General features: G+C 57.9%; 4 protein-coding genes across 11 annotated transcripts; 1 reads left to right on the top strand and 3 right to left on the bottom strand.

The window, feature by feature from the left end:
- Positions 1-1,292: 1,292 nt before the first annotated feature.
- Positions 1,293-31,601, top strand: SRC (SRC proto-oncogene, non-receptor tyrosine kinase). 4 transcript variants are annotated; one of them, XM_042801077.1, is made up of 14 exons: positions 1,293-1,547; positions 15,625-15,699; positions 19,423-19,672; positions 19,904-20,003; positions 20,440-20,457; positions 23,703-23,801; positions 24,545-24,648; positions 26,079-26,228; positions 26,503-26,658; positions 26,823-27,002; positions 27,084-27,160; positions 27,505-27,658; positions 27,864-27,995; positions 28,435-31,601. In XM_042801077.1, the coding sequence occupies exons 3-14, from the start codon at positions 19,432-19,434 to the stop codon at positions 28,641-28,643; spliced, it is 1,620 nt and encodes a 539-aa protein (XP_042657011.1). In that variant the 5' UTR covers positions 1,293-1,547; positions 15,625-15,699; positions 19,423-19,431; the 3' UTR covers positions 28,644-31,601. The 4 variants fall into 4 exon arrangements, with proteins under 4 accessions (XP_042657011.1, XP_042657015.1, XP_042657012.1 ...); XM_042801078.1 differs by lacking the exon at positions 1,293-1,547 and adding an exon at positions 4,574-4,640; XM_042801080.1 differs by lacking the exon at positions 1,293-1,547 and adding an exon at positions 15,434-15,451.
- A 6,071-nt stretch (positions 31,602-37,672) lies between these two features.
- On the bottom strand, positions 37,673-44,811 carry LOC104360924 (BLCAP apoptosis inducing factor). 2 transcript variants are annotated; one of them, XM_042801200.1, is made up of 2 exons: positions 44,618-44,811; positions 37,673-38,050 (listed from the first exon to the last, which is right to left on the bottom strand). In XM_042801200.1, the coding sequence occupies exon 2, from the start codon at positions 37,960-37,962 to the stop codon at positions 37,699-37,701; it is 264 nt and encodes an 87-aa protein (XP_042657134.1). In that variant the 5' UTR covers positions 37,963-38,050; positions 44,618-44,811; the 3' UTR covers positions 37,673-37,698. The 2 variants fall into 2 exon arrangements, with proteins under 2 accessions (XP_042657134.1, XP_009965265.1); XM_009966963.3 differs by lacking the exon at positions 44,618-44,811 and adding an exon at positions 41,486-42,131.
- Positions 44,812-46,891: 2,080 nt separating this feature from the next.
- On the bottom strand, positions 46,892-53,352 carry PIGT (phosphatidylinositol glycan anchor biosynthesis class T). 4 transcript variants are annotated; one of them, XM_042801013.1, is made up of 12 exons: positions 52,018-52,208; positions 51,612-51,776; positions 50,651-50,778; positions 50,048-50,148; positions 49,803-49,889; positions 49,452-49,539; positions 49,261-49,358; positions 48,794-48,959; positions 48,487-48,687; positions 47,787-47,952; positions 47,566-47,649; positions 46,892-47,441 (listed from the first exon to the last, which is right to left on the bottom strand). In XM_042801013.1, the coding sequence occupies exons 1-12, from the start codon at positions 52,182-52,184 to the stop codon at positions 47,189-47,191; spliced, it is 1,704 nt and encodes a 567-aa protein (XP_042656947.1). In that variant the 5' UTR covers positions 52,185-52,208; the 3' UTR covers positions 46,892-47,188. The 4 variants fall into 4 exon arrangements, with proteins under 4 accessions (XP_042656947.1, XP_042656946.1, XP_042656945.1 ...); XM_042801012.1 differs by having other exon boundaries at positions 51,612-51,789; positions 51,989-52,208; XM_042801011.1 differs by lacking the exon at positions 51,612-51,776 and having other exon boundaries at positions 51,989-53,352.
- Positions 53,353-53,446: 94 nt separating this feature from the next.
- DBNDD2 (dysbindin domain containing 2) lies at positions 53,447-60,601 on the bottom strand. Its single transcript, XM_042801015.1, has 4 exons — positions 60,443-60,601; positions 55,442-55,597; positions 54,835-54,978; positions 53,447-54,036 (listed from the first exon to the last, which is right to left on the bottom strand). Exons 1-4 carry the CDS (start codon positions 60,483-60,485, stop codon positions 53,828-53,830), a joined length of 552 nt encoding a protein of 183 aa, XP_042656949.1. The 5' UTR covers positions 60,486-60,601; the 3' UTR covers positions 53,447-53,827.
- Positions 60,602-60,948: the final 347 nt, after the last annotated feature.

Here is a 60,948-nt window from a genome sequence, read left to right on the forward strand (position 1 = left end):
CAGGGGATGACGGAGGCGGTGCTGGCTGTGGGAATACAGCCCACGAGTCACCAGTGCCGGCCAGCAGCCGAGCGTGCCTCATAAACCAGCTAAATGGGGGGTTAAGGAGCGGACTGCTTCAGCCCATTTCTTCCTGGAGGATAAAGTGACAGGGAACACCTTAGAGGATTGCTAATGGGGGAGGTGGGAGGGCTGCCCGCGGCACTGAGCGGGCCGGGCAGCCTCGACGGGCTTGGTGCAGGAATCGGGGTGTCCGGCTGAGCCCTGAGCCCGCGTGTGCGCCCCGGCTCTGCTCTGTGCCAGGGGAGAGCGGGGCATTTCCCACCTCTCCCCAGCACCAGGAGGGGAAGGTGCTGGGGGGCGAGAGGAGGGACAGCTGGAACTGTCCCCGTGTGCCCACTTACCCGAGCAAGACTCGAGGGTCCCGCGCCCCACGGGGTGATGCCGCCAGCCGGCCCCAGGAACACCCACAGCTCCGTTTTGCCTCATTTCGGAGGCTGGCACCGGCTGCAGGGGTGAACTGGGGGTGCATTAACAGCCCTGGGGGTGTGTTAACCCCAAAACGGGGCAGATGCCTCCAAAGGGCCTGGAAGGGCTCCCCAGGGACGCCCAGGACCTGCTTTATCTTTCCCTGCTTTCCCACAACGCTGAAGTTTTGCCTCTTTCTGGATTGCAGCCCCCCGGGGCGGTGAGGTGTCCCTCCTGGGGACAGAGATGCACGGATTCAAGTGCAGAATCTGACAAAAGAGCGTTTCTCCCTGCTACGCGCCGTGTGCCAGAACTGGTTAATAAAGCAAAAACCCCAAACCGGGCGGGTTTTAACCTCCCGAAAATCACTTCTCCTCTGTCACCCGCTCTGGCTTCCAGGTGAACACAACACGCAGCGAGACGAGCGCCGGGCTTGGGTGGGGTCTCAGAACCCCACCACCGCTGGGGACCCCCCCCACCCTGCCAGCCCCTCACCCGCGGGGCCGCGCAGACAGAGACGCGCCCAGGGGACCGAGCCCGCCGCTCCCACGCGTGTCCCCAGCGCGACCAGGCGCTTCCCCCCGCCGCGGGCCGGGGCGCGCCGGCAGAGCCCGCGGCGGGGGCGGCCCCTCGCCCGCTGCGCGCCCCGCGGAGCCCGGCTGCCCGGAGCCTTCTCCCTTAAAAAAAAAAACCCACGGAGGGGAGGGGCTGCTGCTTTTTTCCCCCATCCGCCGTTTCCGGTTTGCTGCCATATTCCTCTTTTTTTTTTTTTTTTTTTTTTTTTTTTTTTTTTTTTTTTTCCTCCCTTCTCTTTTTCCCCCTCCCCTTGGGTTCCCCCCCCTCCCGCCCTGGAGAAGGGGTGAGCGGGGGCGGGCGAGGCGGCAGCGCGGAGGCTCCGCGGCGCTGCGCGATGCTGCTGCCGGCGGCGCAGCCCTGAGCGCCCGGCCCGGTGCGGGCACCCGGCGGCGGCGGCGGCGGCGGCGGCGGGAGGGGGGGGCGGCGGCGGCCGCGCCCCCGGCGCGGAGACAAAGCCGGGGCCGAGCGCTGGAGGCGAGCGGCGGGGCCGGCGCAGGCGGGAGGTGAGCGGGCGGCGGTTGTAGGGCTGGCGGGGGATGCCCCGCTATGGGGCAGGGAGGGGGGTGTGGGGGGGATGCCCACTATCCGGTTGGGGGGGGGGGGGAGTTGCCCGGGGTCCGCCGGGACGGCGGGAGGGATGCTCGCAGTCGGGTGAACCGCTTGTGAGTCCGAACTGGGGACGCTGGCGGTTTGGCAAGGAGGCTGTGGGTCCAGCCCGAGGATGCCCAGGCTCCCGTGGGGCAGCCGTGGGTCCGGCAGTGGGGGGGGGGGGGGATGCCCGCAGCCCAGTGAGCTGGCTATGGGTCCCGACAGGGATGCTCTCGTTCTGGGTATGGGTTTCAGTGGGGCGGCTGTGGATCCAGCGGGGGATTGCCCGTGGTCTGGTGGGTCAGCTGTGGGTCGGGCTGGGGATGCCCGTGGTCTGGTGGGTCAGCTGTGGGTCCGGCTGGGGATGCCACTGTCTGGGGGGGCAGACATGGGCCCAGCTGGGGACACTGAGGGTCCGGCGCGGCGGCACCGCCTGCCTGCAACTCCCCTTTGTTGTGATCAGGGGCTGTGGGGGACCCCCGGGAGCGCAGGGCGGGGAGCGCGGGGCTGTATGTAGGCCAGGGCATGAAATATTCATCGCCCCCCTGCTTTGATGTCTCCTGATCCGCTTCCCTTGTCGTGTTTGCTCACTGGTAATTCTGGGGCTCGCGTCCAGTCTGGGTGGGCCTGGAGAGCCGTGGCCGGTGGGCTCCTCGCTGTGCCCCTCACTGGGGCTGGTCGGCTCCAGGCTGCTGGGGGGCTGCAGAGCCCCCCGGTTGCCCGATAAACGGCTTTATCCAGCCGGGAAGTTCCCCCCATCGCAGCCTGGGTGATCCGACCCCCGCGTGTGGCTGCGAGCGGTAGCACTGGCGTGTCCCCACCGTCTCTGTCACAGCCCTGGGTGCCACGGAAGAGCATTGTGGGTTTTGCCCTGAACCACACTGGGATCCGGATGGGCTTTTACCCCTGCTCGCTGCCCCGGGGGACGTGCAGGAGCTCAGGCAGGCTGTGCTGCACCCTGGTGCCGTTTGGGACGGGCATGGGGGGCAGCCTGCGGGGATGGGGCCCACAGCACCGGTCTGTGTGCGCTGGAGACAGGGGCTGGAGGGGGGTTGGCGGTTTGTAGCACTGGTCCTGGCACAATCCTGTCTGGTGCTGAGCATCGTCTCGGGGAGCTGCGCAGCCTCCTGCGAGACCCACTGGAAATGAGTAGGGATCTGCCCCAGCTCCCCGGGTTTTGCTGGCCCGGCACAGCGCGCTTCTCCCCGGGGCCCTTCCTCGCTCCGGCGGCTGCTGAGGTGGGCCGGGCTCAGCCCCCTGGCTTTGGGGCCAGGAGGTGACTCTGGTCCTGATCCCAACCCTGGTCCTGGTCCCAGTGCCATCGGTCAGCCGTAAAGGTCGTAGGTGGCAGGTTGTGCTACCCTGTGTGTGCCACTGGCTCGCCTGTCCGGGCTCCCGGGGAGCAGCGCAAAGGAAGGGACGTGATGGGACTGCTCAGTGCAGCTGGGGGGGTCCCCCAAGACTGGACCCACCGCCCCACAGCACGAGGAGCTGGGGGGCAGTGGAGGGTGCAGAGCCTGGGGGGTTCCTGGTGGGAGCTCCTGCCTGGGGCCGGCACTGCCTGCGCAGCGGGGACAGGGACAGGACAGCACGTACCCAGCAGTGCTGCACGCAAACTGAGCTGCGGGAAGGTGACAACAAAAGACTTGATTTTTTTTTTTTTCTTTTTTTTCTTCCTCCTGCCCGGCTGGTGCTCCCCCAAGGAGGAGGTGTACAGCAGGAGGGAGCTGGAGGGCTTTGTCACTCCTCTCAGCCCAGGAGATACCCGCTGCCAGCAGTGACTGGTGTGCCGGGCGGGGGGGGGGGGGAACCGAGCCATGACAAACCCTCCCAAGGACCAGCCGTTAATGGTGGGAAGCTGTTTGTCCCTGCCAGGCTTGGTGACCCCCCCTCAGCACCCGCTCAACAGGCGCCTGGGCCCCCGTGCAGCACATGTTGGTCAGACAAGGGTGGGGGGCTGGCGGGGCTCTCTGGAGAGCCGTGAGGCTGGGGACGTGCAGGGGGACATCAGCAATCTTGCACTTTAAAGCAGTATCGTTTTTGTTATTTCCTCTGCGGTGCTGCTCCCGACACCTTTGCAGCCAGAGGGGTGGATCCTGGGCTGCCCTGTGCTGTACCAGCTGTTCTGCACCACTTCATGCTGGCTCAGGATCCGGCCCATAGCAAAACCTTGGCCGATCCGGCATCTTCGAGACAAGGCTCATGTGGCTCCCTGGGGAGCCACGTCTCTGTAATCATTAGCCAGTTAGTGCTCGTTTGTCAGAGAAGGGCACCTTTGCTTGAAAGATCGAGGGTCAGTTCCCCAGTTTTGACCCAGGAGCAGCAGGGCAGAGGCTACTCCAAACACCTTGCCTTGATGGCTTTGCCAAAACACAGCCCGATGGATTTTTTTTTTTTTTTTTTTTTTTTTGGCAGACGGTGTTGTTGGCTGGCGCAGCAGCAGCTAAGGGAAGTCCAATGTTCCCTGTCTCGATCGTTAGTGGCCTTGCAGTGCTCCCTGTGTGATGGAGATGCCCTAATGATATCTCTGCCCTTTAATGACTTTGTGCCAGAGTGAGAGAAAATCATAGAGGGACCGCAGGGAGGCAGAAAGAGCCATTCCAGCCCCACGGCCGGGGAGCTGGGGGATGAGATGGAGAGAGCTGCAGTTTCTGATGACCGACCTACGCGGAGGCTTTGCTACAGAGGGAAGAGGGTCTTTTGCTGCCTTGGTGGCAGAGAGGGGACAGCAGCAGTCCTGAGGTGGGGATGGCCTTTAGCAGCGTGGGCAGCTCCTGCAAAGCAGCGTTGTTTTGCCAGGCTCACCGAGGTGAGGAGGGGATGGACCGTGGAGCTACCGTGCCTCCGAAATCCCGTCTGCCTCTCCCTGCTGCTGGTGCCAGGATCACACCTGGCCTTTGAAGTCATCACAGAGCTAAAACTTTTATCTAATGAGACCTGAAGGACTTGGTCCATAATCTCTCATATTAATGACCAGCAAATGCCTGTAACAACTTGAAAGAGAAAAGGTAGGAGCGAGCAAACATTCTGCGCCTCCTCCCCTCGTGTCTAAGGGTGGGGGGAAAACCCCCTGAACATCACTGGGACAAAGCGCTGTACTCCTGGCATCGCTGGGGGAAATTTGAAAGCCTATCTCAAGCGCTATTGTTTCCTGTGCTGCCTATTTTGCAGCTCGGTTTCCAACTTATTCCTTTATCTCTCGGAACAATTTCCCCTCGGAGCTCACTTCTGCAGCGCTCCGCATCTTGCCCCGGAGCCCGGAGCTGTGTCCCGTGTCCGTCCCACCGGCCCCGGCAGACGGCCCCGCGCTGCTCCGTGCGGGAGAGATCCCTTTAATCCCATGCCCGGAGAGCAGCTCGGACCTCAGGATGGAAATAACCATCCTTGCATGGCTGTTCCTGGGACAGTCGCTGTTTCCAGTTCAAACTCTTCTTTTTGCCTGCCTGTAGCTGCGGGTGGTGTGGACTGACTCCCCCCGGGGTTCGCGTCTTGCTGAAGTTTCCGCCCATCAGCAAAAAATGTGCAGTGTGTCGCGGGGCTATTTTAAAGTGGGCCTTTTCTGAGCGTAGCAATGCCTTTGGTCCTTCATCTTTTAAGTGGGCAGCAAGCTGTGAGATAGTCCACAAGCAAGCTGTGTGCTTAGGAGGGAAAAAAAAATTCTAACTAATTGGCTGAGCATGGCTCCATCAGCATGGGCTGCAGTTGGTGCTCGGGGGCACCCAGACCCCTGGCTTGGCCCCATGTTGGCATATGCGACCTTGGCCCTGGCTGCAGCAGGAACTGGTGCTGCTTTGCACATGCCTCTGCACACACATGCTTTGAAAATAAAGCCCTGAAACAGATTTCAGGAACAAATGTGGTTTGAACCTGGGCCAGGAACCAGGACCTGAAAATCTGCGTCTTGCACTGACTTCCCTGCAGGCTACAGATCTCCTGGCTGCCCTCACTGCGGAGCAGGGAGGCGTTGGGGAGGGCTGGGGGCTGCCAGGGCTGCGCGGGGCATGGGCCGCTGGGCAACGGGGGGGGATGGTTGTTGGTTTTAATTCCAATCTTAAAGAAATCTGCCCGAGCCTCTTGGCTCCAGGTGGCCTCAGTGGAGATGCAGCATCTGAAATAGCCGTAGGCTGGTGTGTGGGATCAGTGGGGTGGTCTGGAGGAATTTGGGGAACAGAACTGCCCGGGCATTTAAAGCAAAAAAATATAAAAAATGGGGCACGTGCGTAGCGAGCCTGCGCTCGCCTCGCAGCCAGGGAACCGGCGGAGGTTTGGGCGAGGGGTGCAGCCTGGCATGCGTGGGCCCCGCGCCTGGAGGGCACCGGGCTGGCTTTGGGGTGCGCAGCCAAGGGCGAGCAGCCTTGCCGGGTCAGCGCCTCTGCCCACGCGTGACGCGGGGACGCTTGTCACTCGGGCTGTGCTGCGCTTCCTTCCCCACGCCGCGAGTCTCGCAGGCTGGCCCTGAGCTTCCTGGCCCCGTCCCGTGCTTGACCTGTTGTGGTCTTGCTCCCGTGACCGTGAGGTTTCGGCTGGCCCCGAGCCCGCTCTGTTAAGGCTGGATGGATTGAGGAAAACCTGACTGTGGGCTGCAGAAATAGCTTCCACCCGACGTGGCTGCTCCCATCCTTCCCGACTGTGTTTGGCAATCTCTGCCACCAAAAACCGGCACAACGAGGGTAAAAGCTCACTGCTGCATTGCCCCCCCGCCCTGGGTGAGGTTAACGAGTCCAGCCCATCCCGAGCCACGTGCCCCCTTCCCGTGCCATGGGTTTGGGGGAGGCATGATGGGGTCAAGATCAGTGCTGCACTGATCCTCAAAGTGTCTCACCTTGGGGCACCCTTTAGCAGGAATTTGGGGTTGGAAGTGCAGCACTGTGTCTGTGTTTCACTGTTCCATCTTGCTTCCCCACCTGGTAAGGAACATTGTGTGCCTCAGTTTGTCCCGGGAGCACCTGAGAAGCTGCTGTCAGAGGTTAGTGAGTCTTTACACCGAGCGTGTGCCTCAGTTTCCCTCTTTCCCACCCCTCCTTCACTAGCCCCAGCTGTACTGCCCTGCACCATGCGCGCCCCACAGGCAAAGCTCTCCCTTAGGCAGGGCAAATATAATCTGATCTCCATGAAGCACCATCACCTTCCTCACCTGCTCAGCTACAGCCTCTCAGATAATGTTTTTGAGGGCTTTCTCCCCAGATTGTGGCCCAGCTGGGCACTGCTTTCCCTGGCCAAAACCAGCCCTTGCAGCTTGGTGGTTTTGTGATGACAGCGGTGTCGGGCAGTGCCATCCTGGGCTCTGGATGCTCCCGGGGTGGAAGTGTACGCTTGGTGACTTCTGGAAAGAAAAAAAAAAAAAAAAAAAAAAAAAAAAAGCCAAACCCCAAAACAAGCCAAACAAAACAAACAAACAAAAAAACCCAAACAAACAACAAAACACAAAAAGGCTGTCGGAGTTGCTCCCTTCTTGGCTGGGCTCTTTCCTTCCCCTGCCCATCGGGTGAGCGTTGGCCGGGCCCCGCTGTCTGGGGGAAGGGATGGGGAAGCCTCGGCGCGGCCGAGGGGGAGCTGCCGGTGAGCACCCTGCTGCACCAGGCAGGGAGGCTGTCGCGGGACAAGGGAGGGTGCAGAGGCAGCTGCAAAAGTCTCTGCGACCAGAATGAGTTTCATGCTCCGGCATCACGGGCAGATGAGTTTGGAAGTGTGTGGGGTGGAAAGGCTCAGGGTGCCGGGGCCGTGCGAGGAGAGCGGCAGGCGGGGGCAGCTGCCTGCCCACCCCGGCTGCCGGCCCGCGTGTGCAGCCGTGGGTGGGTGTGCACGCGCGTGTGTGTACATGCACTAATCTGAGCCCTTCTTGGTGCTCTGGGGACGGCGATAGCTCTTGTGCCGTGGTCTGGGTGGGCTGTGCTGAAGCCGCCACGAGCCACAGGTGATGGAAAGCAGAGATGTGCTTCAGCCCTTTGTCCCTTCATCCCATCCCCACGGGCTCTGCCCAAGGGTGATGAGGGGGGAAGCACCAGCCCCGGGGGGTTATTTTGGGTAGGAAGAGCAGCATGAGCAAGGGCTGGAGGGATGCCACGGGAGGGTACGAGGTCCACGCATGGCTCACCCCGTGGCACTGGCTGGTGTTGGCAGCTCAGGGCTGGACCCGCCTCACCCATCGCCCGTCTCCGCTCCCCAGCACCGCTGCAGCGAGCGGTGCAGGGCTGGGGGGGTGTGGAGCCCGGCTCTCCCCTCCAGGAGCAGCAGCGATAAAAGACACCAGCTCAGCGTTTTTCTTTGTTTTTCATCTGCTCGGGCTGTTTATAGCGAGCACTGTCTGGGGCTGCACCTCCCGGCCGGCTCCTCTCCCGGCAGCTCCGGTGGAGCTGCTGAGCATCCTGCACACCCTAGGAGCCGCCCGGGAATCTGACTCAGCTTTTTGGGTATGGAAATGCCATCCAGGCAGGGCTGGCTGATCTCCATTTGCCCCTGAAGACCCTCCCTGGTTGCTTCCTCTGACGCATCCTGAGCGAGTGGCTTTGTTTTGGTGGTGCAGATGGGAGTGGCTGTGGGGACCAGCATCTCTCACGGCTCTGCCACCAGCGAAGTCCAGGCTCCCTGGGCATGCCTCAGCGTGGGGTCCGGCGGTGCCGAGACCAGAGCCACAGTCCTGGGCTGTGCCCGCTGCTGCGGGAGCTGCTCCCGGTCCCATCCACACCCACAGAAGTGAAAGCAGGAGTTGAATGTGCGTTGCAGGAGGCTGGTCCTGATCACCCAGCCTGGGCCCGCAGCCACCCGCTGCCCCCATAGCATGTGTGCCTTAAGACTAGTGTCCCCACGGTTTCCCAGAGCACATGGCTGGTGTTGGGAATATGCCTCAGAGTCCCAAAGAAACCTGGGAAAATAAACCGATAATCAGCATAAATTTGCTGTGTGGGATCCTGCTTACTCCTTTGAAACTGTTCAGGGATGTGCAAAGTGGGAAATGTTGGAAATTGGTGATGGAAGACCCTTGGCCTCTGCTTGGTGTCTCCTTCATGCCCTCCCGTTGCTGTGAACCCCAGCACATGTTCTGCCAAGTCCCTGTGGCTCCTGGCCAGGAGTGGGGCGATGCCTGGCCCCACGGGGTTTGGGTGGGGGGTGCAAGTACCCTCCTTGCATTTTCCCTTGTTTACCAGTGAGTGTTTCAGTTCCTGTTCCATGTCAGGAGGGTTGCTGGGAGGTTTCCTGCCATGGGGGTCCTGCAGGACCCTTTTGCAGGGCCAGTGGGGCTGCAGCTCCAGCCCCCGAGGGCCGTCGGAGCCCTGGGGAGCTCCTCTCCTCCCTGGACTGGATGGGCTGGTTTCTCTGAAAGTGGAAATGTTTTAGCAGTGACGCCAACATGGCCAGGGGTGGTTGTAACTTGCCCAGATCCGGAACTTTTCTGTCTCCTGCGTGTTCCTTGCCCCCTTCCTCCCCCTGCCGTGGAGATTTGCCGCATGCCTGCGCTGCTGTCCTCGCCGGAGGCTGAAATTGCTGAGGTGCTGTGGGCACTGTCGGGTGCGGCAGCCCTTGAGCTGGGGCACGCACAGGTGGCAGCACCGTTTTGGCCGGATCTGAGCCACCCGTGAGTCACATCAGCCTCTTGCTGCTGCCTGCCCCTTCCCCGGGAGCCGGGCACTGGGCAGGATGGGTGCTGTGCCGTAGCCGTCCCCGGAGAGCACCCGGGGCAGATGTCCCCTTCCAGAAAGCAGAAGCAAACTCTGTTTCCTGGAGCCCAACGCTGGCCATGCTGGGAGAGGCGCTGCAGAAATGGGGAACAGAAATCTTCCTTCCTCCTCGAGAGGCCAGCTTGTGTCACCGCGTCTGTCACCCTCTCCAGCGGGGCCGGCCCCTCATCCCACTGCTTCGCCTGGAAGAGGATGGGAGCAGCGTTGATGCAATGGGGCTGTGGGAAGCTGGGGAATTAGGTGGGAGCATGTGGATGCCAGCATGCCCGGGGGCTAGTATTAAAGATGTACTTTGGGAGGGCACTGAACCCTCAGTGTTGAGCTAGAGGGCTGTTTTAGGGAAGCATCACCCCGTGGCTCTAGGCAGTCCCAGTGGCCGGGAGCTCTGGCTCCTAGTGCCAGTCTGGCTTGATATCGGTGCTCCCCGGCCCCGCGGGCACCCCTGCCCTTGGAAGCATTTCCTTTCTGTTTCCTTCTCCTGGACTTGGCAGGAGGAGAGCGATCCCTCATCACCTGCCTGGGAGAAGCCAGCTCCGGGTTAACGCAGGCTAAAAGCTGTGTGTGCCTTTGGAAAGCATTTGCTGGAGCTGGTTGGGCAATTCCTGGCTTTGGCTGGTGTCCCAGTGGGGATGCTGGAAGCGCAGGCTGAGTCGGGCTGGGAAGCACTGGTCGGCATCCCTGCTCCAACCCGGAGCAGCGCCAGCCAGGTCAGGCTGCACGGTGCCCAGCCGGCTTTGAGCATCTCCTGCTGGAGATCCCACTGCCCCTCCGGTCCCTGTTCCTATGCTGGACCACTCTTATGGTGAGAAGGCTTTGGGTTTTCCCATCCCTAATTGCCAGGATGCCCTTGCAATGCAGAAAGGGACGGGGGATGCAAGGTGCTCCCCTCTCCCCTGTGGCTCTTCTTTTCTCTGTGTGTGCAAGCAGCAGACTCAAGCTGGGTTTGCAGGACCTGTGTGTTTGTTCTCTCCTTGTCCCAAAGCTCTCCCAAAGCACTCATGCATGGATAATGGGAGGCTATGGGGGCTTCAGGAGCTTTCAGTCGACTTTCATTTCCTCCCTGATCACAAATGCTTCCCAGCAGCACCCTGAACCCTGGGGGAATCTCCTTTGGACCAGAGCATGGGGCTGGTGGAGCTGCGGGAACTCTGATTTTTGGGGTGGCTTTGTTCCTGCGTAGGGGTGGGAAGGGGTGATGGGGCTCCACTGGCTGCCCACACTTCCTTGCTGCAGCAGCAGCTCCCCATGCAGCTTCACAAGGGGCTGCAGCTCCCAGCACCCGGCACGACTCTGTGCGTGATGCCGGGGCAGTGGTGTGCCAGGAGGTCCCGCAAGCTCGGCTTGGTGGCGTGCAGGTCAGGAAAGGCAGCTGCCAGCTCCCTCCGGAGCCCTCCGCACTGCTCAGCGATGCACATTAAAATCTTGCTGCCTCGGTAGAAGCTTTGAGCGTGCAAAGCTCTGCCAGCTCCCAGGGACCGGGCGCGCGGGGCTGGGGGTGAGCATCGCCGTGGGTCAGCCCAGGCTGCCCGCATCCCCACGCCGGGGGATCTGAGGACGTGGCCCCATCGGTACCCAGGTCTGCTGCAGTGCAGGGATGGGGATGTGACATAACATGGCAATGGCCACCTTCCCTTCTCGCATCCCTTGGGGGAGAAAAAGGCTTAAAATGGAATGCTCAGTGGCTCGGCACCAGCAAGCACAACTTGCAGCACATCCTGCTCGCTCCCAGCAGCTGCTTGTGTTATTTCAGGGAGATAAGGCTCGTGACTTTTTCTTGCCAGCCTTACACAAGATGGTGTTTGTGGGGTGCCCGCTGTTGGGCTGCCCTTGCCCTCACTCGGCCTCGGGGTGCTGCAGGGGGCACTGCCCATCGGCCCGGCAAGCCAAAATCTGCCTGTCGAGGGGCCAGCCCCGCGATAGCGGGGAGAGCTCAACCTCCCTGCATGGCTCCCTGTGTGTGTCTTTGGTGTTTCCCGGTTTCATGGCCAGATAAACATCCAGAATGTGCTTTTGGGCTTCTCAGGGGTTTATTCTGGTCTTTTAAACTCCCTGTTTTGACATGTCTTTTCGGAGGCATTTTTCTTCACTCCCGACTGTGACTCCTCCATGCTCGCGGGGGATGAATTTGGATGGCTGGTTTAATTATCCTTTCCTCTTTTGTGACCCACTGGCCCCGGCTAGTTTGGGCTGTGGAGCTTTAATTAAGATGGTTTTAAATTTAATGGGAGTTGACAGGGTCAGATGGGAAGGGCTGGGACTTACATAGGTGGGGAGCGTGTAGCCGGGTCCCCACACAGCAGCCATGCTGCCCTCCCCTCTCCTCCGCCAGCGATTCCTTTCATCTGGGACGGTTTTCCATCAGTTGGGGAGGGATGAGGTGCTTTAACTCAGGTGCGTTCGACATGTAGTCACTGGGCAAAGTGGGGGTCCCAGGCAGGCATGGGGGGCACCTGCCCACACCTTCCCTGGTCCCCAGATTGGAGGTGGGAGATGAAGTGAGCATCTCTTCATCTCCTTCTGTTTGAGGAATCAGTGCAAGTGAGAAACGAGTGCCCTTGTGGAGGAGAAGGGCTGGAGGCGTGACCCAGGTGTGCCCTCGCTGCGTCAGCTGGGGAGAGAGAGGATCTGCAGCATCAAACCCTGGTTTGGGGGGCAGGTGGAGCAGTTCCCCCCTTCTCAGCAGCCCTTGGGAGTCATTGCAGCGGGGCTGGTCCCAGCCTGGCAGAGACGTGCCTCTGTGTTCCCCCCTTCTACTGAGCAAAGCCTGATGGCGCGGGGCAGGGGACAGGAATCATTTTTTCCATGGGGGACAGGGTGACCTGCTGTATTTGGGTGGCAGGAGGGGATGGTGGGGTGAGGCTTTCCCCAAAGCACCAGGGGCTGTGCTGCAGTTCGCTTACCCCCCAGCCGTGATGCTTGCCGTGGGAAAAGACAAAACTTCAGTAGCATCCCCTGGGATCAAGGGTGAAACTGCTGTGCGAGAGCATGTCCAGGGCTGCGTTTCCTACCAAAATGCAGGGAGGGAGCAGGGGTTGGTGCGGGCAGGGGGACAGGGTGTCGGCTGTTTGGGTACCACCTGGGTGCTGCCTGTGCAGGGGGACACAACGCACAGCCCAACGCCTTTTGGGTTTTGGCCGTCTGCCTGCCTCCAACCCGGGATCTGTGGTTTTAATGGCACACCCTGTTTGTCCTGCCCCGCAGGACCCCGATGCTGCTGGGAGGGGATGGCTGTGTGCAAAGCGGGATGGAGCAGGCCAGGGTGGGTTTGGGACCACCACTCTCTGCTCCTTCCCATCCCCAGTGCCTGCTGCCGGGGGCTGGGTGCCGCGAGGCTGCTTTGTCTCGCCCGCCGTCCCGCACGCTTCATTTTTCAGTCTGGCTTGAGACAGTTGCTGTTATTAATCTCGCTGGGGCTTTGTGAGCCAGGGACACGGCTCGGCTCCCTCCAGCAGTGGGTGGGTGCTGGTGCCCCGGCCCCTCACCCACCTCTCCTCCAGCACCCAGCCCATCTCATCTTCTGGAGGTGCCGCTCGGCACCCACCCAGCTCCTGAGCAGCCGCAGGGATGGAGCCTGTTTTGCCGGAGATGTGTCCCTCCCCAAGGCTTGGTGTCTGGTGTTGGGCCCCAGCCTGTTGTGGCATTTCTCAAGGTTTCTGCTTCTGCCCTGCAGAAGCTGTACTGCTGTGTTTTGTCTGCTCTCAATCAGTGCCTTTTGTTAGCGTCTTTGAAAAGATAAGATCGCTTCTCCCTTGCCGCCAGCCCTGCTATCAGCCTGGTGTTACCACGACCATTGTATCCTTGATCGAGCTGGGCACAGTGGAAAACAGCCAGAGCAGGACCTGTCGGAGAGCAGCAGTTCCCCTCGCTGTTGTCTTTCCAAGAGTACCTCTGCCACGGGGAGGTAGGGCAGAGGATTGAGCCTTCTCCTGCATCCCAACTTGCCAGTTCATTTTGCGGGGGGAGAACCCCTGGGGACGCGGGTCAGAGGAGCGGGGATGCTGGGCAGGTCGAGCGGCATTTCCAGCGCCGGCGGGGAAGGATGGGGACGCCACTGCCCCGTGTGCCATGATTTGATCCGACCTGAGTTGTGCAGCTGAGTGTGCTTCATTTTTAATTGCTTTCGGAGAGGGGAGGGTGGGGGTGGCCTCTTGCTGGGGCTCTCTCCTTGCAGCACCCTCTGCCCTGGGCAGGGTGTGTGGCTGGGCTCAGCCCTGGCACTCTCTCCTCTGGCTGCAGCTCAGCCCAGCCGCTGTCTGGGGGGGCCAGGGAGACCTTGAATGCAGAACCCAACAGCACACGGGGATGGCAGCGCTGGAGGGTGCCCAAGCCCAGCCATGGCTGTGCTGGCAGTGTGCTGGCTGGGATCGCAGCTCTGCTACAGAGCAGAAAGCAGGGCTGTGCCAGGCTGCTGCTGGAGCAGCCGCTGTCAGCCACCAAACACCCAAACCTGGGAGCGGGAGGGATGCAGGTGCATCCATCTGCCTGGCAGCTGCACGGGAACCAGTCCCTTCCCTGTCGGAGGACCTTACACCTTGCCACCCCAGCACGTGGGTGACCCCAGGCTGAGGAGTATTTGGGTTTCCCTGATGGCTTTTTTGGTCCTATTTTGTATAAACACGGCCAGGGCCTTGCAGCGTGTGCACGGGAGCCCAAGTGACACAGCGTGCACGGGCGGTGGGGACACGGGCACCGCGTGCGTACGCGGAGCAGCCTTATTTGTATGTGCTGCAGCCCGGAGTTGAGACTGCAGTTTCCCCCACCTTCCATCCCGCTGTGCAATTAGTGCCAGCGAGTATTAGTCAAGTACAAATTACAAACCATTCAAAGTCTTAAAAAGCTGTCAATCAACTGCTGCTTATTATCCTAATCAAATGCACTAAAAATAGTGACAAAACTTATTACCAGGGGGAAGGGGAGGCCATCAAAACAAACCTGTGGTGCGGCACACCCTCTGCGCAGCACCCACTGCCCCAGGCACCCACCCAGTGAGAGGGACACGGCGGCCGCCCGGCGTTCCGCTGACCCCACGGAGGTTTGCTGGGTGGTTTCCACCATCACGCTGTGGCATTTGCAACATAACAAGCCTGGTGTGCGTGCCGTGGGGCTGCGTGCTGTGATCCGGGTGATGCACGGGCTGAGCAGGTCGGGTCGGGGCAGAGGAGGCTGCGACGGCAGCCGGCGGTGCTGGGGGAGCAGCAGCTCCTTCTCCTCTCCTGTGTCCCTGTATGAGCCCTCTCCTCCCTACCCATTTGCGGCTGAAGGCCCTTGCGTGAAGGCAGGAGACCACGGTTGGTCTCATTCCCAGGCTTGCGGCAGCAAAAACCTGCTCACCCTGTCCCCATCCATCTGGGATGTTCCCCCTGGATGAGATGTGGAACCTGGGCTCCAGCCGGGACAGGAGCCTGTTGGGATGTTGCTGGGGGTGCTGTGGGGGCTCAATCCACCCTGTGCTGGGCAGGCAGGAGCCTCAGGGACAACTGAACCTTCTGCCCAGCACCGGGTGAGCAGGGCTGGCTGGAGTGAGATTTCTTTGCCAGTATGAGGGAGGGGAGAAGGGGCAGTTCCTGCAGGATCTAGGGGCTAGGAGCAGGTGGCAGAGCCAGGCAAGTGACTGTTCTGGCTCTGTGGGATCCTCCCTTGCTCTGTTTTCAACCCAAAGCTGTGCTCTGAGCCACTGCTGCTGACAAGTGTCATCACGCACACTTATGACAGGAAACTGTCCTTTTTGAAAATTTGGCTAAAACATGCTTTTCTGGCTGCATCAGGGCTTGAGCAGCACAAGGTGCTCCCAGTCCTTGTGCATGGTTCATGCCCGCAGCACATCTGTGCTGTTGGGGAGGGACAAGGTGACTCTTATCCCAGGGGACAAGGTCTCTGGTTGGTGGCCGACCCCGTCTGCCACTGGTCCTGGCCATCCGGAGATGGAGCATCAGAGCTGGAAACGCTGCTGTGTCCAGAGGATCTGGCTCCACTTTTCCCCAAAAAAACCCCTCGGTGGGCTGTGGGTGCCTGCGCTCCCCTCTCACCCTGCAGCATCGCTCAGGGTGGCTCTGGCCACCTCCTCTCCCGTCCCTGGGTGGGTTTGATGAAGTGGAGCAGAGAATTGTCCCCTCTTCACCCATGAGAGATCAGAGCGAAAGGCTGTGAGCTGCCGGCCCCACGATGGGGGGGGGGGGGGGGATGGCGAGGAGGAGAAGGAGGAGGAGGAAGGCAGCAGCAGCCCTGGGCACTGGACCATGGCACGGGGGGAGAGGGTGGCGGGGCGCGGGGATGGCGGTGGCTGCTGCGGGTGCTGACGTCCCCCTCTGTCTCGCAGGCTGCGGCGGGAGCTGAGCTGACTTCACCGCGGTCCCTCCCCACCCCGCAGTGAGGCTGTAGCCGGAAAGCACTGGTAAGGCATCTCCGACGGCCCCAGGGAGGGGGGACCAGGCTGCTTTGCTGAATGAACCCACCCGGGAAAAGGGAAACCCTCCCACCCCCCTGGGAAAGTTCAGATGTGGGGTACCAGGTGCTCTGCAACAGCTGGATCTGGCCCTTGAACACCCGTGGGTGGGTAGGGTGCAAGGGCAGAATGCAGAGCCCTCCCTTCATCCTGCCCACCCCCCCCGGGTGCTCCCCCGCGGCGTGGCCGGCCCGCGGGGGGGGGCAGAGCTGAGGCCTCGCAGCCCAGCGCCGCGGTGGTTTGCGATTTGCCGCCGGCGCTGACCCCGGGGAGCGGAAAGCAGGGGAGTCCCTGCAGGCAGCGACGTGCGCGGGGCGCTGATCCCCCCCGCAGGAAAGCTGCCTCCCACCGCCACGCCGCCTCGCCTCGCCCCACGCGGAGGCGAGCCCCGGCAGCGCTGGCCGCGCTCCAGCCGCCGGGGAAGCCCTGCCGAGAGCCGAGGCACCGGCTGGGACGGGGAGCGGTGCTGAGCCCCCCCCCCCCAGCCCAGCGCTGTCGGCTGCGAAAAGCACGGGAGCAGGGAGATCCACTGCTGGGCAGCAGCCAGGCTGCCCGGGCTGGATGCTGGTGGCTCTGAGCAGCACGCCTGCAGCCTGTTACACCTAGAAATACCGTACGTTAGACGTAAATACAGCGTAGCTGCTGGCGGTGGGTATTTTTTTGCAATCTGGCCACTGTGATGCTGTCCCACAGCTCCCAGTGACGCTGCCGGGCAGTGGTTTCACCTCTTCCTTCTCTGCCCCTTTGCTCCAGGATGGTTTCATCGCCCTCTCTGCCAGAGGCGGGGGGGGTGGGGTTCCTCTTGCTGGCCTCTCTTCCCCCAGGGACCTGAGTGCACAGCACATTTCTGCCATCATTAATAACTCCTCTGCAAGGCTCTTGCACAACCCCCTGCATCCTCGTGGGGGAATTTGCACCCTTTCCTTGCTGGCTGCCAAGGTGGGGTGGCAGGGGATTTCTCACTCTTCTCCCTGGGGGCAGGTGGGGAACGTGACCCCCGAGGGTGGCTACAGAGCTAAAGCTGCATGGTCATGTTGTCTGAGTTACCTGGGGCTCGGAGTGGGGATGGTGCAAGGTCGCCAGTTTTGGGGTTACCAGCTTACATTTTGCACTAGCCAAATCAAAGCAAGTGTGTGCAGGTGTTTAGGTGCAAAGGTTTTTGCAACAGGAGAGCTTGGAGGGGGACTTGCTGCTCTGGAGCCCCTTCCTCAGAGGACCTCAGGCTTGTGCCTCCTCCTCCTCCACTCCTGTCTTCAGCTCCTGCAGGCAAAGCCCTGATGGCTGGATCAGGCCCCGTCAGAGCAGCACATCCCGGTGACCAGCAAAGCCCTTGCCAAGGTTAGCACCCAGGCACAAGCTGGGAGCTTGCGATGTATACTGGAGAGCTCTCCCTCCCCAAAACCACTGCACAAGGAGGGATAGACTCACAGCCCACGCTGTCCCTGGCCAGGACATGCCTGGAAGATGCACATCCTGTGCCCACAGGCTAATGGGTGTGAAGGCGAGGACGCCCCCTGCTCTGGGGACATTGGGGAAGTGCCTGGGGGATCCACTCTCCCCTTCCTGTGCTCTGCTCCTGCTTAATCTCTAGGCATATTGACTATTTTATATCCTGATTTTTCTCAGTGCGCTGATAAACCAGTTGCCAGCCCAGGCTGGCAGCCCCGCGGGGTGTGCTTGCGGAACATTTGTGTCCCCAAAACGCTACTAAATCCGCCTCCCCATCTGGGGTGTTTTCCTGCGTGGGGAAGTGCTGCTTCCAGGGGAAACTCTGAGCGGCTGCGCCCCTGGCTCACGGTCGCGTGGGCAGTCACAAGCCACACGGTCACAGCCCCGCCGTGCCCCGGCTTTCCCCCCCGCGCCGCCGCTGCCATCCCGGGAGGGCCAGTGAGTGCCGGAGCCCCGGGCGGAGGTGAGCGAAGGGCTGGCGTGGGACAGGGAGGTTCTCTTTCCTTAGCAGTGGGATTTTTTTCTTGTCGTTTCTAAGGTCCTGCTTTTCCCTGCAGTTCTGCTTTAGTATCTTTGGCTTTGAAAAGTGCATTTATTTACGGGACAGGCTCCCTCCCCTTCGCTGTGGGATCTGCCTCTGGGTTGCTGGCAGTGACGATTTGCGAACGCAAAGCTTATGTTTGACCTTCCTTTGCTCCGAGGCCCCCCAAGCCCGGCACAGATATGCGTGGGCTGAGTCCCGTGGCAGATAGAGGCATCGGTCCTTCCTTGTCGCCTGCATGCATAGGAGGAAGGACGGCTCCACTCCTTGCCGGAGCAGCTGCTGTAGCCATACCCAGCTCAAAAAATCAATTTATTCTGATTCCCAAACCCTGGCACGGTTTGATCCCCCCAGTATGGTTGCAGCTGAAGCAAACTTGTGTGGAAGCTGGACAGAGGGATGCTGCAGGTCCTCTGTGCGATTTGGGAGCTGGGAAACAGTAGATGGAAGTTGAGTCTTCCGGAAAATAAGCCCCGATCGTCAGGCAAAGCCCTCGCTGTGGGGAGAGGAGGTGGGAGGGGAGCAGAGCTTGTGCCTGCACCCCTAAACTTCCCCGTGGCAGGAGCCAGGGGGGCTCTGCCCCACTGATTCCAGGGCTGTGCAGGCTGCTGGAGCTGCCCCGTGGCTCTGGCCCTGCTCGTGGGGTTCAGCCCGAGCTTTTTTCAAAAGTTGGGTTAGAAAAACCATCTGTTGGGTGAGGCTGAGCCCTCGGCAACGCCTGGCGGGTGGCTGCAGCCAGGTCCGCACCCCGTGAGCAGCGGCTGTCTCCTCTGCTGCTTCCCTGCTTGTTTTTTCTTACCAGAGATATTCTCCTCCCTGGTTGTCTCCACCTCCCTTTTCCCTCCTGCCATGCGTGATCTAGCCTAAATATTTCCTTCCATAGCTTCAGGACACTGCTGGGTATCTTGTCATCTTTGGAGACTGCAAATAATTCCCTTCCTTCATTTATATCATTACCTTGAAGGTATTTATAGAGCATGATCTTGAGTGGAAAGGAAGGCATGACTATATATAAAGCCAAGATCCCTGGGTCCTTAGCTGCTAACTGCCTGAAACTGCTCCTGATTTAAACTTTTATCCTGTTTGCTCCATGTTTTAGACTTCACAGGACCACTCTCAGCATTTAAATCCCCATCCTGAGCAGAGTGATGCAGCTATGGATTCTCCAAGTTTCTGCCATCAGAGCAGTCCGAACTTGTGAATATTTGTCTGGGTCTTGTCTTCTCCTCTCCATGCCCTGTTAGAAACCCTCGTGTAGGGGGAAACGTGGCTGTCTGGGGGCCTGAGCTACATCCCTTGGCAGGCACCTGGCCCTGGGTCATCCACAGCCACGCTCCCCAGCACCCGTCCAGGCTCCGCGCTCAGCATCCTCACCCCGCAATCCTGCGGCCGAGTGTGCTTCCCTCCGCTCCCAAGGCACACCCTGGCAGCTCCGCTCCCGGCGTCTTGCTGGCTGCTGCGGCCACGCGGGAGGTGGCTCGGCGTTAATGAGGGGCGATGCTGTCCCAGGGCAAGGACAGGACAGCCAGACTTTCTGGCAGCTGATGCTTGAACAGACTCCGGAGGTTGTTTCGTTTCCTGGTGGGCAGACGTCTGTCGTGCAAGCCCTGGGAGGCAGCTTAACAATAATAATAATGACAAAAATAATAGAAACCCTCTGCATGTGTGTCTGTCTCCTGCAGCCTGGGACCATGGGGAGCAGCAAGAGCAAGCCCAAAGACCCAAGCCAGCGCCGGCGCAGCCTGGAGCCCACCGATAACACCCACCACGGGGGCTACCCGGCCTCGCAGACACCCAGCAAGGCGGCCGCTCCCGACACCCACCGCACCCCCAGCCGCTCCTTCGGGACCATGGCTGCCGAGTCCAAGCTCTTCGGAGGCTTCAACACCTCCGACACGGTCACCTCGCCGCAGCGTGCCGGGGCGCTGGCTGGTCAGTGTGGGCTCGGCGGGGCGGGGAGGGTCGCCGGTGGGTCTCTGTGGGTTTTGTTCCAGCTGCTTCTTGTGATGAGGGGGTGGCCTGCTTTTGAGGGGCTCTGAGCTGGAGGGGGAGCAGATCGGTGTGTTAGCAGGTGATGGGAGGGTGGTGGGAGAGGAGGGTCGCCCAGCGCCGTGCCGCGGCAGTGCCGGTGGCTGTGCCCGGCCTGAGTGCTCTCCGTCGCAGGTGGAGTCACCACCTTCGTGGCCCTCTACGACTACGAGTCCCGGACCGAAACAGACTTGTCCTTCAAGAAAGGAGAGCGTCTGCAAATCGTCAACAACACGTGAGTGTCCCTGTCCCTGCAGCCAAGGCCGCGTGGGTGAGCTGCCACCTTTGTCCCTCCCGCGGAGCCCCCTGAGCCCGGCCCCGGCAGGGCCAGCTCTCCCCGGGGATGGGTGCTCACAGAGGGGTGCGCCAAAACTCGCACGGACGCAGTGACTGGTCCGAGGACATCAGCGTTGGAGGCGATCATTTGCCTGCTCTCATGTCCTCCCAGCCCCAGCGCTGGTCACCGTTGCTTTTCAGCCTTGTCACCTCCTCTGCTCGCCGGCCAGTGCGGGGCCAGGTCCCTGCCAGTCCCCTGTCCCCATCAGTGCTCCGTTCCCTCTTGTTTGCCTGGACACATCTCCTCAGCTTTCCCCTGTGCTTGCACGGTGTCTCTGATCTCAGCTTCCCTCTTGACTCTTTTTTTCTCTCCTCTGTGCCACGCTGTCCTTTAGGAGAAAAGTGGACGTCAGGTGTGTATTGCAGATTATTACTATCGTTATTGTTGATGATCTTAAATGACAAAAGCCTGTCTGCTGCCCACTTTGGGGTAAGGTTGGGTGGAGCAGGGCTGGGAGGGGATGGTTGCCTGATGGTTTTGTGGTCAGTTGGGTTTGTCCTCCCTGGGCGACCAGGCTAGAGCGGGGAGCCCCTTCCCGTGCCGGGGAACTGCTCCATCCAGAGCTGTGTCTGCACCCAGGTGCTCTGAACCTGGCTCGCTTTCCTTGTCTGCGCCTGGCACCACTCTGCAGTCTCTTTTCGGTTGGCTCTCTGCTCCCTCCTGGCCCTTTTTGCATTTATTTGTACATTTTTTAATTTTATTTTTTGTGAGCGGCTCAGGGGACTCAATCACTAACTTAGGGGTCTGGCTCTCACTTGTTTGCTCTCCATCCTGGTCATAGCAGCACACCCATCGCTTGCTGCACCGAGCAGGGCAGTATGACCAGCTGGGAAATGCTCCTAAACATGATCCTGTACTAAACCCACATGTGGTCTCTCCTGACACAAGGCATAGACAGGCTGGAGCGTGACTGGCAGAGCTTCTGTCCCTAGCCATGGGGTCCCTGGAGTCTGCAACACCCACTGGCCCCTCTGCTGCTGCTGTCCAACCCGGGCACCCAAAACCGCTCTGCAAAGTCAAAGAGTGGAAGGACAAGGGAACATCCCGGGGGTGATATTTCTCCTGCAATCGTCAGGCAGTGATGCACAAACATGTTTTCAATTTGATCCTTGTTCCTATTCCAACGCTGTTTATGAATGGAGATTCATTTAATCTATGAAGTCCAAGATGTACAGGGCTTCAATGTTGCAGAAAAAACCTGAATTTGAGGGGTTTGGTGCTTCTTGATTTCATAGCCTCAGCAGCATACCAGCCCCAGGCTCGGGTTCTGGTTTGGGCTGTTACAAAGTGAGCTCTGCCCATTGAGGGGCCAGACTGGGCTCATATATGAGGGTTTTTTCTTTACACCTTATATGATGTCTGGGGTTTCAATATTTTTTTTCCCCTGCTGCCCTTGTCAGAGGCTCAGTCAGAGGGAAGGGTCAGGGTGTGATGGGCTCTGCAGCATTCTGGGGAGCAAAAGGGCTTTTTTTGGTGATGCAGCCCATCGGTGGTGAGTGCAGGATGGAGCTGATGACCTTCCCGGTGTCTGCCGCGGCTGCGTGGGTGCCCTTGGGGCTGTGGGGAGGGTGCTTGGGGTCAGCCCGGGAAGAGCTGGCAGGTCCTGGGCATGGCAGGAGCCCACGGCCACGGGGACGACTGGCCACCGGCGGCTTAGCAAGGTGGCTGTGGGTTTTGGCTGCTCTCCCGGGGCTGGGGTTGCGCAGGGCGAGAGGAGACGCCTCCACATCACTCACCTCCCTGCTCCTGCGTCCCGGCAAAGCCCAGGCTGTCTGAGGTGACCCTCAGCCTCCTGGATGGGCCAAATCCATCCACGCCAGTGCAGAAAGGCTCTCGTGGTACCACTTCCAGTGGGAGGAGGTCTCCAGGCAGCCAGCAGAGATGTGGTGGGGTATTTTGGGTAAGATTGTGCAGGGAGTTGTTGAAATGCTTTGTTTTGATGATGATGATTATTTTTTTCCCCGCTGAGACATTTTTGGAATAGTTTTTGCTGAATTCCCAGTTTGCAGCCTTGCAGCCCAAGCTGGAATAAAGCCACAAGTCAAAAGCTGGGCATTTCTTAAGCAGATGTTTTCTTCGGTCCTGTGGGAAAGGAGCCCAACCAGCCTCCTGTCCCCTTTGGAGCCATCTCAGTAAAGGTGACTGGGACAGCAGCTCAGGCTGGGGAGCCCACGCTACCTGCCACGAGACATACTGGTACCAGGAGAAGTTAAAATATCATCCAGGGCCACTGCGAGCTGGGGCCAGGCTCCGGGTGGGCAGCAGAGCCTGGCTGTGTGTTTGGGAGATGCTCTGAGCGTTCCTGCTTTCCCTGGCCCTGCTGGCACCAGGGTGGGGAGCTGGGGGCCATGTCCAGCTTCTCCCAGCTCCTTCGAAGCATCACTGGTTTAGCTGGGACAAGCAGAAGTGACAAACTTCTGGTGTGTCTGGAGAAAAGATAAAGGTTTGCATGTCTGCAGGGGCCAGGGATGGGTCTGGAGGTGATCTGATGGGTCTTTTAGTGGTGATTGAGGTTATTAGGGTTTTTCTGTAAAGTGTTTGTGGAGGTCGTCCTGCCAAGTTCTTGTATCCTTGCAGTGCTGTTCCCACAAATCTGCAGTTTTCCCATAGCCTCGTCTGCCTTCTGCTCAGGATAAATTAGGTGACTCTGTCTTTGGTGGGTGAGAAGATGCAGGTGGTGGGAGGAAGCCCTGCTGTCTGTGGGGAAGGGAAAGCTGCCTCCTGCCGTCCGGTTCTTCTCTATTTATTGTCCTTTCATGCCTCATCCTGGGCAGGAGCCTGCGGGTAGGAGGGCAGAGCAGTGAGAAGTCTCCCTTGCCCTGCCAGCTCCTGGGGACGTGCTTGGGGCCACCATGCCCAGGGCAAGAGGGACAGCAGGTCAGCCCCAGATTTTTGGGGATGGCACGGGGGCTCCCGCAGGACAGAGCTGTGCTCAGGACCGTGGGTGTGCAAGCAGTCGTGCAACCAGGGCCGTGGGGGAGCTCGTGGTCAGGGGCAGTGGCCGTACAGGGTGCCCAGCCCGGGGCTGCAAGCGGGGCACCCGAGCTGGATGGAGCCCGCGGCATCCAGGCTGGGCATCGCTGCGGGGCAGGTCTCACCCCCCCACCCTCTGCCCAAACCTCAGCCCTATCCTGTTGCTTTTCTGCAGCCTGTGTTTAACAAACTCTCTTGGGTTTTCCTGGTGCTTTTTTTTAATCGCTGCCAATCGTTCTGTCCCTTTCGCCCGTTTCCCCTGCCTCACCTCGTCGCTCCCCGCTGCCTGGGCTCCCCAATGCCTCTCAACCTCCAGCCAGACCCCGTTTGCACTCAGATGGCTCCAAAGGTATTTTGGCTGCCCTGCCTGATTTAAGATTAAAGCATCCCCTATGTGGATGGCTGGCCCTAATATCGAGAGCTTGCCAAAACAGAGCCACGGGCAGGGGCTGGCAGCAGGAGCCCTCCTGGCCGGGGTCCGGCTGGGGGCTGCGGGGGCTGCACCCCTTCCCGGCAGGGCTCTGCGCTGGCTTTCCCCTCCCCGGCCCCGGTGCCTGCGGGCAGGAGACGGGCTGGCCGGGGGGCTCCTGGCTTCACACTGAGTGTGTTTTGGTTCTCTTGCAGGGAAGGTGACTGGTGGCTGGCTCATTCCCTCACTACAGGACAGACGGGCTACATCCCCAGTAACTATGTCGCGCCCTCAGACTCCATCCAGGCTGAAGAGTAATTGCCATTTTTTAGACAGTTTAAAGACAAGTGATAGCAAACACACCTTGAGCACTCCCCCTGCCCCTCTCCTGGGCAAAACCTGCAAGGCCTCTGGGTTTTTCCTTTTTGTCATTTTTCCCCTTTGAATTTGCGAACACCTTAAACACTTTCCAGCTTTTCTTTAAGGCCCATAAAGCGCGGAGGTGCGGCGTGCTTGCATGGTGGAGGGATGAGTGGTGGCATAGCAAGGGCCGTGCTGGACCTGATGCTTTTGGTCTGGTTTTTACCCTTCTGCGTGGACACACATCCGTGCGCGAGGATGCTGCCGGCTCTGCCTGTGCAGGTCACGCTGAGCACAGAGGCGACCGTCACACAGGGGGAGCAGGCAGGGGCAAAGCTGGCCATAAATCCAAGAGCAGGAGGTGCCAGCCATGTCCCCAAAGCCTGTCCCCAGCCAGCGGCCTGGCATCCCCCCAGCAAGAGGTCGGGAGGCTTCAGTGGTCCCCAGAGCCCCTTGTTTGGGGAAGCTTTTAGAGTGAAGATGTTTAGTAGTGTGTGGTGCAGGATGCCCAGCCTGGGCTGTACAGGGGCACGGTGCACCCCGAGGTGCCCAAGCTTGGAGATGGAGCCTGGGGTCCCTGAAATCTGCGGGGGGGGGTGGGGGGGGGGCAGAGCCAGGGCTGAGCCCACCACTTGGAAAGGTGATGGAGAGGGGCTGGGTGAGTGGCGGGCGCTGAGCCGCTGCCTTGCTCTCGCAGGTGGTATTTTGGGAAGATCACTCGCCGAGAGTCCGAGCGGCTGCTGCTCAACCCCGAAAACCCCCGAGGGACCTTCCTGGTCCGAGAGAGCGAGACCACGAAAGGTGAGTGGGGCTGGGGGGGGGGGGGGGGGGCCAGCCTGGGGGTCCCCCTCTCTGGGGAGGTGGGGGGGCATCTGTGCAGGGACCCCGGTCCCCTCAGTCGCTCCACGTGGTCTCAGTTCCCCCAGCTTAGGCTCACGGGGAGGGAGAAGGAGAAATGTGTGGTGCCTTGCAGACAGGAGGCAATGTTCAGGGTTGCTGAGCGATGCCCCCCAGCACGAGCAGCCTCCTGGGGCCTCCCCCACCAGTGCTGGTCCCCAGGGAGCAGGTGCTGACGCACCCGTTAAATCACTGGTGACATCTCTATGCCAAATGGGCCGTTACACCAACAAACCTTCCACCCGTGGAGCGATGCAGCCGCTTCTCTCCCACCACTGCCCACCCAGTGGTCGCTCTTCAAAGAGATGGTTCAGTTCATGGCTGGGTGGGAGCTGGGGGCCTCACCAGCTCTGGCAGGACCACCCGGCAGGATACCCTTTTTTTTCCCTGTCTTTTTTTTTTTTCACATCTCCAAATAAATGTGTTTTGTTTTTTCCTGGTCCCTATATAGTGGTAAAATCTTGAACATGTGCTTCCTGGGCAACCAGGCAGAGGCAGTAATGAATTTTTAGGTCCTTCTTTCAAGTCTAATGACTCTTTATACTTGTTTTGTGCCTCCTGAAAGTGCAAGTTGTGATCTTTGCAGTTCAGCTGCCTGAGGATGCTGTTTCTTACCTGGAAATGTGGTTTAGTTTGGCTCCAAATGCACCTTTGGGAAAAGCTCCTTGATGTTCCTTTCTGTTGTGATGCTTTGAACTTGCCACTATTTATTTTATTCCAGTGGAAACATTTCACTCACGCAGCAGCATAAACCTTCCCTTTTGTTATTTGTGGCCCCAGCAGGACAGTGTTGCTCTCGTGTGGGCAGAGCAGAGGCAGACGCCTGAAGCGGTGCCCACGGTGGGATTTGTGGAGCAGGGACTTGGGCCCCCAGCCCCTTGTCTCCCCTCTGAGATGCCGCGATGTTGGGGTTGTGGGTCAGCAGCTCCTCCCAGCCACCTCCTGTCCCATCCTCTCCCCTGCTTCAGCATCCCCCCCTTTGCCGCTGGAGCTGGGTTCATCCCTGCGCCCGGAGGGGCTGCTTGCCCTCCTGCCCGCTGGATCCCCCCAAACCCAGCAGAGTCTCTTCCTTGGTGCTCGTCTTGGGGGCACAGGCCATCCCCACAATGCTGGAAGTTGTGGTTACGTGGCGTGGCTGTAGCCAGGGGTACGTGCCATCCCTCCCTGGCACGAGGTGCCAGCTCGTGCAGCCAGGAGCTGCTCCCCATCCTCTGCCTTTGGGTGAAAGCAGCATGCCCAACCCTCCTCCCCCACACCCACGCCCCCGGTGGGACCCCACGGGGAGCACCCGTGTGTGGAACATCTCCCCCCCAGCCCCTCGGTCCTGCCCGCAGGTGCCTACTGCCTCTCCGTCTCCGACTTCGACAACGCCAAGGGGCTCAACGTGAAGCACTACAAGATCCGCAAGCTGGACAGTGGCGGCTTCTACATCACCTCCCGCACCCAGTTCAACAGCCTGCAGCAACTGGTGGCCTATTACTCCAGTGGGTAGCCACTTGGGGTCCCCTTGGGGTCTGGGTGACACCCTGGGTGCTGTGCCTGCCCCCGCTGCAGGACGGGTGCTGCTGGGAAGCCAGTGCAGGGTTGGGGGATCCCAAACCAGTTGGGAGGGACCCTGGTGAAAAGCTGCTTGGGTTTTAGGGAAGAGGGTGAGAGTTTGGGTACGGGTCCCCGAGGTGTTTTGCAGAGATGTGGGGTAAAGACATCATTTGCCTAAATGCCCAAATATCACCCCGGTGTTGTCCCCTCCTGTGCTAGAACACGCCGACGGCTTGTGCCACCGTCTCACCAACGTCTGTCCCACGTCCAAGCCCCAGACCCAAGGCCTTGCCAAGGATGCCTGGGAAATCCCCCGGGAATCGCTGCGGCTGGAGGTCAAGCTGGGGCAGGGCTGCTTCGGAGAGGTGTGGATGGGTAAGGACCATTCCCACCCCGCTGTCCCCGCACTGTGTCACCACCTGCATCCTCTCCCCGACCGTCTGCAGGTGCCCTGAGACTGCAGTGGGGTGGGGGAGCAGGCGAGGGACGTGGCCCCCTGCCCTGTAAATGTATCCTGAGCAGCGTGTCCTGTGCGGCAGGGACCTGGAACGGCACCACCCGGGTGGCAATCAAGACGCTGAAGCCCGGCACCATGTCCCCGGAGGCCTTCCTGCAGGAGGCCCAGGTCATGAAGAAGCTCCGGCACGAGAAGCTGGTTCAGCTCTACGCCGTGGTTTCGGAGGAGCCCATTTACATCGTCACCGAGTACATGAGCAAGGGTGAGCGCAGGAGGGATGCTGGGGGGGGTGGCCGAGGGGCTTTTCTCCACTGCACTGCTGTGACCGTGGTCTTCCTCACAGGGAGCCTCCTGGATTTCCTGAAGGGTGAGATGGGCAAGTACCTGCGGCTGCCCCAGCTCGTGGATATGGCGGCTCAGGTGGGTTTGTGCATCCCCCGGCCTCCCACATCCCCTTCTGAGGGCACTGGCTGCCCGAGCACCTCGCTGGGTTGTCGTGGCTGTCGCCTGTCGGGTGGTGGGGTGCTCCGCAGCCTCACTGGGGTGGGTGCCACCATCCCCACTGGGTGCTCAGCCCAGAGCTGGGTTGCAGGCAGGGACCATCATTTTGCCCGTTCCCATTGCTGCTGGCTCTCCCCGGCCAGCAAACCTGAATCTGTGTGGGTTTTCTTGAGCAACCAGCTGTTCCCACACCCTGGGTGGGCTCCTTGGGGACCCTCACATCACCCCACCAGCCTCCGTGCCCCATGTGCCGGTCCCCACAGATCGCGTCTGGCATGGCCTACGTGGAGAGGATGAACTACGTCCACCGGGACCTCCGGGCAGCCAACATCCTCGTGGGGGAGAACCTGGTGTGCAAAGTGGCCGACTTTGGCTTGGCACGCCTCATCGAGGACAACGAGTACACGGCTCGGCAAGGTGCGTGCCCGGCGCTGCCAGCACCATGCCCAGGCAGGCGGTACCGGCGCGATGCCGCTGGTCCCCAGGGGTGTGTGCGATGCATCTCAAGCCGACCCATGGCCCTGGTTGCACGGGGGTCCTGGAGGCACTCACAGCCCCACACCCCCCCCGCCCCGGGCACCGCAGGGCCAGGAGCAGCCCCTTACCCTGCCTCTCCATCCAGGCGCGAAGTTCCCCATCAAGTGGACGGCTCCCGAAGCTGCTCTGTACGGCAGGTTTACCATCAAGTCGGACGTCTGGTCCTTCGGCATCCTCTTGACCGAGCTGACCACCAAAGGCAGAGTGCCCTACCCAGGTGAGGGCTGGCAGCTGCCAGCAGAACCCCCATCCCCACTGCGGTGCCCCAACACCGGCTGCCTGTGCCCAGCGCTTGCCCCTGGTGCTCTGTGTTCCCCAGAGCCGTCTTTGCGGAGGAGCAAACGGATGCAAGGTTTTTCCTGCAGTTTGGGCAGGGAGGGTGGGCTCCAGGGTGAGCTGCCCCTGCCCAGGTCCCGGGCAGAGCCTGGGCAGCCTGCAGGGTCACAGCCACCCTGTCTTGCTCTAGTCCCCAAACAAGGTGACGGGCTGGCAGGGATGAGCACTGTTGGGCTGAGGGGTCCCTCCCTCCCTGAGTCACCGAGGTTGCCCACAGGGCTTGTCCCAGCCTCGTGCCCTCGGTGTCCCCGCCGGGAAAGGTGCGGTGCAAAATCTGACCCGGGTCTAATCAATGCCACATCTCCTCTGGCCGCCCGCAGGGATGGTGAACCGAGAAGTGCTGGACCAGGTGGAGCGGGGGTACCGCATGCCCTGCCCGCCCGAGTGCCCCGAGTCCCTGCATGACCTCATGTGCCAGTGCTGGCGGAAGGACCCGGAGGAGCGACCCACCTTTGAGTACCTGCAGGCTTTCCTGGAGGACTACTTCACCTCGACAGAGCCCCAGTACCAGCCCGGCGAGAACCTATAGACCCGGAGCTCGGGTCCTGGCACCAGGGACGTTGCCGTCCTCGCCGCAGGGCGCCGAGGGCTGGCCTCCCCGCCGAGGAGCCGGTTTTTTGAGGAGCAGCCCCGGAGCGGGATGGGGCATCATCTCCAGATGCGGCCAGGGGAGGTGCTGGGTCCCCCCATCGCTCATTAAGACTTCTGACCCATGTTTAATGAAGCGGTGGTGTCCCGCTGGCAAGAGGAGCCTGCAGGCACCGGTGGAGCCGGCTCGGGAGGACGAGCAGAACATCTCCTGCTGAGAGACTTGGCTTTCGGGGGACCTTTCCCCCCACAGCAGCTCTGGGGTGAGCCTGGAGGAACTGGGGTACAGTGTCACCCCACCTCGGACACACGGCCCCGGTCTCCTGCACCCCCTTTCAAAATCAGCACAAATTTCCCTGCCCCTTCACCCTCCCCGCCATCCCCCCCTTGGCTCCGCTTCTCCCCAGGGCGCCGGCAGAGACGTTTCGCCCCGGGGAGGGCACAATCCCTGGCTGGTTCGGAGGGGGCGGTGGTGGCAGCGGAATGCTGGTGGTCCCCCTTCCTCGGGCATCGCTCTGGCCTCACTGCGGCCTCGCTGGCAGCGTGAAATGTGGCTCCTCATGGCTCCAGCAACCGACACCATCCCGTGGGAGCACCTGGGCGCGGGTTCGCATCTTCCAGCTGCGTCTGTCCCCCCAAGGGGCCCCTCTCATCTCTCCTGGGAGCGGTACCAGGGGGGTGCCGGCAGAGCCCTCGCCCTGCCTGCGGCCAGCTCCATCACCCCGGCTGCGATTTCTCCCACCAAGCACTCCTGGTCTTCCAGCTGGGCCCCTGGGAATTGCACCGCAGCCCTTCCCGGTTCCACCACCAGCTCTCCCACTGGCCGAGTCCCCCCGGGCTGGCCCTGCCACCAAATCCAGTGCCACCATGCGGCTTAGGTGCATGGCATATGTGGCTGTTCAGGGTGCAGGAGTGTTTTAGGGGAAATACTCGTCTTTCACAGATGCTTTTGTCCATCTGATACATTTTTAGCTGCCTTCCCCCCACCCCTCATGTCTAACTGCTGGGCTGCAGTCCCCATGCAGCAGAAGCAACCGCAGCCGTGGGCGACCATCCTGGAGGGGAGTCCTGGGAAGCGCTGTGCTGCATGGGAGACATTTGCACCCTCATCCCCCTCCTTGCTCCCTCCCAAAGGCCTCAGCTGTGTTTTGGCAGTGTGTGTCTATCTGTGCCCAGCTTTGCCCCCCCACCGAGCCCCTGCACTCTCCTGCCCAGCACCTGCTTGTACATAGCCCTCGAGCAGTCCCCGTGCCCTCCCAAACGTTGACTTAGTTGCATGTGTTGATTTATTTTCCCCCTCCTGTGGCTGTACCCAGCTGGAAACCCTTCACCGTGGTGGCTCACAAGACTTCGCTCCCTCACGTCTTGGGTCCGGGGGACCCTTGCTCAGAAAGACCTGGGGGCTCTTCAGCTGCTCTCCTGGCCCGGGGGTGGGATGGGGGCTCGAGGGGGTGCTGCGGGGCAGGGGTGCTGGTACACACCGGTGGGAAGGACCCGAAGTGGGGAGCCAGCAGCTTCGCCCACCTCTCGGTCCTCTGGCAGTGGGCTTTCTTTGCTTCTCTGTTGCTTATGGGATGGGGTTTCCCTCCAGCACAGCCTCCTTGCAGGCAGCAAACCCAAACCGCCTCTCGCCAGCCCCCACTGTGGTGCCGGTGTCCTGTGAAAGCCGGGTGGGAGCTGAGGGGTGACCAAAACCCCCTCCCCAAACCTCTGCCGGAGCAGGGCACAGGCACGCTGCTGCCTTCCACTCACTCCCGCAGCTCCACAGCTGCTTATTTATGAACCAAGTGCTCACTTGGTTGGTTGGTGGCTCCTTTTTAATGAGTAAAACCTTCGAAATCAGCTTGAACAGCCTCTTCAGAAGTATGGAGAGATCCTGCTGGCTTAGGGAACAGCAACTGGTTTAATGGATTTTTTAAAAATCATTTGGGGACTTGGAGCCTTTTCTCCCCACTTCCTAGCAGATTTGCTGTGCCCAGTGTTCAGGCAGGGACTCTCCAAAACTCGATGTTCTGGGTCTTTCCATATTTGCATCCCTGGGATGGGCACTGCCACATCCCCGTCGGTGCTGCGAGAGAATCCCCATCCCACGGCAGCTGGTCCGAGGGGTGGCCTGTGCCATAGCTCTGCCTAAATTATACAAAATCCCCATCCTCGGGAGAAACCTCTTTAAACTAACGTGCGGAAGCCAGATTTGATCTGAAAGCTGGGGAGAGAGAAGGCAAGCACCCATGCTAAGGTTTGGCCTTTGGTTGTCTGCAGCACATACAGGGTCTTGCAGGAGCGCAGCGGGACAGGAACGGGCTTGACCCAGTGGTTTCATTTTCCAGCTCTTTCCGGCAAGCGGCAGGGCAGGAACACAGCCTTGGCATAAGGAACACCCCAGGCTGGCTTAATTCCCCATGGCTTTTGGCAAGCTCTGACGAAGGAATCATGCTGGGGACATTTCAGGGCAGAAGTCGGTAGAGCAATCCCCGAGGAGCTCTCCTGCACGGGGCTGGGGCTGTGTGTCTGCATGTCCGTGTGTCCATCCGTGTTTCTGTGCAGCAGTTTCGGTGGGACCCAGCATCTCCAGACTCGCCGCTGCAGCCAGCATGACGCAGAGGCCCTGGGGATCGAGAGCCTCTCCTCCATCACCATTGTCGTCTGCCAATTTATTTTTTAAGCCAATAAACTCCAGAGGGGAGCCCCCACCTAAGGATGCTCTTTGGCTTCCCAGGGTCAGTAATGCCCTACAAGTTATTCTTCACTGCTGTTATAATTTTTTTAAACAGTGTTTTGTAAGATCTCCAACTGACTATGCAGAGAACATGTGGATCTGTCTCTCTCCCCAGCTCCCCTCCCCCTCCACCTGCCTTTTTCAGTGTCTAAGTAAAATATTTAGCTTTTTTTTTTTTTTTTTTTTTTTTGGATAATAATAAAACTTTGGAAAAAAAATTAGAAGGTCCGGTTTTGTGGGTGGTGGGGGGTGGAGATGCTTTGAAACTCTAATGTTGATGTAAATACTTTGCAATTTGGTAATTAAATACAAACAGACCTCATAAAAAAAAAAAAAAAAAAAAGTGTAGCTCCTGTATGAGAGGACTCCTAAGCATCCTTGTTACAGGAGTCGGTGGTTCCTGGAACACGTGCAACACCTGTGTATGGCTCCTGGTGCTTCAGAGACTTTTTCTGGCCAATACTTCTGGGATCTGGTGCCACTTCTGTCCTGCTGGAGCCATTCCTGTGTCCCCAGGTGGGCTCACGGTCCAGTGCAGCCCCAGCGCTTGCTCCGAGGGCCAGGGCCAGCCGGCTGCCAACCCCCATGGGCAGGGGGGGGACAGGGCACGGGGGCGACTCTCCCTTCAGCAGAATCTGCTTCATCAGCAACTACAAGAAGTAGGCCTTCCTCGTTAGGATAATTAGTGGGTGCTGATTGGGATCTCTCACTTGGTGATTAAGTAATTGATATATAGCACAGTGTTGGGGGGGGAACAGGCCTTCTGAAAGCAGGGTGGCTGCTGCTGCTGCTCCTTCACCACCACCACCACGGTCTGGGGGGGCTTTAGTGCCCCAGCACCCCCGGGTCTGGCTGTTCCCTCCTCCTCGGGCTGGTGAGTGACTCAGTCTTAGCACCTTAAATGTTTAATGCTTTATGTTTTGCTTCTCTTTAAAACAATTAAGTGATTGAGGGATTATCTCTCGTCAAAAAGTCCCTTGGTCTGTGCAACGTGTGGGCTGGGGGTGGGCCAGTGGGGTCGCCCTCGGCGGGGAGCTGGGGTCGAGACTCTTGCAGCCCTTGGGTTTGCCCCTTCGGCGTCGCTGCTCGGGAGCAGGGTGGCCATGGGGATGGTGTACGGGGGAGGTCGGGGTGCTGCGGTCCAGCCTGAGCCCTGGAGCAGCGTGGGTGTCAGCGGTGGGACGTGCCCTGGGGAGGAGTGAGCTGGATTTGGTACTTCCATGCCCTGCTTATGGCACCGCTCACTTCCTTTGCTCTGTAACTAGTTCTCGGCCTTGGTGGCAGCTGAAGCGTCTTAAAAAGATGGTTGGGGCACTTGCCCATACCTGCAGCCCACCCCAGCCGTGCTCGGTGGTTGTTTTGCCGTGGAGTCATTCCCCTCAGCCCAGTGGGAGCCCCTGCCAGGTGTCCCCAGCCCGAGCAGGGCAGATGCTCCTGGGGATTACACCACATGCCTCCTTTAACGGACTTAATCTTGCTGTTTGCTTCCCACTCACATTGTGCCCTGTAAACCCGGGAGAGGGATTTGGGTGTTAGGGTGGGGACCATGGTGTCCCCACAGCAGGTCTGGTGAGGAGGTGGGCGCCCTGTGCTGGGCTTGTGCAGGCGATGGGCTTCTAAAATGGCAAGGATGAGTTGTTGTTTGGCCTGAACCTCCCCTTTGCTTTTCCCAGAGCTCAGTGGTAGCACCCCAAAAGCACATCAAGTCCTGGCTCTTGACCCAGGCTCCCAAAGGATAAATGCTTGTGAGTAGATGGGGGCCAGCCCTGAACTGCTCGGAGTGCCGAGGATCCCCCAGAGCAAATCTTGGGCTGTGCTGTGGGTCTGGGGTCTCTCCCATAGCCCAGCCCCAGCAGAAAGGCTCGTGAGGAGGAGCAGGGTGTTTGTTAAAGGGCTGGCTCACCGCGGGGCTGTGCCCCAGTGCCAGGCGCTCGGGTCCCACTGGCCCTGCTGCTCCAGCCCCCGCCGTGCCGGCTGCTTGCTGGTGGCTGGGGAGTGAACAGGAGGCTGCCGGCACACGTCGACTGAGAGGACAAAGCCTCTCTCTGTCCCCTGCAGACTCTGCCACTCGGATCTCACCCCCCTCCAGCAGCAGGTCTGGATGGCACCCAAGCCATCCGTCCTCCCTTGCCCTTTTACCAGAGGATTTGCCTTTTCTCAGAGGAGTAGCAAAACCTTCTTGCCAAGGGTTAATCTCTGGGCTCCGGAGGGAAAGGCTAAAGTCCTTACCCGACGTGTAGCTTACCTATGGTTGCTGAAAGCTAGGAAACCGCTCTGATGCAAGGAGCAAGAGACAGGCAAGACCAAAGGGCACTGGCAGGCCAGGGCTCAGCTCTCTGTGGCCCTGAGTGACGTTTGTGGCTTCCCTGGCTCGGGGGGTTTGGCCGGACCATCCCCGGGGGTGACAGCACGAGGGGATGAGGTTGGAGGCCATCAGAGCCCGGTGTGATCAGCAGCAGGGCTGCCTGAGCTGGCCAGGGGTGCTTCCAGCACAAGCAGCTCCTCAGTGGGATCAACCTCTCTCCTCTGCTGCTAAGTTAATAAGGTCACATTGTGGGCTTGTCTCAGGGTAAGCAGGGACAGCATCGAGCAGGAGGCACTACTTGCCTGGCAAGATCCAGGGATGGATGGGCAGATGCTGGGAGAGTGGGCTGGTGGCCGTGGTGGCCCCGGGCAGCTGGTTCCCTACCTGCACCCCGAGCAGCGCTGGGGAGCTCGACTGCCAAGCAGCAGCCCCCGAGATGAGATGCACCAACGTGGAAGTCCAGCAGATCTAGGGTTCAAAAAGCTCTACCAGCCTGGTAGTCGTGGCCAAGTCTTCCCAGTGGGAAGCCTCGTGGTGTCCCTGTTGGATGCTGCTTCTCCCTGACGAGTGTTGAGGAGGGGAGTGAGAAGCCCCCAGACCCCGAGGTTGCAGGGGGGAGCCCGAGGTTTGCCTGAGCTAAGCTGCATCTCTGTTTCTAGGGATCTGAGCCTGGGGTTTTTTTGGTGTTTTTTCCTTTCTTGACCCTGCTGTGTCACTGATCTGTTATGTGACCTAGAAAATGACCTCTCTTTCCAATGGAAAGACAAAGGCACAGCTTAAGGCTCCTGCTCTCTGCATCCAGGGAGTGCCAGGCAGATGGACGCTCTATAATACAGCAAGGTGATGAGATGCTCTGTGCCAAAGCCCTTGCGGGCAGTGTCCAGGCTCAATGGGACCTGGCACAACACAGTGGTTGTGTTTTAAACCCCACTGCTTTCAGTCGTTAGTGTGGGTGCCTGCCCACTGCTGTGGTCCCCACACAGAGACCCTTGGTGCCTCCGGGACACCAGGGGACAGAGCCACTCCACTGCTCTTTTGGCAGAGAAGCTCCTTGAGATGAGGGCAGAACATCTCTGAGCTTTCTTCTGTGCAGCCAGCAAGGCCTGCCTGAGAGCACAGGTGCTGCAATCGTCCAGGCTCAGTCCAATCTGCCATGCACAGGCAGGGAAGCCGGGATGATGCTTTTAAAAGCCATCGGGTTTGACCTGTTCTGCAGTCACAGGCTGTTTTTTCACAGTCTCTTTATAGAGGACAAGCAGGGCCATTAGCATGGGATGTGAGACCTGGTTGGGTTCCTCACTCTGCCTGAGGCTTTCTCTCTGACAGTGACAAAGTTGCTTTAATTTTCTATCTTTAAAATGAAGATGGTATCGCCGTGCCCTAGAGAGGGCAAGACAGTGTGCTGGTGAGGGCTGGGTGCATATCAAAGAGTGCTCTTTAACTACAGTTGAGGTGGGAGAGCTGTAAGAAGTAGGTTTGTTAAGCATCAGTCTGCTGAGATCTCTCCTGTCGCTACACCAGCAGCTTTCCCCTTTTGAAGTGTTTTTTTCTCCAAGTCGGCGTCTCGCAGAAGGGGAAGCCTGCAGCTGCGTCTTGTCTTGAGCCTCGTGTACAAAGCCAGGGCTTGCTCTCATCCAAAGGACTGTCTGGCTTCGTGGCTAGGATTTATTTAAATCGCTGTAGAGTGCAACTTGGCTAGTTAGCAGCAAATACATACTCTTAAAAAGAACTGATTGCATTAGCTTAAATGAATTTAAACTTAAAAGCTGCTCAGAGCACAGACAACAGTCTTGCTATAGTTTGCAAACGTGAGGCCTTCCTCCCTCCTTTCTATTTGTTATTTATGCTGAAGCTGGTATGACAGCTACTGGGACTTCCCTCTGCTTGACAGGTGACAGAGCTGTCACATCTATTCTTGGTGATGTGGCACATGCTTTTTTTTTTTTTTTTTTTTTTTTTTTTTTTTAGACATGTAAACACTGATATGCTCTGAACCCTTTCCAACTTGGAATCGGTCTTCAGGGCTAGGAGCAAGGGTAGAGGAAGCTGTTAGTAGCTCCAGCAGCACTGGTTAACTCTAAGGTGCTCCTGGGTGCTGTTGGACCCCACAGCCCCGTGTCTGGCTGCAGCACGTGTCCCCCAGTACCACACGGGGTCATGGCCAAAGCTGGGGAAGGGCTGACACAACCCGATCTCCCTGGGGATGGCTGAGGTTGATGGCAGCTGGGTTGCAGCCTGGTCTCTGCCCACAGCAGGGGGTCAGGTCAGGAAGATGTGGAGCTCTAGGACAGGCTCACACTGCGGAGGCACCTGGCAGGTAACGCTTCTACTGCCAGTGCTGGGGATCAGGCAGCTCTCAGGACACAGCTCTGGTTTAATTTCGTAAGCGGTAAGGAAAGGGGGAATCTGTCACACAAGTGCAGAGATACAACCAGAAGCGAGCTCCTGTGCTGTGTGCAAGATGAGTCTGTTTGGGAATTGCCAGTATGGTCCTCAGTGTGCCCACAGTCAGGTTAAACAGTTAATGAGAAGGGTCAGTCCTGGGAGCTACAGGGCAAACAGGCTCTGCCTCTTGCTGGAGACTCCGGGGTTACTCTGCTGGGAACAGAACAATACAGACACATGATTTCTGGGCTGAGGCATGTGTGATGAACACCCAATGCATCATGCTGGGCAGGAGGCCACAGACCAAAGTTTATAAAGCTTTATTAAACATTTTGAACAGCTGTGCAATAAACAAACAATACTCTGAAAGTTTCACAACCTCATAGCATGAACTTCCTAGGAACAGCAACAGCCACTTCTGCTGCTCTCCACTACGAGAACCCTTTAAAGTTTAGAGACAATATTTTGTGTTAACCTCTAAGGTTTCTCACAAATCTCTGCCCCAGGTGGGGCTCCCCAAGAGTCATGGCTGCAGAGTAATGTATGCAGCGTGGAGGTCTGCGCAGCTGTGGCGTGTAGGACTGACCCACCACCATCCAGGCTTCTTGACATCCTTCTGCCAGGGGAGATGGAGATACCAAGTACTCCTCTAGCTTCCTCCCTTCTCCGGCCAGTAGCACCAGCACCTTCTGTCACCCCTGGCCCAAAACCACTGTCACTGAAGCACTTACTGCTTCAAGCCATGCCTCCACCTCAGGATCACATCCTGCCCTGCCCACAGCTGGCCTTTTAGGCTAGCATGAGTTTTATAGGGTGAGGTTCACAGCGGCTTTCAAAACCCCAAATCTTGCAGCATACTGGTTCTTTAATCCAACAGTCAATACCTTGATAAACCTGGAAATCTAGGAGGAGGGGAAGAGAAAGTCTCTACTATCTGTGAGGCTTTATAAAAGCAGCAGCATAACTGTGGCTTTCAGGCTATGATCTCGGAGCATAAGTAGTTCAGAAAGCACTTCGGCAGTGCACGCATCTCTTTGGCAGGCTGAGCAGGAGGAGATGACTCAACCGCCTCTGGCTCCAGCAGCTTTTGGCCAAGTGCATCTGTGAGCTGTCGAGCTTGCCCTTGATCAGCAAGGTGGGAAGGCTGGCTCCCCACAAAGAGGAAGAGGGAGAGAATCTTGTAGCTACTCGAGCAAAATCAGTGGGCTGAGAGCCCCGAGTTAGACCACCTCGGCCTAATGCAGACGAGTGACACACAACTCCACTGCTGTGCAACACCTGGACAGAGGCCAGCAGCTCGGTCCTCCACCAGTTCTCAGGAGGGCTGGTGTCCGTTCCCGGTGATACGGAAAGGAAAAAAGATTTCTGCTTCTAAAAAAGCAGGTGGCGCTGCCAGAGTTCACACAGTAAACAAGTTGAATTTCACAGGCAGAGTGGAGGAATTTGCCACTCTAGTCCACACAGAGTTACAGGAAACAGGCGGTTTTTACTCCAGTCACATGCCTAACACCCCCTCCCTCCTCCCTAGCCCACCCCCTTTTTAAAAGCAAAACAAAAGCCCTCAGCAGACTGGAAGTTTATTGTTTTCTAGGTGCCCACTATGCTAGGATCATGAGCTGATTCCGGCAACTGGGATCCTGTGCAGTGATACAAGAAGCAGTTCCCCCAGCAGCTGTAGCAGATGAGGAATAGAGCTGCCAGGAAGACCAAGGCACAAATCGTGCAAGGTTTCCGTTCCAGGAGGAAACTGAGCAGGTAGAAGCCCATGAACATTGAGTGACTGAACCACAACGCTGGGTTGAGGGGCTTGGGTATGAGCAGGACAGGGAGCAACCACTGAAGGCAGTACATTGCGGCTGGCTGGCTGGGGCTTTGCAGCAGCAGCAATCAGATGTGAGCCAGAACAGTCTCCAGCAACTCCTTCGGCAGGCCAGCTGTTCTGTAGAGAGGGGTAAAATATCAGATTGTCAGAGAAACAGAAAAATCAACAGACATTCTTCTACAATTTCATTTACTCCCAAGCATTGTCTACTGATGCTTGAACTTCCAGTACTAAACTCTGGTGTGTCTCAGAGCTGGTGGAAAGTTTCTTGCTTTCTGAACCACTCAGCTGGGGACATATGTTGCTGGTGTAGAAGTGTATCCCTTGTGTCCTCTGTTTCTCAGGCCTTTACCCAGGCTGAGAGTTGTGAGACCCTTTTCTTCAGCATAGTGCAGGAACAGAAAGGGAGAGGGGGAAACAGAGAGGAAACCAAGCTGCTACAGCCTTCCCTACACGTGTATTTATCCAAGACCATTCAAAGACTTGAGTGATGGTATAAAGAAATGCAATTGAGGGGTAAACTATTATGTGCCACAGAAAAGTGTTAAGGAAGCATTAACGTAAGAAGTGTCTAGGAAGTGTTAAGAGCATAAACTGCTTCCTCCCCAGACATGGGCACGTTATAAAGTCTTCCAGTAGGACAGCATAAAATTCAAGCTATCCATGTAGCTACCCAAGAAAGCTCTGACAGTGTCCAGGCTGCAAAACAAAGGGCAGGACAGTCCCTGCTTAAGGGATTTATAATCCTTGCCAATCAGCTAAAGTCAGATAAGACACCGTATGTGAACGGATCAAAGAGGGGACAGTCTCAAAATGGCAATTTTCGTAAGTGCTGTAAACACAGGATTTCCTCATATGGATTATTATAAAACCCTGGGGAAGCAGTGAGCTTTAAGGGCTTCTCTAACTAGGGATGGCAGCATACTGTAAGCCCCAAACCCACACTTCTACCTTTAGCAAGCATATCAACTACACTAAGCGTGTGGGTGCTTTTTTCTTTCTAAGCTGTACAGACATCTTCATCCAAGAATTTCAGATGGCTTTAAAAATAATAAATGCCTTACAGATGTTTTTACAGAGCCAGAACTGTTGAAAGGGGGCAGAAGAGGGGAGTTTAGCAGTCTGGGATAGCAACAGCAGGTCAGGCTAGAAGATACCAGTATTGTTGGGAGTAACTGGAAACTTTCCTTCAGTTCATGCAGTATGGAAACCATGAGACAGGGGTGTTCCTAGATTATTACCCCAAAAAGGCAAAACCACACAGGGGAATGTTGGAAAAGTGAAAAGCTTAGGAAGTGTGCTCTTCCCTGCTATCCTGTAGCACATTGTGAAGATATGCAGCAACGCCAAACAAAGCAGCTGCCAGCCAGGGCACAGAGAGGTGAAAGGACAGCCCCAGCCTTGCAGAATGCCACGGCCTCACCCTTGCTAAGCAGAGCCTGGTCAGAACGGTGTCTTGCAGCAATCCTTTTATCTGAAAATACTCAACTGAGTAGTGCTCTGTCAGAAGGATGAAGGGCTGAGCTGAGCCTGTTAAGATTACAACTGGGAGGTGGGAAGATTAGTAGGATGAAGGAGTGAGAAAGTAAACAAACAGCACATTCCACTGGCTCCTGTTGGCAGGAGAAGGGATTTCCTGGCGAAGGGAAGGAGAATAAGGGATTGCACAGAAAAGCCAAAAGAAAACCACACATGGTTCTCTTCCAAAAAAACACTGAGGTCAGACTTGTTTTACAGCTCTGTAAGCTTGTAGGTACCAACTGGCTTTGTTGTCAGAAGCAGGAAGCATGCTGCCATCCACTGTGATCTTAGCAGCAGGATTTATTTTAATGTTAGTGAGAGAGAATGCAGGTCAAAAGCACCACCAGGGCAAACAGATTAAGAGTATCTGGGGAAAGTATGTTGTGCTGGTGCTCTTGCAAGAGACTGTTCTCCAGCAGAGAGAGGGCAGCTGGGGTCCAATTAGTAAAACTAAGCTGCAGTTAGGCAGCCAAAGAATAAGTTATTTTATGTTGCAATACATATAAAGTCAAGTCAAAGGAATAGAACTACCAATGTTAGTCCTGTTTTATGCAGGTCAGTCATTCGTATCTTTAAGGGCAAGTCTAGTCTCAAGCCTGTTTCCCCCACCTATAAACTGGAAATAAGGATTACTTATTTCATAACAAAACATGCTGTCTGTTAGCCTTTGTGATTGCTTAGATGTTTCTGGAGTAAAAGTATGCAGAAGTATTAGGTAACTTTTTTTTTTCCAAGGAGAAGAATGGAGATAAAAGATTTAACAACAAATATTTGAACAGAAAGGTAATTAAACACTACCACCCAACCTTTTACTTCAGATTGTACTGAATAGAACACAGTTGTACAAAATCAATGATCTGCACCTGCCTCAATCCTCTGGAAATGTCCCTTCCCTGACGTTTCTAGTCTTTCTCTCCCAAGTGCTCCAAACTCTGAGTGTTACAAATCTCTGCATGAACATTGTTGCAATTTTGCTAGATCCAGCCTTAAATCACATCAGCTTGACTTCTGTAGCTGGACATGTGCAGCAGTCTTTGGGTCACCTGTTTGTGAAGCTTAGATAAGTGCCTACAGATAATTGCTTTGGGCTTTCTGTCTCTAGAGAAAAGAAATGGATAAAAACCAACCAAAGACAATGTTTCTGTCAGAAGAGCACAAGACTGGAACAGAACTCTAGAATCTCCCAGGACTAATGTTACAAATCTCTCAGCTTTAATAAGGCCACATGCCACGATTGAGCCTTTAGCCCCCCAAATTTACAACTGACTACAGTTTCAAGAGCATAACTATAATTTGTGATGTAGCTGCATTTCACTCCATGTCTGGTCTCCTCACCACAGCAAAGATGTAAGTGATAATGCTCTAAACAGCAAGTTGATTCTAAGCATGTAAGCGTTACCCAAACACTTCCTACAAACACAGATCAATCTCAGAACAAGGTACACATTTTTAAATATTAGTATTTCCTGCAAGTTGTTAATACCAATCAGTGCAACCACTCTGCAGAATAAAGAACCATCTAATAGTGGTTATGTTTACTATGACATTTCAATGTCAATGCCCTTCAATCTGCAAACCTCTTGGACTTCTAACAAATGCAGATGTTCAAACAGTCTCTTATCTGTAGTCAGTTTGCTTGTATTGTCATATGCCCCTTCACTATCCACCAGCAAAGGTTGAAAACTCAGTCTGCTGTATCTTACAGCTGATCCTATATAAGGTACCTACTACTAGAGACTTTTCCAGCTCCACCTTTCTCAAGGGACTTTCCAGTAGTACGATACCTGCTCTTCCTAGCTCTTCACTGGAGATTCCTTTATACAGCTGGCAATGAGAACCAGTTCTCTTTCCACACTATCAATCAAAGAGAAATAGCATCTCCTGCTATCAGCTCTTTACTGAGCAGGGAACCATCCCTCTCCTTGGTGCCCAGGATCAGCAGTCCCTTTTGGAACTTTTGGATTGGCTAACAATAGTCAGTTTTGTCTAGATTCTCACATAGGGTGAAACTTGCAAATGAAGAATTCCTACCTTGTTTTTGTCCCCTCCTGGTGATCCAAGCTAAAGATTACCATGTCCCGGAGCAAATAGGAACCTGTCACCCAACAGTATTTCTACCAGCTCCCTGTTTCACAACCACATCCTGCTTTTCCTCAACCAGTTGCTCTTGTTCTCCCCAGTCTGACTCATCTTTCCTTAGCCAGCCTGGTGTCCTGCTATCCTCAAGACCGCTCTCATGCTCCTGCTCAAGTCATCTGACTTGGCAGCCACTCATGTTTAGCAGATGGCTCCTTTTCATCACACCACCACTGCCTCCTCTTGCTCCTCTGTAGCTCTTGGAGCCCCCTGAACTTGCTTCAGAGCCCTCGGCAGCAGAGAGCAGGTGATGCTCTTGCTGCTCCCCCTGAAGTCAGCGCTCAGTGGCTCCGTCTGATCTCTATGTGCTGCCACAGCCTCGTCCCTGCCGGTTCCTGCAGGCAGAGTAGCAGCCTGGGGAGGTTCCCCGCGCACCTCATTAGTAAGCAAACACCAATACTTTTCCACATGCTTATTAATAGGCTTCCCTAGTGTTCACAGCCCGCCCTTCTGTCATCCTCCCTCCCAAGATCATTCAAAACCAGCAGGTCCTACTGGTATATGTTTGTGGGAAGGATTTTCAAATTCCAGTGCAAGGGTAGTGGCACGCCTTTCCCACACAGAAACAAAACTTTAATTATGACAAGTCAAAAGTGAGTAGCACAGCACAAGTCTTTAGTACTTTGCAATGAATCGGGCACATTTTAGAATAAATCCATCTGAGGAGCTAGCAAGCTGTTCCTTGATATTCTACAAGGTAACTCAGCAATTAAGAGGCTGAGAGGTGTTCTTACACCATAGGTTTTATACACCAGTATGCCAACACCAAGCCTGTACCCTTCTCAAGAATGTTTTAATTCCTTAACGGTCCATTTACCCTGACAGGGTACAATAATCAGCTGGTTTTCACTAAGCACTTAAAACAGTAAGCTTGTTCAGACCTTACTACTGCAGCTATTAAGCCAGTACTGTCCGCAGGGAACTTCCCAGCAGATGCTACAGAAACAGTCATCTAGGCTGGCAGCTGAAACATCTGCAATAAAAGACTGAGTAACCTTTTTATTGGGGGGTGGTGGTGCCAATCTCCCCCTTTCCCAGAAGCCAAAGTTTCTGCTTGGGAGTGAAAAGTCACATTGTCTAGATAAAAATCTCTCAAGTTGCAGTGCACATGAAGTCAAGAATAGGCCTCAGGGACTTACACTGAGTTTCTTACCTATAAGACTCACCTGTAGTACCGTTTGCTTAAAACTGTTTACATCAAAACCCCTGTCACAGGCATGTAACTTGAACTGATATGTGTGGGTGGTGCTTCAACCTGCCAGCATGTGTTCAAAACCAACTCTCAAATACCATGTAGCACCCAAAACAGCTGCTAAAAAATACACACTATCCAAAGCACTTGGGGGTGGGGAAATAGGTGAAAGCGCTATTAAGTGGTGAGTTTGGGGAGTTCAGCTAAGAAAAGCAACAGCAAGCCAGCTTTCTAGATGCCAACCCTCTCTTAAATAAGCCCAAGAACCATAACTGTTCAAACTTTAAGACTTATTTGTAGTATCAGGGATATAACTTCTTCAGGGTTTTTTTTGGCCTTGCTGCTATTTTTTCAATTTTTTTTTTTAAAGCTTTATCTACTGGTATGACTCAGCTGGAAAAAGTGAGTCTTTAATTTTTGGCAAAGGCCTTATCCCAGTCTTTGATAAGTTCATGCCTTCCACACTTGATGTAGACTCAGAAACGGTGCAATATAATTGCAAACAGTTTCCAAAAAAGCAACAAATCCTTGACTAACTAAGCCTTGGGGTTACAAAGTGTTCTGATTTCTCAAGCTAGAGACAAGCCAAAGCAACTCATTTCACGACAAGTGGGAGCTCTCTGTTGAGCCACTCTTTTCATCACTTCCACAGCTGCTCTCTGAGCTTCGTTACTGATTGGGGATTGATTAGCCTGTGTCCAGAGCCAGCGCAGTGTCCACTCCCCTTGGACTGCAATGCATTTGCAGCACCAGGGTGAATAAACCTCCACCTGTGAGCAGGAAAGCAGCTGTATGACCAGTCTGTCTCTGCATAGTAAATCACAAGAGCAGAACTTTAAGTCAGCCAGCTCTGTGGTGGGAAGAGATGTCAACATCAACAGTTGTCATCTGAAGTATCGCTACTTTCATTTGCACTAATTTATTAATTCTCAGTGGTCCTCATTCCCACCCTCTGCATTTGCTTGACTGCCAAAAATCATGAATTCCAGGCCCCTTCAAAGTTCCCTGAAAAACATAACTATTTTTAATTGGGATCCCTTCTCTACCTTTTGTGCAGCCAACAGGCTTCAGAAGTCTGAATACAGCCTGATAAAGGCCAGTTTTCTGCACCTCAGGTAAAGAGAAGCAAAAATGCAGTATTGGCAAGGGGCTCTGGGGAGTTCTGACATATAAAAGGCAAAGGTTACTCCACTACAACAGTATTTGCAAGGTCAACTGTAATATTTCACTACAGGGATAATGAAGTACGGGAGAGTCCAGTGTGCTGTGGGCTGCATTTAAGAGCTTCGTTTTTCATCTTCTCTTGCACTCGCAAGTTTGGGATGTAACGAGCGACTGTTCAGCTTGTAAACTCGCTTTGCCAGTGGCTCGAAGTGTCGGCGGGGTCGCAGGGAGGCTGCCCTGCCGGGCACAGCAGCACTGCGCACCGCCGCGCTCTCTGCTCGACAGAAGGATGCCGGAGTTGCCTTGCGCTGGGGAGAAACGGGCCTGCGTTTGCTTTTGGAAGGTGCTAGAGCCAGCTGGGAGATGTTCCCGAGTGAGAACAGCGGTGCAGAGGGAGGCACAGGGCGCTGTTTCCACGCGAGGTTGGCAATAATGGAATCAAGCTCACGGCGGGGCTGAACCAGCTCTTGTATAACCCGCCAACGCTCGGCTCGCCCTCACAGCACCGGGACACCCCCCCCCCCCCCCCCGAGCGTTTCCTCCCGGTCCCCAATGTCGGCGATCGGCGCCAGAGCCAGGCGCGGCGCGGATCGCTTTAGGGGGTGTGTGTGCGGGGAGGGTGTCGGGGTGTCCTCCCTTCCCATTCCTTCCCCACCCCAGCCCGTACTCACGGCGCGGTGCCGCCGCCTCACGCCGCCGTCCCGGAGAGCGCAGGGAGCGCCCGCCCTCGCTGCCGCCGGGGGACGGGCCCCCCGGCAGGACCCCGCCGCGTCTGCCCGCCGTCCGCCTGTCCCCGCGCCCGGCCCGACTCCGCTGCGGCCGCGGTGGGGGGGGGGGCTCCGCGCCGTCAGGCAGCGCCGCGGGCAGCCCCATAGGGCGGGCAGTGCGCCTGCGCGGCGGGCGGTGTGGTGGGGGCAGCGCGCCTGCGCACGGGCTCGGGCGGCGCTGGGCGGGTCCCGCGCCCGGTGTTTATGCATTAATATTTTTTTTTATTTATTTAAATTTAAAGTACCGTTCGCGCCGCGTGGCGTGCACGCTTTGCCGCGCCCACAGGGTTTTTTGCACGCCGCTTTGCACCGTGCGGCGCGCCGTCTGCCCGCTTTCTTGCGTCCTGCGGGTCACTGCATTTTTGCATGCAGGCTTGCATGATTCTCTGCGAGGGGGGGTGTTGCTTTTTGCGTGCTTTCTTACGCGCGGTTGCGTGCTGTTCGCAGGCTTCTCTTTGCGTGCAGTCGGAGTGTGTCCTTGCGCACCGATGCACGCTGTCACATGCTCGCATGGTTTGCACTGTGTGGCGTTCCATTGCATGCTATTTTCAGGCTCGCTTGCATGCTGCCTCCTTGACACACATGGCAGTGTGCTTTTGTTGCTGATTTAACCCACTGGAGCCCCAAGGGGCCCCAGTTTTCCGTGCTGGGGTAGAGTGGGCACCTGCACCCTTCATGGTGCTCTGTCTCGGAGTAGATCAGACACAGCTCTGTGGCCTCTCCCACTTCTATTTTTGACATCGGCCAAGTATCACCACGCTGGCAGCAAACCCTGGGCTAAGGGGAGATGAGCTGGGGGCACTTTGGCTGCTCTGAGCTGCTCCCAACACCTGCAGATGGTTGCAGCCTGTGGGATTTATCCTGGTCCCAACCTAAAGCAACTTGAGGTCTCCAAATCCTGCAAACTGCAACATGGACCCTTCGTGCCAGAGACTCCTGGCCGCATCCCCCTGCGCTGCTGCAGGAGCTGCACACTGGCTTGGGTTTTGTTTGGTTGTAGTTCTAGCTTTCTATAAAGAAGTTCTGCTCTGCACTTGAAGCCTGGCTGGAGGACTTCTGTAGCAGCAGCCTTGTGGCTGGAAGCAGCATGGGCTGCCAGCCCCGTAGTGTCCCTCTCACCAAGCAGAGACAAATTGTCCCACACTCACTTATTTTGGCAGCTCTGCAGGCTGCATGGAGCCATCAAGTGGAGTGGGTCCGTAAGGAGCTGCAGAGAGAAGGGCATCTCTGGTGGGGAATGGAAAGGTAATCCCAGGCCAGCTGGAACAGACTGCCCTGTGCAGGACAGGAGGCAACGGGGGTTTTATGGTCTTTCTGGTCAAGTGGAAGCTTTTAAAGGACCTCTGGCTGCGCTTTGCTTTGATTCTGGGGAATATTTCTTCTAATGATTCTTCTAAAGATTCCTTGTGCTCTCTTTAGCTGCTTGTAGGTAGTTGTCTGTTCCTATCACAAAAGTTGCATCCAAGATGCAAACGATGAACCCCTGAACACAGCACCCTCAGAGGCTGAGCAGCACCACCAGCGGCCTCTCACCGCTCTGTGTGAACCACAGCAAGGCAGTACCTTGTATTTTATGAAAATAAGAGCATAGGGGTGCTGGTGTTCCTGCATTCCCGGCTCAGGGCTCTGGCAGAGCTGAGGCTGCCACCTACCAGCAGAGCCCAGCTGGCCGCAGCTCAGCACGTGGGGTCTGCCGAGCCCAGAGGCTCCCCAAAGCTGGGACATCGTGGGTGCAGGGAAGCCGTTGGGCAGATGTGCAGAAATGATCCCGAGGAGGCAGAGGAGGATCTTGTGCTGCAGGTGGAGGGGTTTCAATATGCTGCAATTAAAAGCTGGGAGCAAGAGAAGCTTTTTTCCTGAGAAAAGAAAATGAACCCTTGCCCTGGCTGAGGGGACAGACATACATACACACAGCATGGCCAACAATTTATTGGCAAACTGGCTCAAATGTGGTGAAGTGTGGCAGGAGGGAGCTGTGAAACGTGGCAGTTGTGGAAGGTGAGATGGTAGAGGAGATCAACCCATCTCTTCGCTGCAGATCACACCCCTTCCCATGTCTTCATCTCCTCCCAGCTGACTCGGGTAGCGTGCTACAGGCTTAGCAGCTCACAGATTCTCACAGGGTCAGCTCTGCCTGTGGGGCTGAGAAAGCAAAACCAACCAGGAGGAGCACAAATGTACAAAATAGCTCAAGTTTACTTCCAGCATCATTCCCAGTATATAAGTTACCCCACTCCCAAACACAAGTCTTAGACTTTTCCCAGTCCCGTAGCAGTGCAGTTCAGCAGTCATTGGGCTTAGAGACATTTCCCATTTTAATGATGGAAGCAATCTCTCAGTTTGTTGGACCCTGAAGAGAGATCCATGCAGCAAAACAGAGCAGGCTGCTTCCAGCAAAGACAAGAGGCAGCAGCGCTCTGCTCCCTGGGTCTCCCCACGGAGCCCTGCGGCCAGCACCAGCTGCCCTGGTTTCTCTCAGAGCAGGGGCACCCCCCTGAATTTTCGGATGATGTTGGCCAGCCGCTTGGCCAGCCCACCCCGGCTCGGCTCTTCCACGTGAAATGTTCTGGTCAGCAGGTTGTAGAAGGAGCCGTAGCACACTGCCACCACGGTGCAGGTCAGGCAGATGACGTTATAGGGCATGCTGAAGTCTGGTGTCGGCAAGTTCACCAGCAGTGGCTCTGTGTAGAGGCGCACAAAATAGCTGGAGCCATCAGAGGAAGGAAACCTGGAGTGGGGAAGCAGGAAAGGAAGTGTCAGCCCATACAGGACCCCTGCTCCATGCTCAGCAGACAGGATGACAGTGGCCAACGGCCCGGTGCGGCCCCGCTGCCCAACACGGGCACACTCACAGCGAGGTGAAGAGCGGGCTCTGCTCCACATCCACGTCCTTCATCGCAATGATGCTGGGCACCAGGGCACTAAGCACAGATGAACTAAGGAAGAAAAGGACATGCTAGTGTCAGTCCTGCCAGGAAAGAGACAGCAAGAGTTTTTCCCGTCCCCAGAGATCTGGGCAGCAAGTCCTACACAAGGCCCAGAAGGGAATGAAGGAGCTGAGGTATGTCATTACCCAACATAAAAGCCATGATTGGGGTCAGGCGGGTACTCTGTCCACTTCAGTAGGGCCCTCTCAAACTGGATTGTGATCTTGGTGATGGAGTTGGCTGGCAGCTGGATCAGCATTTCCAGGAGGTGAGGCCGTCTGCGGTCCTGGGCTGGCTGGTAGTGGATATAACCTAACCCCAGAGAGACACGTCAGTGGCACCGGGAGGACCTTGTCCAATCTCACATTGCCTGGACATCTCCCATGGGGTGGGTGCTCCTGCTTCCACTGTCCTGGGAGAGGTTTTCTGAGCAAATGAAGATGCACAGGTAGCAAAAAGCATGTGTTAAAGCTAAATCTAGCTGGTCTTTAGAGCTGATGACCCATGAAAGTCAAGTGTTCATAAGGAAAGGTACAAATGCAAAATAAGACCCAGTCATCAGTTTCAAATTGAGCCCCCTTTACTATAAAAATCCATTCACTCTGGTTTAGACCCTTGTTGGATTATGAAATACCACCTATGTGCCTCTTATAAAACAGACTTAATAAAGTCTCATCTGCTGTAAGCACTGAACTGAAGGCTAGGAAAACATCCTAAGATGTTTTGTTTCCCAGTCTGCTTTCCCAGTGATCACTGGGGCCCACGGGAGGGACTAAATCATCTCTGGAATGAGCCACCTCTGCCAAAGGAATCGGGTGGCACATGCTCCTGGGAGGGTTTACTTACTTGGCTTGTTTTCCTTCCCCTTCGTGATGATAGTCAGAGTGTGCACATAGAGCCGGAGATACCACGGCACAGTCTCCAGCAGGATGACGGGGAAGGCCCGGTACGGGTGAGTGTTGTGGATGAGAGTGCTGATCTCTCCAGTCTGCAGCCCGTATCCACTCACGTAGCGTTGAGCATGGAGCACAGGTGTCGGCAGTTCTGCTGCAAAAGAGAAAAAGACACAGGAGTTGGGGGGGCCATGCCAATTGAATTTTCGGCCTGGAGCCCTGAGCAGCACGGCGGGTGGAGTGAAGTTCTGGTCACTCACAGCTGTCTTGGGGCCGCTTCCACTTCAGCTGCACATTGAGGCTGCGAGATGTATTGAAGAGCGAAGGGCTCAGCAGGTCATAGACAGCATAGGTTCTCTTTTCTCCCTGGACGATAGCTTCATGTACAGATGTTGGAGCAGGGGTCACTTCCAGTAACTCCTTTTCCTGAGAAAGCAAACGGACCATGAAAGGAAAAGTGCCTTGAAGTAACTGGCAGCGCTGGGCAAAGCCCCTCTGGCTGGCCCTGAGCTTTCCTGGCCAATGGCCAGCTCAGCGCTCTTACTAACACCACCACGTTCATCCCCACAGTGCTGCTCAGAGGAGGGAAACCACCAGCCTTCGTTAGCACCAGAGGGCTCCTGGGGGGGCCGGCCATGCAAGGGGTGGAGGCGAGGATGTTTCAGAACCACATGAAATTGGCTGAACTTGAGGGAGCAGGGGGTGCTCTCTGGTCTGTGAGCATTACCTTGTTCTTAGGGGAGATGTCAACGTAGACTTTGCTCTGTGATGCCAGAGGACACGCGTCAGTAAGTGTGCGAGAGAACATCTTAAAGAGGGACCAGTCTGCGGGGAGCAAAGTCAGTGGCAGGCAGAGTGAAATGCTGCAGGCTGAGGGCACTCAAGGATCACAGTGCACTGCCGCACTGCAGACCTTACCTTTCTTTCCTTGGCCACTGGAAAAGGTGTCAAAGACCACAGTGAGGGTCTGTCTGAGCTCCCAGGACACTGCCAGGCAGGAGGAATCCTGGACAAGAGAGAGACAAGTGGCTCTGATCACACCTTCTGGAGGGGCAGGACACCAGGACAGAGCTGGAAGTCCACCAGGACTGTGCGAATCCCTTCGGGACGCAGATGAAACCAGAAAAGCAGGACGACAGCTGTGTTAGACACAGTGAAGCCACCACAGGGGAGCTGGCAAACTGGTGGGTCACTTTGCAGTGTCACAATGAAGGCTTTGGAGTTTCTCTTGGGGGTGTTAAAGGAGGGAGCCCTGAGCCTCCCGCTTACCCTGCAGACGGGGCGGATGTGCACTGCCTGCGAGTGGTAGCTGCTGTGGAACAAGCGCTCGGCCTTCAGCAGCACAGCAAGCCCAGCCTGCAGGGAGAAAAGGAGACACTCAGCCCCAGGTCTGTTCTCTGCTCCCACTGAGAGAAAGGCCCTGCTGAGACCTCCCAGTGCAAGGTCCTACGCTGCTGTCGGGGGCCCGGCTCCCTCGGGAGCAGCCCAACAAGGCAGCAGGACTTGCCAGTTACCTTGGAACCACATGGGAGCAGCTTCTTCCAAGGCGTGAGGTTCTCTGTGCAAACGACCTCCCGGGGCAGGACGGCATATCGCAGGAGATGGTGATCTGTCCCTGGGCAGGGAGGTAGAGGGTCAACAGGTTGGTACTGCTACAGGCATGAGAGCAGAAGCAGACCTGTTCCACCCCTCAGTGTACCCCACAACCCACCATACTCTCAAGATCCCTGAAATGCCACAAGCTCAATCAGCAATAGATCACACTCTGTTCAGAGTGATTTGGAAATAGGTAAGGGTATATTCTAGCAGATTTTTTTCACGAGTGCCTGAAATCCTCCAGTCCTCACTGTTTTGTAAAATGCTTTTCAGAGAGACAGCCGAGGACCTGGGAGCATCTGCCAGGTACTGCTTGTGGGCTTCCCATGTTCAAATCCAAGCCTCATTTGTAGGGAGAGGAAATGCTTCCAGAAGAGGTTACAGACCCTATTGTACACACCCAAACCCACAGTTGTTGCAAGACCTGTGCCTGGACTCCCCACAGTGGCATGGGGCAGAACTAAAGCTAGAGGCAAGAGTGAGAGGGCAGAGCCAGGCAGCCAAGTGCCGGCCGGGCTCACCGTTGGCTAAGCCCAGGGGTTTGAAGGATGCCGTTGGAGTGACTGTGTTGGTTGAGTCAATGAAGTTAAGAGAAGCACAGAATATTCCTGAGAGGATGTTACTCAGTTCCTTCCAGGCTTTGTCAACACTGTGTGAAAACAGATACTAGAGATTACGCAGCAGCTCGAATCCTTGGAACAACAAGCATTAAGTCAGTAACATTCAATAAATACACCGGGATGACTATGCTGGCTTTTAGAAGCTGCAAGGAACGGGCAGGCAGAGGCTGATGGACACACACTCTCCAGCTCTCTGGTATTTTATTTTAAGGCAGGAGGTCTGGGGGACATTCACCACGGGGGCAACCCCTGGGCTGGCAAGGCTTCACACAGCCAGGGACCCAGTGGTGTGTGCAAGCTGGTATGTGAGGAGAGAGGCTGGGGGAGCAGGGAACATGCGGGAGGTGACATGCAGTGTATGGGGAAGAGGCTGTGAGACCTAAAGCAACACCTTGGCTGCAGCACTGAAAGCCAATCTGACCAGCGGACCCAGAATGGGCCACCTGTAGGTGAGAGCTCTGGGAGTCCACACAGAGCTGCTGTGGCTCAAACAGGGGCTTGTGTGCTGGGGGAGACGATGTCAGGTATCAGATGGGAGTCAAAGGAAGCGAGTCAGGGGTGGGAGGTCAAGATCTAAGCCCTCTGTCTTAGCACAGCGAGGGGTTTGCCATCACAGAGCCCATAAGGGAGTTACTCGTTCCTGCAGTGAACAAGGGTTTGCCCTCAGCACCACATCCTGCCTCATGCGCTGAGCAGGGCTACATTCTGCTTTTCCTCAGAGCTGCTCCCGAGGTTGTGGGCTCTTTATTCCAGCGGATGCTTCCCAACCCAGGAGCGCCTGGTGCGAGAGGGGTGGCAGCTCCCGGGCGCGGTGGCCGACCGAGGGGGCCCGGAGGGCCGGACCCCTGGCTGCGGTACCTACTCGGTGACGGTGGGCTGGAACCAGACCCAGAGCTCGGCGCCGGCGGGTGCCTGGAGGGGCGGCTGCCCCCAGGCGCGGGTGCGCCAGAAGCCCTGGGTGAGGGCGAGGTGCAGCTCCCGCACGCCCAGCGCCGCCACCAGCCGCCCCAGCGCCTTCGGGAAGAGCCTGTAGTGAGAGACTGCGGGCAGCGTTAGCTCCTGGCCCCTTCCCTTGACGTCACGCCTGGCCGAACACGACGTCATCCCCGGGCGCTGCGCAGCCCGCTTGCATCACCGCATCCTTCACACCCCCCCCCCCCCCGCCCCGGCCTCGCTCCCCTCGACGCGGCAACGTCATGACCCGCGAATAGCTCCGCCCCCCCCCCGGCGCCGCCCTACCCGCGCCCCGCGGCAGGTCGGCGTCCCACCGCGTGCGGAACTGGAAGGTGGCGGCCACGTCGCCGGCGGGCAGCGGGCTCAGCAGCAGCTCCTCCCGCAGCGCGTCCCGCCGCGCCCGCCCGGGCCCCACCGCCAGCAGCAGCAGCGCCAGCGCCGCCGCCATCATCTTCATCCCCAGCGTCACCATCCTCACCATCGCCGCCCGCTTCCGCTTCCGCCCGCCCGCCCCATGGCGGCCGCTTCCGGGGTCGCCATGGAGACGAGGAGCGGGAGCGGTAGCCCGGGCTCGCCTCTGCGCTCTCGCCGAGCGCCCGGGGCCTCTCAGGCTCCCGCTGGGACCGGAGCCTGGAGCCTGCCCCGGTGCGTGTGTTGGGCGGGGGGGGGGGGGCACACACCCCCAGCACCGGCTGCCCCCAGCCTAGGAGCGAGGGCGTCCGTTTTGTGGGACGCTCGCCGAAGGCGCCCTCCCTCCGGCTTTGGAAACTGGGGAGGCTCGTCGCCGGGCTTCGCCGTGCAGGAGGACTCCGCAAGGAGCGCGCCTGTCCCCGCTGTGACTTCTCAGCTCTCCCTCTCGCCTTGACGTCCCCTTTCCGGAGGGCAGCGTCTATCTGCGGGTGCAGAGCCGCCTGGAAGCACCCTGCTCCCACCGGCTGCCAGCCTGCGGCCGCCCCGGGAGGAAGGCCCTGGGGGTGGCAGCCCGATGGAGCTCTGGCCATCACCCCCGGATAACCGGGGCGCTCCGGGTTGGCTGAGGCGGGAGGCGGTGCGGTAAGGTCTGAACGTCCCTGGGAAGCAGGCGGGATGAAGAGCGTTCCCTGGCTCCTGACGCTTATCTCCCAGGCCCCTTTCCTCGCAGGGGTGACTGCGGTTGTGCTGAGGCAGGCCGAGCAGGGACAACGCTTTCCTGTTCTGCAGCCGCTGATAGCGGCCGCGGGGCTCTGGCTGGCTTTCTGCCCCACTCCTCAGCAGTGTAGCAGGCTGCAAAGTGGCTTCATTTTGATGGCTCTTCCCTCGTTCCTCTAAAGCAGCCTCCAGCCAGGGCTGCTGCCATCACGCTGTGCTGGGGGAGCAGCGGCTGCTGGTGCGGCGTGTGCTGATGTTCCCAATGCAGCTGATTTGCATGGGAAATCCCCGGGGTGTACTCCTGGCCAGTAGTTACAGGTCACCAGCAGCCCTGCTCGAGTCAGCCGCGTCCATACGGCAGCACCCGTGTTGCTCAGTATCGTGACCTGCTCCATAAACAGCCGCCCTTCTGTGCTGTGATCTGTGCTCTCTGCTCCCGCCCCGGGCGCAGGAACCATCCCTATGCTGGAGCTGGGCTGTGCGTCAGGAGGCTTCATTTTCTCCTGCGTGACACCCTCAGCACACCAGCTTTACACCACTCTCCCTCCTGCAGTCCCCACCTAACCCTCACCCCCCAGGGCTGTTTTCTCTCAATAATGCACACACCCACACTGCTTGTTTAGATCTGAGTGTTATTTCTCTGTATGCCATCGTTAAATGCTTGTCTGGACAAGACCTTTGTCAGTAGGGGAAGGGGAGCTGGGATCCCAAGGGATGGCTTTCTGGGAATGGTGGGGCTGTGGGATGGTCAGCGTTTCAGGGGAGTGAAGCAGGGAGTGTTAGCAGCAAAGCCTGAAGAGTTAATTTTGGGAGCCTACAATACCCCTTTCCTTCTTTGGCTGCCAGGAGAACCTGCGGAGGGAGAGGAGGGGAAAACCATCTCTCCCCTCTGCAGGGCAGCAGTCCAGGATGGGGTTTACTGAGTGCCAGCAGCTTTGCTTCCTCTGGGCTGGCAAGTCTGTAGGGAGGAGGCTGGGAGCAGGGCAGAGCTGGCTGCTAGCTTCTTGCCACCTGCTCTTTGGGACTGTCCTCCTGCAGGTCCTCCTCATCTGACTGCACCACGGGGGTCTCGGCCCCGTCCTCACTGGTGTCCAGGCTATTGAGATCCGTGGAGACAGAGGACGTGGAGGAAATGCGTGACTTGCTCTCGGCTGAGTTGGGCACTTGCAGGGTGATTTCCCCTGGGCACTGGCTGGTATCTGCCCCTGGAGGAGAGAGTGGTAAGAGAAAGGAAAGGGCTTCTGGAGATTTATTGCTCCCTAAGATTCATGGATAGCCCCTCCAACGCACGTGTCTTATTCCTCGGCAGGCTATGCTTTTCTGGGTGCTCCCCATCTGGCTACTGTGGCTGCTCCCCACCTTACACCCCCAGCTTGGCTCTGGGCAGTGCCACACATCCCTTCCCCATTTTCACCAGGGGAGTCTTTTCCATCTCACATGAAACACAGTTTGGAGCCACACTGTGTGAGGCCGTTGGCTGCAGCAGACAAGGAGATGTTTGGCTTGGCTTTGGTGAATCTCTACGGTGTGTGTGCATGGGGAGGAAGGTGCTGGCACCCTGAATTTTAGCTGAGGGACCCAGGCCCAGTTCCCTGGGATCTGGCTGGGAGGTGGAGGGGTCCTGCAGCCTTCTTGCTCAGCACAGCAAGCTCTGCAGCATGGTGGGAACCTGGGAAATTGTGACAAGACAGTGGCTGCTGCAGAGGAGCTTCAGGACAAGAGAATTTGCCCCATGGACTCTGGAAAGTGCCTGGGCTCTCCTATCTTCTGCAGCATAAGGCTTTTACAGGGTCTGTACATCTGGGCTGCAGAGATGGATACTGATGTGGACCAGTCCAGGATGAGGTCCCTCCAACCTCACAGACCCCAGCACCAAGTGTCTTGTCTTTGTATGGGTGCGTGTGGATCTGCATGCAGGGTGGCCAGAGCTGAGGAACAAGCCAATGTGGGCACTGGGGGCAGGAAGGGCTCCCAGCCTGGCTCACAAAAGGGACTGCACGTACCTGGCAGGGGCCCAGCAACGCTGCTCTCCTCTGTCCCACAGCCCAGAAACACGTCCACAGTGTCCTGGTCTGACAGATCCATCATGTCCATCTGCTCCAACATGTCCACATTCACCTCCATGGAGGAAATGCTGCCTAAGGGGGCTGCAGAGACAGAGGCCAGCGAAAAGGTGAGTGCTAGTGCCAGGCAAAGGGCACCATCAGCCCTGTGCAGGCAGGACCCTGAGGGCGGAGGTTAGCCTTGCTGTGGGGAACTGAATTCTACTTGCTGGTAAAAGGCCCCTAGGAAAATCATGTTTCCTTAAAACATCCCTCTGGAAGCCCCTGCTGTCTCCCTGCAGACCTTGTCCCTGCCCCAGAGTGTCTGGAGGAGCCTGTCTGAGGCCAGTGACTATGCAGGGTGCCAGCCTGGGTACCCGTGTGCAGTGACTTAAGTGGTGTGAGTAATCCACAGCACACCCACACGCAGCCTGTGTGGTCCCGTCTCAGTGCAGGACATGCATGTCCCTGGCCGTCTTCAGACTGGGAATGTCCCACCAATCTCTAACGCCTGTGTCATTGTTCCCTGAAACACCCCCAGCCCTGTGCTGGTGTCTGTAGCACTTACGTCTCCGATGCTCTATCTGCAGGTGAGACATAGGGAAGAAGAAATCCACCTCATGCTGGAAAACCTCCTCAAAGAACTTCTGCCGGTCCCGTAGTTTCAGCTGCTGCTGCTGCATCTGCTCGGCATCCAGGCTCCGCTGCGCCTGCTCCATGTCGGCTAGGGAGAAAGGTGAGGAGGGTCGGACCAGGCAGGGCTGGCTGAGCCCTCTGCCTGTCCCAGCTCACAGGGTACAGCCGTGCTGGAGGGTACGTGATTCCCTTCTGCTCTGCTTTACCAGCGCACGTTGATTTAGTCACTGTGAATAGATGTTACACACCGGAATGGCAGCGTCACCAGCACTAGCTGTGCTGGAGCCTCAGATCTCACTTCCAAGAGGCAGGGCAGCCAGGAGCAGGGAGCTCATATGCTGTGTTCATGACTGCTGAAAATTATTGAGAGGGGAAAGGGTGTTGTTATGAGATCAGCCATGGTTTGCACACGTTTAAGTTTCAGTTTCCTTGCTATAAAACAGAGGGTTGTCCGTGAACGCTAACGAGCAAGGGAAACTCCCAGAGACAAGATCTGGTGTTAGTGCTTCAGGCTTTCTGGGCTGAGGGACGCGTAAAGAATAAAAGGCAGCAGCAATGCTGTCACCCCTGCACACGTGCACCCCTGCCACCACCGTCGCTATAAATACAGCCGCACCCACGCTCGCAGGCTCCCCCGTTCACATCCCCCGCTAGCACAGCCAGCTTGGCTTCTGCCTGCACAAACATTTTCATTCCTGTAATTCCTCCCGCAGTTCAATGCCAGTGCCTGTGTCCCTGGCTCGCACGGGAGGGAGTGATGGGAGCCCTTGGGCTGTTGCTGAAGGAGCTTGTTGCTGCATCCCTGGGCCTGGTACTTCCCTTTTGGGTTGGGTACCCACAACAGCAAGGACCCAAATGGCACAGAGGGGCTGTGACTGGTGGCCCCGGCTGTTCCCAGGCTGGTGTTTGACCTCAGTCATCCCAGATTTCCTCTCTGCTGCTCTTGGCCCAGCCGGCACAAGGAAAATCTGATTACTGGAGCAGGCAGTGCAGTAACCAAGGAAACCAAACAAACATCCTGAGCACGGCCCAAACCCTCTGTTCCTCCAGGCTGGGGAGGAGGGAACAGGGCGAGCAGCATCCCCACCCTGTCTGGCAGAAGTAGTGGCGAGGAGTGCAGGGGGGCTGGCTGTCAGCAAGATGTAGCAGCATAGGACCCAAATGGGAGAGGTGGTGGGCCTGGTGAGATGTCCTGGAGATCAACGGTACATCTTCCTGAGAGCCCTTCCAGGGCTCCTCTGCACCCTGTTTCTGGGGCATCCTTCAGCAAAGCCCCATCATCTGCAGCCACCTGCCCCAGGAGCCGGGTTGTGCCTGCAGCGCTGCGCAGGGACGCACCGTGACTCAGGGCCAGTCACCATGTGCTTTCTGGAAGAGGCTCTGGTCCTCTTCTGCTGCTCAGCGTCTTCCCGTGATGCCCACGGCAGCGATCCTGGCTGCCCGGAGGGGCCTTTGCCTTCGGAAGTCTGCCCTAAGCACGGGGTGCCTGCCCCGGTGCAGAGGCTCAGCGTGCTGTGCAGCGCCCAGGCTGACGGCCACGGTGGTGGATGTGCCGTGCCGGTGCAGCTTTCCTCACAAGGCTGACGGGTGGCTGCAGCCTGGTGCCACTGGGGCAAGGCAAAAAAACCTCCTGCCTCCTCTGTTCTATCTGCAAACGAGAATTGGAGCCAGGGACAAGGAAGGGGGTGACCGGGGCACTGATGATGGAGCTGGCTCCCTTCGGCAGCTGGAGCCAGCCCTGTCCTGTCTGTCCCAGGCAGAGCTCTGCCCGCCAGCCCAGCTGTGCCGAATCCGTGACAAACAGCTGCGGTTCACCGCACCGAGGGAAGCCCATCGGGCTCCAGCTGTAGGGAGGCTGGGCTCGGGGCAGGGGCTGCGCCAGCTCGCAGATTGAGGGCAACAGACCGGCTCTCCGTACGGCATCCTGCCAAAGGGACCCCAGTGTGGAGGTAAGTCTCTAAACCCTCCTGCAGTACAAATACAAAATAAACCAAAGTGCTAGCAGGTGCTGTCCCAAGTGCTGTGAGCGTGGCTGATCCGTGCCATTAATGTTCTCCCTGCCCATCTCTCCCCAGCGCGTGACCGATACTCGGGGTAAGGGTGCTTGGGGAGAGTCAGGACGAGTGCTGGTGGCAGCATTCCTGTGGGCGCCGGGATTTCTCTTGCGGGAGAAATTAGCAGGACCTGTTTATGAACTTGTTTTCGAGCTCTTGCCGGGGAGTTAGGCGCGAGCACTGAGATCCCATTATGTAAGGAACGCCGACAGTGGGAGACAGCAGCTGGGCTGTGCTTGGCCCTGCCTGACCCGTGACCGCGGTGAGAGTCGGGGATGGAGCCTTCCCCCCTCCCGCGGCTCTTCCGGGCCTGGGGGGAGCCAACAGCCCTGCTAGTGTAGCTGCTCCTCAGCAACCCTTGCTGGGGAAATAAAGGAGAGCGGCATTCCCTGCCGCGGCCCTTCCCCATGTGACGGCCGGTCACACTCCCTGGCTGTCAGTCGTGGGGATTGTCTCATCCGGCTGGCATGTTCCCACCGCGGGACACGTTCGCACACACAATGCGGCCCCTGTGCACCGTGGGGGATCTGTCGGTACCTGCTGGTGGCCTGGCTTTTATTACTATTGTCATGGTTATTACTACAGCCCACTCAGCCGAGGGGCCAGAGGCTGATCAGCATTCAGAGCCAGGCTCTTCTTCGCTGGCTGAACCGCCCAGCGCGGCTGCAACAGCACCAAGCACCCCGCTGCCTTCAAATCCTTCCGGCTCTCACGGCGTATCAGCCAGCGCCGCTCGGAAAGGAGCTGGAGCCAGGTGCTGGTGCAGAAGTTGGGTGGGCAGGGCAGGGCAGGGCAGGATCCCCACCCCCCCCACCCCCTCCCCCCTGGGAGGTGCAGGCAGGGATTTCCTTCTCACCTGCTCCCAGGCAGCTGCCCACAGGGAGGGCTACGGGCGAGGACGCTGGCCCCGCGGGTCCCTCTGCCCTGCCAGGGCACGCTGGGGAGCCAGCCCTCGCATGGCGTGGGGGGAAAGGCACAGGAGGGCGGGCTGCGAAGCAAACCGCTGCGAGCTCTCCCATCTGCACCCTTGCCGAAGCGGGCTGGGAGAGAAGCAAGTCCTGGGGTGCAGTCAGCATGGGGTGAGGGCCAGGCAGGGCTTGAGGGTTCTGGGAGCACCAGCTAAGGGTGTTCTCCAACCCAGCATCTGGTCGGGGAGCGGAGCACAGTTCAGTTATCTGGCTGTGTTTCCACTGGGAGGGGACACGTTTTTCATTCTTCCTTGGCCCACAGGATCCAGGTACAACCCCCGCTCAGTGCCAGTGAATAGGAAAGGTGTATTCGGGGGTGGGAGAAGGCTTGTTAGCGCAGACACAAGGCCAAGAGAGGATGGGGACAGCCGTTTCTTGAGGCTGTGCCTCTGCACTACCTTACAGAGGTATTGAGGCATTTAAAGTCATGAAAAATAATCTGGCCTGTGGAAAGGGACAGGGGGTGATGGGGCGGTGAGCAGAGTTTAAGCAAGCACTCCACGCATGGCCCAGTTCTGTGGTGAATGAAAGTGCTGGGGCGGGCTGGCCCAGCCCTGTTTTGCCCCTCTTCCTGCACTTTCCCAGAGCCTGATCCTCTGACCCTGCTCCTCCAGAGGGGCCTGGGGCACCCCACTGCTGCCCGGCTTGCTGGACTGCGCCTTGTGCTCCCCACCCCTGCGTGCAGCGCTGCGAGGAGATGGCGTGGGGGAAAGATGCAGCTCCTCGGCTGCCACAGCATCTTCCGGGAGGCTCTGCAGCAATCGCAAGCCTTTCCCTATCACCCTGTCCCAGCAAAACTGCTGTGGGACAAGGGTAAATCCCAAGGGCTTTTGGTTCCTTTAGCCTTGGGAGAAGCAGCTGGCGTGGAGAGCTGGGAATGTCCCTGTAGAATCATGCAGGGCCAGGCCGTGGGGAGATGGGATGCCTGGACACACCGGCTGCCTGAGTGTCAATTCCCTGCACGGTCTTTTCTCGATCGGCACGTCTGACCTCATGTTGCAGCACAGCAAAAAATAACTGTAGCCCCAGTGAGAGGAAATGCACCAGGCGAGTGCGAGGGAGGCAATGATTTTGGTAGAGCCGCTTGCTGGGAAAAGCAGCGGGGGGGGGGGGTTGGAACTAGAGAGGGAGGACATGGCACCTCGTAACCCCTGTCTGTGCAGCGGTTTCATCGCCTGCGCTCCTCCGAGCGATCTCCAAATCCCCTGCGTCTCAGCACTAAAAATATCCCTGCCGCCCAGAGCTCCTTCCCGGGCAGAGGCTGTGTCATAAGACCCTGCTATTTACGGGGCCCTGCTTCGGTTCACGCAGAAAGAAGCGTGAGGACGAGAAAGCCGAGCGGGCAGCACGGGTGCCTGGGGAGCGGGTGTGCAAACCCGGGGCACGGATCCGGGGCAGGCTGTCCCCCTGCGACCCCTCTGTCACCCCGGCTGCCGCTCGCCTGGCCGCGCTCGCTGATGTGTTTGCTCTGCTCAGCCTCCTCTTCCCCAAAACCCTGAGGGTGCTGGGGGGGGGGGGGGGGGGGTTGAAGATCCGCTCCTCCCGGGGGTTCGGGGTTCCCAGGGTTACCCACGCCGCTCCACAACATGCCCGTGGCCCAACAGGTCCCCGAGCTCAACCATTTCCCAGGCAGGTGCGTTTCCCCCCCCCCCCCCCACGCCGCTCCCCGAGCATCCCCATCCCAAGCACGGAGCTTCCCGGGCAGCCCCTGCCCAAAGCAGCCCGGGGAGCGGTGCCGGCGCAGCAGGTTGGAAAGAAGCGGGGCTCACGGCTGCTTTTGCAAGGGGCATCGAGGGGGGAGTGTTGGGGGGGGGTGGGGTGGGGGTGTTCGGGCACCCCGAACCCTGCCCGCCCTCCCGGTGCGGTGCCCCGCTCCCCTCCCGCCAAGCGCACTCCGCGGCCGGTACTTACCGGGCAGCCGCCGGCTGCGGCTCTGCGCCCCGGGCCCCGACATGCGGCGGAGCGGCTGCTGCGACCGGGCCGGGGCCGGGGCCGGGGCCGGGGGCGGTTGGGCTCAGCGTGGGGCGGCCGCCCCCCCCCCCGCCGCCGGCCGCCGCTCGCCCATGCTGCGCGCTGCGGGGCGGTGCTCGGCGCTGCGCGGGGCGGTGCCAGCGCGCCCATCCCCGCGGCATCGCGGCGGCGCCTCCCGGCTCCCGCCCTGCCGGGGTCCTGGCGCAAAGCTGCTGGCCGCTGCTGCGGCGTGGGGTGGGGGGGTGTCTCCGGTTCCCGTGGGGAGCAGGGTCGCCGTGCACAGTGGCCGGTCCTCACGGAGGGGCTCTGCCTTCCCGGGACCCACTGAGAGTCCCCATGCGGAGTCCCTGGTCCCCAGGGAGGGTCCCTGCAGAGGGTCGTCCCCCATCCACAGCCACCCCAGGCAGAGCTGCGTGCCCCGCAGTGCCCGGCTGCAGGGGCTCTGC

This window comes from Tyto alba, unplaced genomic scaffold, assembly GCF_018691265.1.
Source record: "Tyto alba isolate M040663 unplaced genomic scaffold, T.alba_DEE_v4.0 Super-Scaffold_33, whole genome shotgun sequence".
Taxonomy (NCBI): domain Eukaryota; kingdom Metazoa; phylum Chordata; class Aves; order Strigiformes; family Tytonidae; genus Tyto; species Tyto alba.

Excerpts from the sequence above, each read along its gene's own strand:
- SRC (XM_042801077.1), top strand. The coding sequence starts at position 19,432 with ATGGGGAGCAGCAAGAGCAAGCCCAAAGACCCAAGCCAGCGCCGGCGC. Across the intron at positions 24,649-26,078 it reads AGAGAGCGAGACCACGAAAG|GTGCCTACTGCCTCTCCGTC; the intron begins GTGAGTGGGGCT and ends TCCTGCCCGCAG. Across the intron at positions 26,659-26,822 it reads CTTCGGAGAGGTGTGGATGG|GGACCTGGAACGGCACCACC; the intron begins GTAAGGACCATT and ends CCTGTGCGGCAG.
- LOC104360924 (XM_042801200.1), bottom strand. The coding sequence starts at position 37,962 with ATGTACTGCCTTCAGTGGTTGCTCCCTGTCCTGCTCATACCCAAGCCC.
- DBNDD2 (XM_042801015.1), bottom strand. The coding sequence starts at position 60,485 with ATGTCGGGGCCCGGGGCGCAGAGCCGCAGCCGGCGGCTGCCCG. Across the intron at positions 55,598-60,442 it reads CCGCAGCCGGCGGCTGCCCG|CCGACATGGAGCAGGCGCAG; the intron begins GTAAGTACCGGC and ends CTTTCTCCCTAG. Across the intron at positions 54,037-54,834 it reads CGTTGCTGGGCCCCTGCCAG|GGGCAGATACCAGCCAGTGC; the intron begins GTACGTGCAGTC and ends TCTCTCCTCCAG.
- PIGT (XM_042801011.1), bottom strand. The coding sequence starts at position 52,704 with ATGGCCAGAGCTCCATCGGGCTGCCACCCCCAGGGCCTTCCTCCCGGG. Across the intron at positions 50,149-50,650 it reads ACCCCTGGGCTTAGCCAACG|GGACAGATCACCATCTCCTG; the intron begins GTGAGCCCGGCC and ends CTCCCTGCCCAG. Across the intron at positions 49,540-49,802 it reads ACATCCGCCCCGTCTGCAGG|GATTCCTCCTGCCTGGCAGT; the intron begins GTAAGCGGGAGG and ends TCTCTTGTCCAG.